We start from the raw sequence: 72089 nt of genomic DNA on the forward strand, positions 1-72089 counted from the left end.
ATGGAGAGGAAGGAACAAAATAAAGGAAAGTCCAAGAAATCCAAATCACTCTAACTCAAACCCTCAAACCTAGCAGTCAAACGCTCAACAAACTCCAACCTCAAAGCCCAAATACCTTTACAAACAAACTGTAAATTCATTACTCAAAATACCAATCATAATCAGCCATGTCTCTTTAAAGAAAATTTCAAATCCACCTTCATTCAAGCATCCAATCAAAACTCACTTCAGAAATTGTTGAGAGAAAACCAAAGAAAATTCAAGCTAATGCTGATGCTATCTGGAACTGCTTCAATCAAGCTGATTTTCTACCTATAACTGGGAGCATAACAGATGATGACTATCACCAACAACTAGCTGAGGAGATAGTCAAAGTTTGGGTTGTCTCTCTGGGAGAAGTTAGAATTTACTACTTGGATGGCTCTTTCATTTTGTTGAGCAAAGAAGTAATGGAAACATTTTCAACCACATAATTGAAGAGAGTGATAAGTTTGATGAAGGATAAGGATTCTAGCACAAGGATATGGAAGGTTGTGATGTCTGGAAGGTTGAGAGAAAGGGATATAAGGCATGCTAGGATAAAGGCTGAGAGAAGAAAGAGAAAGGCAATATGCCAAGGAGATTGAGATGTTTGAACAAAAGATGGACATTTTCTGAACATAAAAGTAGGCAGATTTACAAGATTCAGGGTTAATTATCAATTACTCATTGGAAGAATGGCTCAAACTAGTGGAAGCCTAAAGAGGGACATAAATTATTGAAGAACTTGAAGTGCTAGTAAATCTTAATGATCTCATTAGAAAAGAACCTGGTTATGAGAAATTCACCTGGTGTCTGTAATTTTGAACTGATGTAATTCTAAATATATAAAAGTGTATTTGTATTTCTGTCAATTTTGTTGTATTTAATTTTAGCTTGGGGTTAGTTTTGTTTTCATGCATGAATTTATGGTAAACAATCTTCTCAAAAATTGGGGGAGATTGTTGTGCAAGACATGCCTATATAATAACAAGACTAAGTCAAATTGACAGCCCTAAGATTTAAGTTGTATAATAATCAATATTTGTATTATGTAATTGTATTCCTTGAGTCCGTAAAAATGTTTAGTAGATTAGACTGGGGGATTTTTCTGTGAACAGTTTCAAGCTAAGGAATAAACTCTGGAAGAAGATCAAGTCATGATTGTAATAACCCCAAAATTTTGAACTTTTTTTGTAACCCTTATGAATAGTGTTTTTGCTGATATTGCTGAATAATAAACTTTTCATGCCACACTATGTAGGGGTTCTTTTATTGTTATTCTGAGATCGTATTAGTACTCTATATGTTAAATAAGTGTATGTAAAGATCGTCAGAATCCAAATCCGAACACTTTGATTTTTCCCGAAAATCCACCAGATATCGAAAGAATTGAGTATAAGGTAACAGGATAAAAAAGATTTAAATTCAAGGATTTTAAGAGAGGATCATAAAAGGAATATAATGTATTGAGAAAGGTTAACGGAACCCAAGTAATAAGATTCCGTGTATGATCCCTCAAACGATAAATGAGAACGAAAGTTAAGCGAACCGTATAACAGATTAGCGGTCATTAGGCAAGCAATTAAGAGTTAATCAAGGAGGTTAGGGATGATGATGTCATCAAACCAATAAGAAGAGGACAAGTGTGGGAGAGTGACATCACATGATGACCTAAGCATGACATAAGGGAAGGAGGTGTGGTTGATTAATAACCACACAATTTTTCATGGTTAAAAAGGTAATTAATCAAAACAAAACAAATCCACCAAGTCAACCAACAATTCATTTTCACCAAAAACACAAAGCTATTTCACCTTCTTCATTAAAAGCTCTCGGCTTCTTTTCTTTTTCAAAGAAAGAAAATTCAAAATCCTAGTTCCAAGCTTTGTTAATTAGCAAGGTAATTATCTAAGACTCCTTATGCATAGATATAGCTATCCTATAAGTTTGAGCTTCTAATTCATTCACAATCTCTTCCTAAAAATCATGGAAGAAGATGGTGAATAGTGTTTTTCAAGAACTAAAATTTTAGTTCTTGAGTTTTTGTTTAGATTAAGCTTGGATAAGGACTTTTAAGGGTGATTCCAAGCTAATTACTTGATTTCCACTCTCCAAGGAAGGTATAACCCCTCCAAACCCTAACTTTACTTGAGTATTAGGTTTAGCTTTGTTGTTATAGTTCATGAGAGGCTTGATTGTTGTGTATGTAGAGGTTAGTTGGCTTTGTGATGTTTTGGAGTTGTAATTCTTGGAGTATTAATTAATGAACTTAAGTATAGTTTAAATTCATGTTTGAGAATAGTGTAAATTGATAATTTTAAGTTTTTGGGGCTGTTATGGTGAAGTATGTATGGAATTTGGTTGGGATGTTGATTGTGAGTTGATTGTGGGTTGGTTTGGAGTAGAATAAAATTGGTAATCGCGTAAACATAGCCGTCGTAATGTCCGATTTACTTTAGACTGTTTTTGCTCTTAACATTAGGACCCGAGAACTCCCTGTTAGATTTTGACCATTGCCATGATTAGATAGTTCATGTTACGAACTTCGTTTTGATATGTGGTTCGTTTGAATCCGATGTACGGTTTAGGAGAAACGACCGTTTTAAGTAACGGCGTTTCGCGAACGAACCATTACCCCTCGCCTTACTTTGAAACATAGGTTAAAGACCTTAAAGGACTAATTGGAGTATGAAACATTTATGTGACATGTATTATGCAGTTGGTAAGGCACTCTAGAAAGAATCGCCTTAAAACCCTTAATGGTTAATTTATTAAAAATGGTGGAGTCGAGGGTACTCGAGCGACTTAAGGGAATTGTTGAGCGCAAAGCGAGTGTTAGAGTCTAATTGGTTAAAGTATAGATTCATAAGCAATTTTGGTTTAATTCCAACTTATATGTTGTTTATAGGTTACCAGACTCGTCTCAAGCCATTTGTCACCCCCAGTTGCTCAGGCAAGTTTTCTACCCGTTATACTGTTGTTGTGATGTATACATATGTATCTGCATTATCTTGTGATAGATGCATGGTGGTTAATTAGCAATTCTTGCGATATATTGGAGCATGTGATATGGTATATATGCATGTATGTTTCGTAATCTTGATATATATTGTTGATTCCAATGCTTATAGTTGCATAATACCTATGCTAGAGATAAGCAGTAGTTGCGTATACCCTTAGTATAGGGGACCCAAAGGTGAACATTTTCTAAAACCGGGAGTCATGTTCCCGAGTATATTATATATATATATATATATATATATATTTAAATATATATATATATTGATATAGTTTTCAAAACTATTAATCGAATAAGGTTTATTCGATAACTTTATTTTATTTAATGAATATTACTTGAATATTCATTCGAGGACTTATGACTCAGTTTATATTATTTAATGAATATTACTTGAATATTCATTCGAGGACTTATGACTCAGTTTATATTATTTAATGAATATTATTTGAATATTCATTTGAGGACCTATGACTCCGATTATTTACTAAATAATATTCTTTATTTTATTAAAGAATAATATTTCGATAATCAAACATATTTTCGATTATTCAAATAAAGATAGTACTTTCGCATAAGTATATCTTTGGTTATTTATTATTCATTTCAAGTATGAGTTTTAAAACTTTTACTTCAATTATTTTTATAAGGATTATCCTTATGGGAATATTACTTAAATGATAATATTCAGATATTTTCTAATATATCGGGACTGATTTACTTTATTAAATCAGCATTACTCCAAACACTCTTTAAAGTGTTTTCGAGTCTTCAAAATAATTTTTAAAAGTTAGAGCGGATCCCAAAACTCATTTTTATATTTAAGATATTCCTTTTAAAGGGGATTTAAATACTCGCTCAAAACCAGAGGGATCCGGCTTTGTGGTGTATTTTATATTCGCAACAAGGTTGCTGTTTTGGTAAATGAATTGATTACTTACCCAACGTTCAGGAAGTAAGTCCATCTATCGAGTCGGCATAAGCAAGATGGGCTTAGTGGGCATCCATGAAAGTGTAAGTGGCTCAGTGGGAGTCCATCAAATGCGTAAGTGGCTGAGTGGCAGTCCCGCATAAGGTCCTATTACGATCAGGGTGATGACCAGTGAGGAATTCGTCCATCTACTAGTAGAAAAGGTTACTTATTGGTATCTTTGCCTGATCAGCAAGATATCGGGTTTATGCCACAATTCTTTTCCTTTCCAAAAATTCATTGGATGTTACGAACTCTGTTCATACTTTACATGACAGAGGTTTTCAGGAAATGTATAAAGAGATATATATATGGATATATATATATCGGGACTTAATGAAGTATCTTATAACTTCATTTCATTCAATAATATTTCAAAGATTTAATCTATTCAAATCTTGTCTGGTAGTCTCATCTATGTGATGAACTGTTGAAAGCTCATTATACTTTGAACAGTGGTAGTTCAAGTAGCTTTATAAATGATATAAGTATAGTGAAGTATTTGGTAACTTCATCCCTTGTTTTTGCTTATATCCAGTAAGTAATTATCTTATACTTGATAAAGGATTTTAGTAAGTTATCCATTTAAATACTTGCATTATCGTTTACAATGCTCACTCTTGATTTATTTCTTCATCACACAACAACAGTTAGGAAAGATGGCCAGACTCAAGCAGACCCAGCGCAAGAGCGTGGGAAGCGCCCCGCGCCTTCCCGTTGAGATCATAGCTGCTATAGTTGCAGAGGTAGATCTATCTGTAGATCAGACCTTCTACTTTTGGGAATCAATTATGTATAATTATAACTTGTGGCAGATAATGGCAATTAATTATAAACTTATCAAGTAATCATTTTGGATTGTAATAACTTTTAAATTGTGGATTCAAAAACTTGTACTTATTTCAATCTCATCTCTGAGACTATGACGGGTTGTGGTGTGTGTTAGTGTAGGGTCACATCATGAGGTTATTTATTATTAATTCAGTTAAGTGATATTATGGAAAGAAAGACCGTGATGACCCGGATCCCCGACCCCGGATCTGGGGGTGTTACAGAAATGGTATCAGAGCTAAGCGTTATAAACCTCAGAGATGATGCGACGATATAATAATAAACTCACAAAGATAATAAGAACTCTTGCCAAGTTCATAGTCGGACTACTTAAAGTAGCGCTGACAGTTAAAACCCTTACGGGAACCCTTATAAGTATCATGATAGTAACTTAGCTCGTTTAATATGTAGGCACATGAGATAGAGGACCCTGAGATGTTCGAGCGTGAGCATGATGAGGCACTGCTAGATGCCGAGGATCAGGAGGAGCCTGAGATGGAGGAGGGTGAGGAGGACCCCTCAGAGGAGTCAGAGACAGAGGTTGTTGCTATTTCAGATGAGGAGGACCCGGATGAGGTCCCAGTAGCTGAGGAGCATGTCGGAGCTATAGTGGAGTATACTGGTACCCCATTACCCTCACTCCCGGTGGTCAGAGTTCCTACCCCTCCACCACTATCTTGGATCCCCTATGATGACAGCTCAGAGACCCATACTCCCGAGCCTAGGCAGACCGAGGAGGCACCCCTAGCGGCTCTGGATTCACCACCTCTCGACCCTGCCCATAGGCAGTCTTTGTTAGCCCACGGCTATGTTCAGGATGTACTGAGGACCCGAGTGGCTGTTGCTGAGGCCCGGCTGGATGAGGTCAGGAGGGAGTTGGATGCGGAGAGGGCGGGTAGGCATGCCCGAGCTAATGAGACTAGGGCTACTATACCCCGATCCTTGAGGAGGGAGCTGACGGGGATAGAGCTCACGTCCCGAGCGAGACTCAGATCGCTCCAGGGGGACAGGCATGGTAGGATCTCCAGGCGGCAGGCCGACTATATCTTCCGTCGTGCGATGGAAAGGGTATGGGAGCTGACCCGCTCCGGTGTGTGATTCAGGACTGACGATGGGATAGTCTAGTTGTCTAGTTAGTCGAGGCCTTAGTAAGAGCCAATTTTCCGGGATAGTTGACTTGTATATAGCATCCCTTTTTCTGACTAGACAGATAGACTCTTGTGTATCACTTTTGGGGCAGATGGCTGTAGCACTGTTGTACTTTGACTAGATCAAACTATGTATTTCTCACATTATGTATATATTTGTTTCCTTTCAGTTCAGTTCCTTAGTGACGAGATCACTGTTTTTATCATTATTATTACTACACTTCTTATTAGAACTGTCATAATATAATAGAATTGTGAGATACATTCTCCCCATTATAGAACTGTGCAAGGCACAATGTTGTGTATGATTGTGACCTAACATTGAATTTCCCAAATATTTATCAGTATCATGCCGCCAAGAAAGATTGGAACTAGGGCGAACCCTGGATCTGAGGACCAGGGAAGCCATAACCAGGACGATAGGAACCAGGAACACATTGAAGAGGAAGATGAGGATTATGTTGAACAGGATGACTCCCTGTATGAAGAGGAGGAGGAAATATATGATGTTGAGGGATTTGAGATAGAGGCTGAAGAAGGAGAAACTGAGGTTGAGCAACCAGTACCAAACCCAGGCATGGATCCCATGGGCCAGTTCATGCAACTACTAAGGCGGAACTTGGAACGTCAACCCAACCCACCCCCTCAAGTAAATAACAATGTTGTGGCAAACTCTTTCAGGGCTTTCAAGTCCCATAAGCCCCCTGAGTTCCATGGATCAGCCGACCCAGTTGAGGCAAGGGCATGGTTAAAGGAAATGGAGAAATCCTTTGAGATTCTGAGTACCGATGAGGCACAGAAGACAATATTTGCTACCTACCTTCTGAAAGGAGAGGCCAACTACTGGTGGGAGGCCAAGAAAAACATGGAGACAGATGCTATCATAACCTGGGAGAGGTTCAGTCAGTTATTTTTGGGAAAGTATTTCCCGAGGTTTATGGAGAACCAGATGGAGCTCAAGTTCTTGGAGCTAAAGCAGAATAACTTATCCGTAGCAGAGTACGAAGCAAAATTTACTGAGTTATCAAGGTTCGTGTCGGAGTTTGTGAGCACCGAGGAAAAGAAAGCTAGGAGGTTTCAGCAGGGACTGAAACCGTGGATTCAGAATAGGGTGGCAATCCTTGAGCTTACTGATTATGCCACTCTGGTGCAAAAGGCAACAATTGTAGAAGCCAGAAGTGAACAGATACAGAAGGAAAGAGAGAAGAAGGGAATAAAGAGGAAAAGTATGAGCATGGGTGGAGGTTCCGCAGGAAGGACCTTCCCAACTAGATTTAATCAAGGAGCAGTGTCCCTACCGGGAAGGAACACTGGGTTTAAGCGGCCAATGAGCATGAATGTGAGCCAGAGCGGCCAGAAGTCAAGAATGTCCTATTCCAACCAGTCTTGACCCCCATTGCCAGCCTGTAACACTTGTGGAAGGAGGCATACTGGGGAGTGTAAAGGAAAGCCAGTAACCTGCTTTAAGTGCGGTCGAGAGGGTCACTATTCAACTAAGTGCCCTTCATCAACCCCTGCTGTCATTCCAACCACCACTTGTCATCAGTGTGGATGTCCGGGTCATTGGAAGAGGGAATGCCCAATGAACAAACCAGCAGCTTCAGGAGCCAGCAGGGCTGCCTCCAATAAGCCACCTACTGCGAGGACTTTCAACATGACAGTCCAGGATGCTATGAAAGACTCAGATGTGATAGTAGGTACCCTTTCTCTAAATTCAGTCGGTGCAACATTTTATTTGATTCAGGAGCAACTAAATCTTTTATATCAAAGGACTTTGCGCGTAAATTAAGATTTAAGGCTGAACCCTTAATAGAACCCTTACAAGTAGAAATAACCAATCATGAAGTTATTCCTGTTAACCAGATTCACCCCGCCTGTGAGTTAGGCATAGGGGAACAATCTTTTAGTGTTGATCTGATTACTTTTAAATTAGGGGAGTTTGATGTAATTTTGGAATGGACTGGCTATCTAGCAATGATGCTCAGATAGACTGTAAGGGGAAGAAAGTTAAGTTGAATATCCCAGGAAAGAAAGAAGTCATATTTAGAGGAAAGAGACAGACGCAGAAATTTTTGACTATGGCCCAGACCAAAAAGATGCTATGAAAAGGAAATGAGGCTTACCTAGCCTATGTGGTGGACACGCAGAAGGAGGTGCCCAACTTACAAGATATTCCGGTAGTCAACGAATTTGAAGATGTATTCCCACAAGACCTTCCGGGATTACCATCCGATAGAGTGATTGAATTTGCTATTGAGTTGGCCCCAGGGACGGCGCCAGTTTCAAAAGCACCTTACCGGTTAGCCCCATTAGAAATGAAGGAATTAGCTACCCAATTGCAGGAACTCTTGGATAAGGGTATGATAAGACCCAGTGTGTCTCTGTGGGGAGCACCAGTGTTATTTGCTAAGAAGAAAGATGGGAGCATGAGGCTGTGCATCGACTATCGAGAGTTGAACAAGCTAACCATAAAGAACAGGTACCCATTACCTAGAATAGATGATCTGTTCGACCAGCTAAAGGATGCTGTTTATTTTTCCAAGATTGACCTGAGAACTGGATATCACCAACTAAAGATTAAACCCGAAGATATTCCCAAGACAGCGTTCCGTACCAAGTATGGGCACTATGAGTTCTTGGTAATGTCCTTTGGATTAACCAACGCCCCAGCGGCTTTTATGGATTTAATGAACAGAGTATTTAAGAAGTACTTGGACAAGTGTGTGATAGTTTTTATCGATGATATTTTAATCTACTCAAGGACTGAGGCAGAACATGAAGAGCATTTGAGGATAGCTCTAGGAATACTCAGAGAGGAACAGTTATATGCCAAATTCTCGAAGTGTGAATTCTGGCGGAATGAAGTACAGTTTTTAGGACATGTGATCAATAAAGAAGGAGTATTGGTCGACCCCTCCAAGATAGAGGCGGTCTCAAATTGGGAAAGGCCAACCACACCCACAGAGGTAAGGAGTTTCATAGGATTGGCCGACTACTATCGTAGATTTGTACAGGACTTTGCGAAGATCGCAGCCCCTTTGACACGACTTACTCGTAAGATAGAGAAGTTTGAATGGACGGAGAAATGCGAGAACAGTTTTCAGGAATTAAAAAAAAGGTTGGTAACGGCCCCGGTGTTGGCATTGCCAGACGGAAAAGGAGATTTTGTGATATATAGTGATGCGTCGCACAAAGGATTAGGGTGTGTGCTTATGCAGCACGGTAAAGTGATTGCGTATGCGTCGAGATAACTGAAGGAATACGAGATTAGATATCCTACTCATGACCTTGAGCTCGCGGCAATAGTTTTTGCTTTAAAAATTTGGAGGCACTACTTGTATGGAGAGAAGTGCGAGATTTTCACAGACCATAAGAGCCTCAAGTACATATTTACGCAGAAAGAGCTTAACATGCGCCAGAGGAGATGGTTAGAGCTAATCAAGGACTATGATTGTGAGATTCTCTATCATCCGGGGAAAGCCAATGTGGTGGTTGATGCCCTTAGTAGAAAGGAAAGACTCAAAATGACAACGACTTCAGAAGAATTGATAAAGGATTTCGAGAAAATGGAAATAGAAGTAAAGGTAACCGGAACCGGAACTGAAAAGCTGTTTGAGATCTCGATGCATACAGAGTTATTGGAAAAGATTAGATTGTGCCAAGAGAAAGTAATGAATGAAGGCAAAGAATCAATGACTGGAGAAGAGATCTATACTGAGAGAGATAATAAAGGGATAATGAGGTACTCCTACCGGATTTGGGTTCCGAACGTTCAAGAGCTTAAAGACGAGATTTTGGATGAAAGCCATAGTTCAAGATATTCCATTCACCCGGGAAGCACCAAGATGTATAGGGATTTGAAGGAGTATTACTGGTGGCCCAACATGAAGAGGGACGTAGCAGAATGGGTAAGCAAATGTTTGACTTGCCAAAGAGTAAAGGCAGAGCACCAGAGACCCAGTGGACTTTTACGACCCCTGGAGATTCCCGAATGGAAATGGGAACATATAGCCATGGATTTTATTGTCGGTTTACCAAGGACGAAAGCCAACCATGATGCCATATGGGTGATTATAGACCGACTGACAAAGTCAGCTCATTTCATTCCTATCAATGAGAGATACACAGTCGATAGACTGGTGGACATTTACCTTAAGGAAATAGTGACGCGACATGGAGTCCCAGCGTCCATTGTCTCAGACCGAGACCCCAGGTTCAACTCCAGATTTTGGAGGAGCTTTCAAGAATGTGCAGGGACCAAGTTAAATATGAGTACCGTTTACCATCCCCAGACGGATGGGCAGAGTGAAAGGACCATCCAGACACTAGAGGATATGTTGAGAGTCTGTGCAATAGACTTTAAAGGAAGTTGGGATGATCACTTGCCGTTGATCGAGTTTTCTTATAACAATAGCTTTCATGCTAGCATCGGAATGCCGCCTTATGAGGCCCTGTACGGAAGAAGGTGTCGATCTCCCTTATACTGGGATGAAGTAGGAGAGCGGAAGATGCTCGGACCCGAAGTGGTCCAAAGGACCAAAGACATAGTGGATCTCATCAGAGGACGGCTGGTAGCAGCCCAAGACAGACAGAAGAAATATGCAGACCTAGCCCGAAAGGACAAGGAGTATGGAGTAGGGGACTTAGTACTACAAAAAGTATCCCCTTGGAAAGGGTTAATGAGGTTCGGAAAGAAAGGAAAACTAAGCCCAAGATACATTGGACCTTTTGAGATACTAAGACGGATTGGGAAGTTGGCTTACGAGCTAGCCTTACCCCCGAACCTACAACAAGTTCATAATGTGTTCCATATGTCAATGCTAAGGAAGTATCATCGGGATGCCTGACACATAGTGGAGTAAGAGCATGTGGATATGCAACCAGATCTGACTTACGTGGAGAAACCAGTAAAGATTATGGATAAAAAGGAGCAGGTGCTTCGGAACAAAGTGATCAAGCTAGTCAGAGTGCTATGGCAGAATCATAATGTGGAAGAATCAACTTGGGAGCTAGAGAGCGCAATGCTAGAAAAGTACCCCCATTTGTTTTCTATTTGATTCCGGGACGGAATCCTTTTAAGGAGGGGAGACTGTAATAACCCCAAAATTTTGAACTTTTTTTGTAACCCTTATAAATAGTGTTTTTGCTGATATTGCTGAATAAGAAAACTTTTCATGCCACACTATGTAGGGGTTCTTTTATTGTTATTCTGAGATCGTATTAGTACTCTATATGTTAAATAAGTGTATGTAAAGATCGTCAGAATCCAAATCCGAACACTTTGATTTTTCCCGAAAATCCACCAGATACCGAAAGAATTGAGTATAAGGTAACAGGATAAAAAGGATTTAAATTCAAGGATTTTAAGAGAGGATCATAAAAGGAATATAATGTATTGAGAAAGGTTAAGGGAATCCAAGTAATAAGATCCCGGGTATGATCCCTCAAACGATAAACGAGAACGAAAGTTAAGCGAACCGTATAACAGATCAGCGGTCATTAGGCAAGCAATTAAGAGTTAATCAAGGAGTTTAGGGATGATGATGTCATCAAACCAACAAGAAGATGACAAGTGTGGGAGAGTGACATCACATGATGACCTAAGCATGACATAAGGGAAGGAGGTGTGGTTGATTAATAACCACACAATTTTTCATGGTTAAAAAGGTAATTAATCAAAACAAAACAAATCCACCAAGTCAACCAACAATTCATTTTCACCAAAAACACAAAGCTATTTCACCTTCTTCATCAAAAGCTCTCGGCTTCTTTTCTTTTTCAAAGAAAGAAAATTCAAAATCCTAGTTCCAAGTTTTGTTAATTAGCAAGGCAATTATCTAAGACTCCTTATGCATAGATATAGCTATCCTATAAGTTTGAGCTTCTAATTCATTCACAATCTCTTCCTAAAAATCATGGAAGAAGATGGTGAATAGTGTTTTTCAAGAACTAAAATTTTAGTTCTTGAGTTTTTGTTTAGATTAACCTTGGATAAGGACTTTTAAGGGTGATTCCAAGCTAATTACTTGATTCTCCACTCTCCAAGGAAGGTATAACCCCTCCAAACCCTAACTTTACTTGAGTATTAGGTTTAGTTTTGTTGTTATAGTTCATGAGAGGCTTGATTGTTGTGTATGTAGAGGTTAGTTGGCTTTGTGATGTTTTGGAGTTGTATATCTTGGAGTATTGATTGATGAACTTAAGTATAGTTTAAATTCATGTTTGAGAATAGTATAAATTGATAATTTTGAGTTGTTGGGGCTGTTATGGTGAAGTATGGATGGAGTTTGGTTGGGATGTTGATTGTGAGTTGATTGTGGGTTGGTTTGGAGTAGAATAAAATTGGTAATCGCGTAAACATAGCCGTCGTAATGTCCGATTTACTTTAGACTGTTTTTGCTCAGGACCTGAGAACTCCCTGTTAGATTTTAACCATTGCCATGATTAGATAGTTCATGTTACGAGCTTCGTTTTGATATGTGGTTCGTTTGAATCCGATGTACGGTTTAGGAGAAACGACCATTTTAAGTAACGGCATTTCGCGAACGAACCATTACCCCTCGCCTTACTTTGAAACATAGGTTAAAGACCTTAAAGGACTAATTGGAGTATGAAACATTTATGTGAAGTGTATTATGCAGTTGGTAAGGCACTCACGAAAGAATCGCCTTAAAACCCTTAATGGTTAATTTATTAAAAATGGTGGAGCCGAGGGTACTCGAGCGACTTAAGGGAATCGTTGAGCGCAAAGTGAGTGTTAGAGTCTAATTGGTTAAAGTATAGATTCATAAGCGACTTTGGTTTAATTCCAACTTATATGTTGTTTATAGGTTACCAGACTCGTCCCAAGCCATTTGTCACCCCCAGTTGCTCAGGCAAGTTTTCTACCCGTTATACTGTTGTTGTGATGTATACATATGTATATGCATTATCTTGTGATAGATGCATGGTGGTTAATTAGCAATTCTTGCGATATATTGGAGCATGTGATATGGTATATATGCATGTATGTTTCGTAATCTTGATATATATTGTTGATTCCAATGCTTATAGTTGCATAATACCTATGCTAGAGATAAGCAGTAGTTGTGTATACCCTTAGTATAGGGGACCCAAAGGTGAACATTTTCTAAAACCGGGAGTCGATGTTCCCGAGTATATTATATATATATATATATTTAAATATATATATATATATATTGATATAGTTTTCAAAACTATTAATCGAATAAGGTTTATTCGATAACTTTATTTTATTTAATGAATATTACTTGAATATTCATTCGAGGACTTATGACTCAGTTTATATTATTTAATGAATATTACTTGAATATTCATTCGAGGACTTATGACTCAGTTTATATTATTTAATGAATATTATTTGAATATTCATTTGAGGACCTATGACTCTGATTATTTACTAAATAATATTCTTTATTTTATTAAAGAATAATGTTTCGATAATCAAACATATTTTCGATTATTCAAATAAAGATCGTACTTTCGCATAAATATATCTTTGGTTATTTATTATTCATTTCAAGTATGAGTTTTAAAATTTTTACTTCAATTATTTTTATAAGAATTATCCTTATGGGAATATTACTTAAATGATAATATTCAGATATTTTGTAATATATCGGGACTGATTTACTTTATTAAATCAGCATTACTCCAAACACTCTTTAAAGTGTTTTCGAGTCTTCAAAATGATTTTTAAAAGTTAGAGCGGACCCCAAAACTCATTTTTATATTTAAGATCTTCCTTTTAAAGGGGATTTAAATACTCGCTCAAAACCGGAGGGATCCGGCTCTGTGGTGTATTTTATATTCGCAACAAGGTTGCTGTTTTGGTAAATGAATTGATTACTTATCCAACGTTCGGGAAGTAAGTCCATCTATCGAGTTGGCATAAGCAACATGGGCTCAGTGGGCGTCCATGAAAGTGTAAGTGGCTCAGTGGGAGTCCATCAAATGCGTAAGTGGTTGAGTGGCAGTCCGACATAAGGTTCTATTGCGACCAGGGTGATGACCAGTGGGGAATTCGTCCATCTACTAGTAGAAAAGGTTACTTATTGGTATCTTTGCCTGATCAGCAAGATATCGGGTTTATGCCACAATTCTTTTCCTTTCCAAAAATTCATTGGATGTTACGAACTCTGTTCATACTTTACATGACAGAGGTTTTCAGGAAATGTATAAAGAGATATATATGTGGATATATATATATCGGGACTTAATGAAGTATCTCATAACTTCATTTCATTCAATAATATTTCAAAGATTTAATCTATTCAAATCTTGTCTAGTGGTCTCATCTATGTGATGAACTGTTGAAAACTCATTATACTTTGAACAGTGGTAGTTCAAGTAGCTTTATAAATGATATAAGTATAGTGAAGTATTTGGTAACTTCATCCCTTATTTTTGCTTATATCCAGTAAGTAATTATCTTACACTTGATAAAGGATTTTAGTAAGTTATCCATTTAGATACTTGCATTATCGTTTACACTATATATTATCTTGCGAGCTGTAATGCATTGCTTTATTTCTTCATCACACAACAATAGTTAGGAAAGATGGCCAGACTCAAGGAGACCCAGCGCAAGAGCGTGGGAAGCGCCCCGCGCCTTCCCGTTGAGATCATAGCTGCTATAGCTATAGCTGCAGAGGTAGATCTATCTGTAGATCAGACCTTCTACTTTTGGGAATCAATTATGTATAATTATAACTTGTGGAAGATAATGACAATTAATTGTAAACTTATCAAGCAATCATTTTGGATTGTAATAACTTTTAAATTGTGGATTCAAAGACTTGTACTTATTTCAATTTCATCTCTGAGACTATGACGGATTGTGGTGTGTGTTAGTGTGGGGTCACAGCATGAGGTTATTTATTATTAATTCAGTTAAGTGATATTGTGGAAAGAAAGACCGTGACGACCCAGATCCCCGACCCTGGATCTGGGGGTGTTACAATGATCATGCCTCAGAGAAAAGATGTAGAAGCTTGGAGTTGAATAATATTGTTCTTTGAAAAATATTCTAAGTAAAGATATCGACAAGTCACGGATCAAGGTATATCGAGAAGTCATTTGAGAAGTCCAAAATGATCTATAGAGAAGTCTCAAGAGATACCGACAAGTCATTTCTACATGTAGAGATCTCAGACATCGACAAGTCAAATGAAGATGTAGAGAACTGGAGATATCGACAAGTCAATTTCTCGTATAGAGATCTCAGAGATATCGATAAGTCAAATTGTGTATATAGAGATCTCAAAGATATCGATAAGTCATTTCTATATATAGAGAACTTAGAGATATCGACAAGTCAAATCCTTCATGTAGAGAACTCGAGATATCGACAAGTCAAAAGCCTATGTCGAGAACTAGAGATGTCGACAAGTCATTCTACATATTGAGAAGTAGAGACCTCGATAAGTCATTTATACAGGTAGAGAAGTAGAGACCTCGATAAGTCATTAACATATGTCGAGAACTCAGACATATCGATAAGTCATTTTAGTTATCGAGATGTCTCTTCTTTACAGAACCAAAAAGGAGATCTCGACATACTTTCTCAAATTCAGAATACAGACAAGTTCAAGATTCAAGATTATCGGTCAACAAACAATTCATTCACTGAATTGGAAAGTCTACAAAAGCAGTTTGAAGAATACAAGATCAGGGGCCAAGATTCACTGGACAAAGGATGGTCACAGACCTGCAAGATTCTGCACAGATTTGCTAACACCAGAAAAGGAAATATACAAGGTTGCTTTAGAAATTGGTTTAGTAAATTTTAGTGCAAGTTTTGTAAACCCGTGTTGCTGGTCTATAAAGCATGCACAGGTCCTTAGTTTAGAAGTAACAAATAGATCTAGATTTTTCTTGTATTCTCTCAAGATAAAAGCTGAGCTCTTATTTTCTTAAGAACACAAATTTGTAGCAAGACAAACTTAATTAATACAATTAAGTGAGTTTTTGATATTGTGTGTTCTATGTGATTTTGTGAAATATAATATCTCTATAAATATTTTCTGCTATGTTCACCATAATCCAACTAGCTTAAAAATAAAGAAAAATCCAAGAAACACATTCACACCTTATGTGTTATATTTCATAGCATTCAATATCTAACAAACGGAGAAGACAAGGTTGTTTATGTGGCACCTCTCAAATTGTCCAATTCTATTTTTCAATTTTCTCAATTTTTTCAGTTAATAAATATCAAAAACTACAATTACCTTGTTTTTCCTAAATTGTTATCATTTTTCGTAATATTCTCCCAAAGTTTCTACAACATCTTGCATTAAGATTTTTTAAATCAACTTACCATCATAATTGAAACAGCCCGCACTTTCGGACTATTAATTATAAATCAAAACTAATACAAAACAAATTTACTAATACAAAATTCTATTACAAAGGTGACTATTATTACAAAAACGCAACTAACGGGAGTCCAAAAGTCACTCTACTCCAATCCTAAGAACTCCAATGCTATCCAACTTGAACTTTTACATGAAACCCGAAATAGTAATGAGCTATACATCCCGGCAAAAAACCAATCGATCCAACTAGGAGGCCAAGTAACACATACACATATAACAAAATACGATAAACTATACGATACACGAAACAAACACTTTCTATACATATGCTTATTCTGATTTGATACATACGATACAGAAAACACATAAACAACAATAATTCAAAATTCACAATCCATGTCATGACCACTACAACCCGGTGATAACGGTCCTAAATTTTCAAAAAACTGTCACTAAAATCTGATGATTGAGGTTCTAAGTTCTTACTCGATATTTTCACAAATCATGACATAAATCAAATATTGAAAATTATCGTCTCGACACAACACATGTACAATATACTATAACACACAACCCTGTCAAATATATCATCACTCAGCCCAAATTTTGATAATCAAATAGAAACACGTAACACATAATTTTGAAAATACTAGAAAGATCGATTGAAAACTTACCTCAAATTTCGACCAGATCTGAATTTAGCATTTTTTGCCCATCTAAACGATATTTTCTTGAAAAACACAAAACACGAAAGTTGTAGAGAACGATAAGATCTTTCCTAAAAGTCCCGAACCAACAAATTCTGACTTACAACGAATTTTCTATGAATTTTACAAGATTTCTGATTTTTGTGTATAAAACTCTACGAATTTTGGTATAAATAATAATGAAGACGAATAATGATGTATTTATAACACTATAAAACCCTATTTCTTAACCTACAAGTTATTTATATTCAAGTATGATCCAAATTCTAGGCCCATAAATCTAATTCAATTTTAAATTTTAATCTTAATCAAATTTTAATCCCTTTTTTTCAATATCCTATTATTATTATAATTCTAAAAATTACGGGATATTACAATAATATTCTCCTAAAATATCTACATTTTCTTTAAATAAACATACCATCTTGAATTTCTTTTTTAATAACATTTCTTCTCTTTTTTCCAAAATCAACTTATTATATTATATTACATTTTCCTAATTTTTTTCTTTTAAATTTTAGCCTATGAAATATTACAAGTATCTATAAATATTATCATCATGCGTAATATTTTTTTAAGATTTCCACAACATTTCCCATTAAGATTTTTGAAATTAACTTACCATTATAATATTCTCCTAAATTTTCCCTTATCCTTTGAATCAATTAACATCTTGATATTCTCCTAAAGTTCTTTTTTTAATACCATAAAATCGAAGTACTATATTATATTTTCCCAAAAATTTTCTTTTAACGAAAAAAATAATTTTTAAACATGTTAATTTAATATATTTATGTATTATTTATAATTTTAGAGTGATCAGGATCAAATAAAAAATATAACACATAAAAAAGGAAAATGATTTTTATTTTAATAAATAAAACACGATTTTGTAAACTAATTTTGTTAATTTAAACATCAAAAATTAAAACTGGACAATTAATTAGGGAAATGGGGAGTCCTGTGAAGTCATTATTCTGTCTTAGGGTGTAAGGTGAAGTGGTATTAAATTTTGTCTTAGGCCGGTGTAAAAGTAAAAGAAATAAAAAGGCAAAACTCCAGCATAACACAGGGATAAAGCACCATTATTCTGCTCCGCCGTCTTTGCTTTGCTTTGTTGAATTTTATAAAGAAAAAATGGACGGTCAGTGGATCCCAATATGCGGTGTGTTTAGTCAGATTTCCAAAATGCATCGGTTAAGAACTTTAAAATATATTCTGAAACTTTTATAAACGACATTTTTTTTACAAAAATTAATACATAAAAAATTATTTACATTTTACAAAGATATCTTGACGTAACTACATCTCTCGCGGATCAAATATCGTCCAAACTATCCTGTTTAGTGAGTGTTTTTACTGCTAAATTTTTTGGAATCTCTATAATTATTGTTCATATTTCAATCACAACATGATTTGATATTAAATACTACAATTAAAACTATAATAGATACAATAACAATTTTTGTAACATAAAATTATGTTAAATTAAAATATAGTGTAAATATAAAGGGTATACCGCTTTACGTTGTGCATATACTGAGGAAAAAGTGGGAATGTTATAAATGTTAATTATCGAACAGTGAAGTCCACTTTTTTAAACTTTAAATTAATTTTGGTGTGAGATCCTGCTTCGTTCGCTTCATCGTCAATTATCTTCCGGTGTTTTCAACAACCAGTCCAATCCAGCTTCAATCCATGGGTACCAACTTCCTTTCAATCCTTTTTTTACACATGTGATCCACTTGATTATTGATTTTATTTCTTTAATTACTTACTGATTGATTGTAGATTCGATTTGTTAATTACCTAATTTCACTTGATTGATCAGCTCTAGTTTGATCGTGTTTTGTATTATAGTGTTTGTTTTAATGTGGTGAATCTAGTTGATTAGATCAGGGATCGGTTTAATTGGATTCATGAAATTGTAGGTCGGAAGAGTAATTGAACTTATTGGAGCTTGTTTTTAGTTGTTTTGTGATTTGGTTTTTGCGGTTCGATGTGTTGTTTTTAAATGGCGGATGGAAGATGAGAGCAATTAGATACTCGAGAATCGGAATCTTAGGTTTATTTACTCGTTGCGAATTATAGAGTATGGTGGACACGAGGTTTAAGATTCTACTAAACTGTAGCTTAGGTATGCAATGAAAGGTGATAATGTAAATATAGTGTTATATGCTATTCTTCACATGTTAGTTAAAAATTTGAGCCTGAAACAACAGCATTTCTAGTGAAGGTTTCCACCAAGTTTAAGTTCGAAAGAGAATATTAATTTTTATTTGTGCCACATGTAAAGATATTTTTCGATGTTGTATATAAGTTTTGCATGATGGGTACTGAGTGGCAATGTGTATGTTGATTGTTTGTAGGTAAAAACGGTGAATGTTGCTCAACTCATCTCATAGAAGGTGATGGCACTTTTAATGTTTCCGGTCTTGAAAATTTTATGAAAGAAGTGAAGCTGTCTGAGTGCGGACTTTCATATGCAGTGGTTTCTATCATGGGACCACAAAGTAGTGGTATGTATTGTGTTTTTAGATAAGTAACATTCTGTTTTATAATGATATGTACCTTTTTTTTTAAGGAACCAAGGATATAGGCTTCATGAAATTTTCTTTTTGATACCTGAAAGTACTAACTGTCTCTATTAAAGCATTTCTAAGTAAAAATAGTTCTCCATTGGTTTATGCTGTTCTAGTCATGCATGCAACGATTTATCTGTTGTTTTTCAGGAAAAAGTACACTACTCAATCATCTGTTCCATACGAATTTCAGGGAGATGGATGCCTATAGAGGAAGGTAGGAAGGTCTGCATAGTAATTTTTTATGTTGGATGATATTTAAAACCCAGCCAGTAACAACATTCATTTCATAACAGGTCCCAAACTACTAAAGGCATATGGATGGCAAGATGTTCCGGCATTGAGCCTTGTACCATTGTAATGGATCTGGAGGGTACAGATGGAAGAGAACGGGGAGAGGTGTTATGTCGTGTCCTATTTTCACTAATTTCTTGACACCAATTCCTCTGTGGTTACTTATTTTTCCATCTCTGAAAGCTTGTTACCAATTTATCTTATTTGTCACACTTTTTTCTTAACTGCTCGAATTTAACAAGTTCTGTATTCAATCAAGTTACACATTGATTGATTTCATATGGAATCACTTCTTCTATGGACCAAAATCCCTGTAGACCGTAGTATATCTGTTACTTTATTTTCTTAGTTTGGAGAGAATAGACATAATTTATATGCTGTTTCTCACTCAGCTGTGCGAATTTTTTTTTAACAGGATGATACTGCATTTGAAAAGCAGAGTGCTCTCTTTGCCCTTGCTGTTTCAGATATTGTGCTGATCAATATGTATGTTTGCTTCAGTTTCTAGCACACACTTTTGTTTTACCTCAGTCAGAAAATACTAATAGAAATTGATATTTCTTGTTAGATTTATGTTTCAGTTTTCTTATAACTTTTGATACGTAGGTGGTGTCATGACATTGGACGGGAGCAGGCTGCAAACAAGCCACTCTTGAAGACTGTTTTTCAGGTAAAGTAATATTAAAAGCTCTAGTTTTATGTTTCAAATGCATCTGAGGCCAGGGTAACTTATGACGATCATTTCAGGTCATGATGCGATTGTTCAGCCCTCGTAAAACAACTTTAATGTTTGTCATACGTGATAAAACAAGGGTGAGGTCCCTCTCTTGTCATATTTGTTAATTTTCATATCCAGTATTACTTGTTATATTCAAGTTTTTGTTCTATTCAAGTTTGTGTTCGTTCATCAAGCTGCACATTGGATGTAGTTATGTACAATGATTGTTTTGAAAATACAATTTAAGCTGACTGTTGATCACAGAGTTTTTTATGTTTTCAATGTTAGACGCCTCTGGAAAACTTGGAACCTGTTTTGAGGGAAGATATACAGAAGGTATCGTGTTTTCAAGTTTTTCATATATCAAATTACTTATGTTAAATTTTCTGATCATACCTTCATTGTAGATATGGGATTCTGTTCCCAAACCACATGCTCATAAGGAAACCCCCCTTAGTGAATTTTTTAACGTAAGTACCCTAACAATTTTTAGTATGCACTATATGTAAAAATAAGAGCTTATTACACTTATTAGTCATTAATGCTTGGTTGAGTTTGCAGGTTGAAGTTGTGGCTCTTTCTAGTTACGAAGAGAAGGAAGAGCAATTTAGGGAGCAGGTACCTTTAAAATTTAAACATGCATATATGTGTGTGTGTGTGTTTTTTCATCTAAGGGACACTTGGCAATATTGCATGACAGAAAATCATAACTTCTATTTTTTTAGTTATCGTGCATTCATGGATGGAACTATAACAAAGTTGCAGTTAGCTAAGTAACTTGTCCATGTTTAGCTACTTATTTTAGTGACAAGTTTCTTGATAACTACGCAGCATCTATATAAGAAAATAATGCTAGATATCATAATTACCGTCAATCACACACACACAGACACACACAGACACACACATACATATACATATACGGAGTCGAGCATCAAATTAAGTTTATCAAGATAACTGAATTCACAACCAATACCCGAACTAGTGTAATGAGTTTAGACTAGAACTTCAACGGTAAAGGAAAGAACGGGGGACTGAGAATACACAAAAGAGATCATGTAATTATGGAATCACAAAGAAAATTTCCCGGATATTATCCATAGCATATTATTTATATCTAAGACATCTCCAACTATGTACAAGATATATTTATAAAGATGTGTATTATGCTGAAGACCAATTTTCATTTAACGTGGAAGAAATTGTATTTACCTATCAGAATTCTATGAATTCTATCAGTGGCTATATATATATGCACAAATCATTTTTTAATTTAATTTTAATATATATATATATATATATATATACATATATATATATATATGCACGAATTATTTTTAATTTTATTTTAATATTTATCAACATAGATTTCTATGAATATGGTAGATTTTATATTGACTTTTTATAACTAATACTCTGGATGGTTGATGGGAATACAAGGTATGCAAATGGGGGTAATATGGAAATGTTAATGATTTGGTAATTGGAATCCCTAGGAGTAAGTAGAAACTCATTTATCCGTTTTCCTATTCCAGTTAATCAGTGTGCTTATCCAAAGACTAGCATATGGGATTTGGGTTCCAATTCCCGTTGATTGGGTTCATTAACCATGAATCATGTCCCTTATGATTTTGAATCCTGTTATGTATCCGTTTTTATTTGGACGAGTGAAGGTTGCTAGCTTGAGGCAGCGATTCAACCAGTCTATAGCACCTGGTGGGCTTGCCGGGGATAGGAGGGGTGTGGTTCCCGCTTCAGGGTTTTCTTTCAGTTCACAAGAAATCTGGAGGGTCATTAAAGAGAATAAGGATCTTGACCTGCCGGCACACAAGGTATTTTTCAAAATCTACTCTTCTGAGTCGACCAACAAGTTTTTTTTTGTGAATCTTAGCTTATTGTGTCTTCAATAATTCAATAGGTCATGGTTGCAACTGTACGTTGTGAAGAGATTTCCAGTGAAAAGTATTCATCTTTTATTGCAAACAAGGTATCTTATCTTTGTATTTATCAAAATTGTTTTTGCGCATGTATATATCATTTGTACAAGACTTAGGTTATTTAATTGCTGCAGGACTGGACTGAAGTGGAAGAGACTGTGCAGTCGCATCCTGTACCAGGTTTTGGAAAGAAGCTTAGCTCAATTCTTGAGACTTGTCTGTCTGAGTAAGTATATCCATTAATGTCTATGTCCATGTGATATTATCTTGAAGATTACATATACATTATGTGAACAGTCTGTTCGGAATAATAATTAATTTTATAGTCCGCATATATCACAATTTTCTAGTTAATTTCATTTAGTCATTTATTTTATTGAGTAATTATATAAGTGCAAGAGCCACTTACTATAATATTAACACTACATTTAAGAATGGACACCGGTGAAGTGAGGTAAAAAAGTTTCATGACAATACTGTGTTATAATTGTTAGTGGAAAGGGAAGGAGTACTGGATTTTGGCACTGTTGAAGGAGTACGAGAGTTTATAACTAAATATGCGTTGGTCTGTATGCATTACTATCGAACAAAAAATATAGCATTGTTTATGAAATAAGGTTTCTTTCCCCAGATATGATGCAGAAGCTACATACTTTGAAGACGGCGTTAGGTCTTCAAAGAGAAGGCAGTTAGAAGAAAAACTACTGCAGGTATTTTTTTGTGCCTCTTATCTAATGCTATTGATTTTGTATCTATTTGCAAAATAAACTATATTTAGGACTTGTGGTGGATGTGTTTTGACATCCTTGCCTAATGTTATTCTAATTACAGATTGTCCAACCAGCCTACCAATCCATGCTTGGGCATATTCGATCAAGAACATTAGACAAGTTTAAAGATGCATTTGATGATTCTTTAAAAGGTGGACAAGGATTTGCTGTGGCTGCTCGGCATTCCACCAAGGCTTTCTTGAAATTTTTTGATGAAGAGAGTGCAGGTATATTACTTATAAAAAGGCATGCATAATGAATGAGTTGTAGTTGATAGTTGTCCAAGTCGATTCGAATTTCTGCCATCCTCCTTACAAAATTTTCAGATCAGCTTGTATTAATGCATACAGCTTTGCCTGAGTGCATCTGGAAAATTATTTTTGAAAGGTAGCGGCAACCTCCCAATTTAGGTTTCTTTAAGTGATCCTTGGATCCAAAGGTGCTTCTTTGTGAAATGATAATCATGTTTAACCAACCCAAACAACATTGCTTCTTTGTGAAATGATAATTATGTTTGACCAACCCAAATAACATTTTGATTTTGGTATAATAATTATAGGAGCTCATACCATATAGTTGACTAATTAGAAGGCCTCAATTATTGATAGACATCAATCATGTACCTTTTATTCTCTCGAACCTTTTTTCAAGCATGTGCCAACCTTTTGTTATTTTCTTTTCCGATATCTGGCACAAATAGCATATATTTAATATAAAGTCTTGTCATTATTTTCATTTCTGCTGTTGCAATGGGAAATCAACTTTACAGTTTGATGACACAGAATATAAAGACTTAGAAGGGAAGTTAATTGATGACGTCTAGCCCTTTATATACAGTTCTAATTTCATAGGCAAAAAAGTCTTTTTGATGTCATCATATTCTAGATGCAAAATTGGCACATTGAAGTTAATCTTGATCTCTCTTTATCCTCTCCCATGTTTTGCAAATTTGGAAAGGGTGGGTGGAGCATATTTGTTTCATCCACTGTGCTCTTCTTTAATTTTATTTTTTCTACTGTAAAATTTCCCGACATGATGCAGTTGCAGCTCTTGATATGTGTCTTAGCATGTTTATTCTCAAAGTTTGGTCGAAATGGTTGATTGATTGGAATTCAATATATTAGGCTATTTTGTTGACATTTATGCATTATATGAATTCCTTCCACGCCACAACATTGAAGTAAGCTTCACTTTAGAAATGAATGCTCTCTCTTTTGAGTAACATTGATCGTTGGTCACTGTCCTTTGTGTTGTTTAAAGAAATCTGTATACTTTATCCAATGTGCTCAGGAATTCAATTTTATTCATATATCTATTTTATGTACTGTGGATAGTAGAATTCCTAGCTTGGTGACTTCGCACCAAAGTCATGTTAGCTTACTGATTATAGCCGATTGACTTAACAGATGCCATTATTAAGCAAGCAAATTGGGACACTGCAAAAGTAAGAGAAAAGGTTCAACGTGATATAGATGCACATGTAGCTGCAGTTCGTGCTACTAAGCTGTCTGAGCTTACTACAACCTATGAGGTACTGATACTTCTTATTGGACCTTGGATAAATAACATTATTTATGGACAACATCTGTTGATGAGCACATTTTTTATTTATTAAACTAATATTGATTGTTTGCTAGGTTCATTTAAAATCTGAATATGCTAACTAGTAGTTACACAACCACTAATAGTTTGAATGCAATATTCTGTATAACATGAACAGACACAGATGATAGTGAGAAATCTGATTGCATATATCGTTTTTGCAGTATTAGTTAAATTCACAAATCATCCCGGGTGTTGTTTGTTTATAGCTTTTGTGGACTGTCATGTAGTTTTAACCTAGACGTGGATATTATTTGGAAAATGTGGAGCTGATTGTTCTTTTCTGGGACCTTTGCATACAAAGCTGACTTCTGATCTGATCTTCTGGTGCAGAAAAAATTAAGCGAGGCATTATCAGCCCCCGTGGAAGCTCTTCTAGATGGTGCTAGTGATGACACCTGGCCTTCAATAAGGAAACTTCTTCAGCGCGAATCTGAAGTTGCAGTGTCTAATTTTTCTACTGCACTGTCCGGGTTTGAAATGGATGAACAAGACAAGGACAGAATGCTTTCCAGCTTAGAGGATCATGCGAGAGGGATTGTTGAAGGGAAGGCAAAAGAAGAAGCTGGGAGAGTTATGATGCGTATGAAAGACAGGTACTGGCTTCTGGCAATATCTAGATTTTAACATTTACTTTTTGTTGATTTTTTTTTATACCTAATACTTAATGGAACTACTGTAAAATTATCACAGATTCACGACACTATTTAGCCAAGATTCTGATTCGATGCCGCGTATCTGGACCGGAAACGAAGACATCAGGGCAATTACCAAAACAGCTCGCTCTGCAGTATGAAACCTTTGTGTATAGATGTGTGCCATACACATATTTATTACTTAGTCTTATACTTGATTCTTGGCTATTTGGATTAATCGTCTTCACATATTTCAGTCGTTGAAGATGCTGTCTGTAATGTCCGCAATACGTTTGGAAGATGAAACTGATAATATCGAAAACACCCTGTCACTTGCTTTGGTTGAATCCAACAGTGGTTCTGCATCAAATAAATCTGCCAGCTCGCTTGATGCACTGGCTTCAAGCACTTGGGAAAAGGTAATATATGTAGCTTCAAGCACCTGGGAAACGGTAATATATAACATGCAAAAATCTTGTGTGAAACTCTGAAATAGTGCAGGTTGGTCATCTCCAACAGTTTTGATCCAAAAATCCAAATTTGGATCACCAATTCATCCAAACTCTGATCCAAATTTATGACGAACTCCAACAACCTGATCCAAATTTTGATCCAAATTACCTTCTACATATTTAATACACAAATATCTTATTAAATTTTTTATTTTTAAATTTAATGTTTAACCATTATCAACTGTGTATATTATATTTGATAAATTATTTAAATTAAAGACAAAAATTTTAATATACGTAAATATAAGTAAAAATTATATGCTTAATTAACGAAAAACACTTTTATTTCATTAATTAAGATATAAAACATCATTAAAATTCATTAAGTAATCACAAATCAATTTTAAATCTAATAAACTAAAATATACCAATAAGAAAACTATTATTTTATATTAAACTAAATTTGGATCGGTGAATAGTGAGTGGTGATCCAAATTGGTGATCCAAATTTGGATCCCTGTTGGAGAAAAATTTGGGATAATTTGCCCCAAATTTGGATCTTTGGATCACTGTTGGAGATGTCCTGCATCGGCACTTGATATAATATATATACATATATATATATATATGTTTCTTTAACATATAGTGCAAAGATTGGTCGATTGCTTCAAATTACTTCTAGACATTATGATTTTTTTTCACCAACAAAACAACTTATTGCTAAAGGTAGCCTTCTGAAGCAAGTCATCTTCAACTTCCAAGTTTCTCACAAGTCGTGCATTAATTTGTATGACAAGAATAACTTGTTATATACTCCCTCCGTCCCTTTCAATTGTTTACATTTTTTAGAGAGTGTCCGACACGCATTTTAAGGTGCATATAAAGTATAGTTCTGTAACTTTTTTTACAATTTTGTTTTTCTGAAAATTAAAACATTCAACTTTTATTCAGAAAAAGAAAATTGTAAAAATAAGTTGCATAACTATACTTTTTATGCACCTTAAAATGCGTGCTGGACATTTGCTCAAAAATGTAAACAATTGGAAGGGACTGAGGGAGTATCCAGTTTGGATATAAAGAACTGTAGCAGGTTAATAATAACTTTTTTTGCTAAATAGGTTAATAATTTCTTATGGAAAGCTTAGTTCTGCTTTTCCATCATTTTTCCTTCCTGATAACGTTAGGCATGTGGATTGTAACCTGCAGACACGAATACCAAATTATTATTTTTAAAGCCAAAAATGGGCATTGCACGATGACCTCTCTTCACCCAGCTGCGCTAATCTTTTTTTTTATTCTGCTGACCCAGGTTCCTGCATCCAAAACACTAATTACTCCTGTACAGTGCAAATCATTATGGAGACAATTTAAGACAGAGACAGAGTACACAGTTACACAAGCCATTGCTGCCCAGGTATGGTCTTTTCTATAAATTTTGAAGATCACCTTAGCCTTTCATATTTATTACTGATTGTATCTCCTTCATCGGATTTTCAGGAAGCTAGCAAGCGTAGTAACAATTGGTTGCCACCTCCATGGGCAATTGTGGCCATTATATTGCTAGGTTTCAACGAATTTATGACACTTTTGAGGTTTGTGTATTATACAATTCAATTTTGTTCTATCAGACCTTTCTTTCCCTCCTTCAAGTATTAAGTAACTATTTGTCTAATATTCTGCTCACTTAATGGAGGCAGAAATCCTTTGTGGCTCCTTGTCATCTTTGTTGGTTATCTACTTACCAAAGCCCTCTGGGTGCAACTAGACATCTCGGGTGAATTCCGCCATGGGGCTGTAAGTGCTTAAAGTTCTTTAACTTTTGGAGTTCCATTATTTAGAGAAAGTTCAATTGTGTTATAGCGCGTTCTCTTTCGATACTTTCTCTGTAGTTGTCTATCATGGGCCCAAAGAATATCTTCTAAAAATCATGATGATATATAACTCGTCTCTTGGGATATGCCCGTGTTTATTAATCGAGTAAATTGAAGAAGCAGCAACAGTGTCACTATTGTTACATTCTAGTTACTTGTGTAGTACCACTACTTTTATGGGCCGGTGTATAATTTTTGTCCCTCCAATTGAGTGAAGAGAAGAGGCTATTAAAGATTATAACTGTAAATTGCTTTTACATGTGCTATAAAGTTTATGCATTCATAGACTTGTCTCTGTCAGAATGATATTTTTTTTACTCTTGTTCCTCTTGCAGCTTCCTGGGCTTCTCTCTTTATCCACCAAGTTCCTTCCTACTGTAATGAACCTTTTGAAGAAACTTGCTGAGGAGGGACAAGCGCCTACAACTGGTAATAATCAAAGAAACCCCTCACTAGCAGCAAAGAGTTCTCCCAGTGGAAGTGGTCACATATCATCGAGTGCGTCATCTGAGGTAATTAGTTCCGAAAATGGAACTGAATACTCAAGCCCAGCAGTACGTGACAAAACTCAGTAAGCAGTCTGTTCCTAGCATTTTGGTGTAAATGATGACGATGACTTTCTGCATGTTGAGCCAAAATTTATGAATAGATAGTTATGGGGTCTGAAGGCAAATTCTGAGCATGTTTCATGACATATTCTGAGGCATTAGTTTTTTATGTACGTGCCACACATATCAGGGCTATTTTTTGTTGTGAAAAAAGCCCACTATATAGAGAATTCTTCACATTACCTTTTTTCTTTGTTTTCTGGTTTCAATTGATAGGTTCAAAACTCTGATCACTGTTGTGGTATTAGATATTAGTATATTACGAAGGTTGTTCCATGTTATAGGGTTGCCGATTATGTGGATTTATCTTCAGTTTTGTTTTTTTTGGGGAAAGTTAAGGCCCTTCCAGATTGTATTTTATAAACAAATAACCTTGATAATTTATGGACTTGTATTGGTATTGAAATATAGTTCTCAGTATGGCAGGAAATCTCCTTAGTTTCACTTGGTTGCATTCTGATATTTTGGAAATCCTGTCTAATTGTTGGAGGGCAAATTTAAATCTTGTTTGTTCTTGAATCCAAAAAATGTTTGGCGCCTATAATTAGCTATAGGTGCTGACTGTCAAGCACAAGTGTGTCATTGATGTTAAATAGTCTTGGATATAAATGAACAAGAGCTACTCTAGTAGTATAGGAAGCTCATAAATATGCTAGCAACTTTATTAAAGATGGAGGGAGAGCTGATTTGGTAAGTTCACCAAACAGAGCTATGACATTTACTCTAGAGTTGTTTTCATTTAGTTCAAATCCTTACTGTGTTTAATTTGTTAGGTGCGCAGACTCGTCATACAACTATATACCATAGCACAAAGCTGTAATGCACTTGTTTTGTAGATTTATCGGTAGCCTTTAAAAGTCTGGAACGCTGCAAGCATATATAGTGATGTTTTTATTCACTCTGTTTCTAGTTTCTTTTAGAATTTTTTTTTTCTTTTTACAGTACTTTGAAAACTAAGCAGGGGTATAGTTTCTCTTCGGAATTAGTACCATTGTCGTTATTATTGTACTATTATATATTAAGAACCGTAAGACTTGTGTTTATGAACATAATGAGTATGGTTGTTTATATTGTAAAAGAAACTGATAATGGTGAGGATTGTAATGGCCTAATCAGTCACTCTCTCTGTTTCTTTTTAATGTTATTGAGTATCGTCCTTCATTTATCTATTGTTTTCGTACTAATATTAATTTCTGGGCAGAAGACCCACAGGTGAGTAAATTATATACTTCACGAGGTCCATCTATAAAAACTTTCCTTAGGAAAGTATTGTGGCCAACTTTATTTCTTGTGACATTTCTGGGACAAGACATGTATATGTACCATTATCACAGGGCAGCCTAATAAATTATTTCACCATACATGTACATGGTGTTTTAATTGCTCTGCTGGTGGTCAGTTAGTCACCCATAAAAAAATCACGAATTATCTGTACTTGGTCCTTCACTCCTTGTGTAGTTCCGAAATTTTGCCAAATAGCTACAGAATTTTCATGTCTTCTCTGTTGTTGGAAATGCTTTTGTACGACTCTTCTCGTCGTTAATGAAATTAATTATTCATTTAGAATGAAAGATAAGTTCAAAAGATTTTGTATCATTTTATTTAGTATTCTATGTACGTTATATGTACATATGCATTATGTATCTACACCTTTTGTTTATCTTCAACTCTTCAACTTGTATAGAACCTTCATCATCCTTAAGAGACATGTTGATTCTATTTCTATTTGCAGTTCAGCTTAACGCTCTCGCTGTATTGACTTTCTGGACCTCAAGAAATAAGAAATAATTTCGGTTGAGGTGATTGGCTTGTGAATTCAGATTATAATTATAACCACCATTACGTTCTAGTTTTTCATGAATAGATTTTTCACTAATTTTTTTTATGAATCTAGGATGGCTATGTTGTTTATCGGCGCTTAATCGAGAGCTCTTCTAAGATTTTTTTTATACGCAAAAAATTATAACAGACATGATTAGCAACAATGGATTAACATGATCATTGTGTACCATAAAATGTTGATTTGGTTAACTCTTTATATTGAGGAGGCAGAGGTAGGTGGCAGTGTGAAATAAGAATGAATGGGTGTTGTGTGGTGTAATGTGTCGATGTCATTTTCTTGTATTATCTCCACAACTCCATCCTAAATCATAAATGTTAGAGATCGCGTTGATAACATTACTATTCAATTTCAATTTGTATTCATCTGTCACATTCCATATGAATGATAAAATTTAAGATATATGATACATATGTAGGTACGTACACATAGTATGTGTGTGTATGGGGATAGGATATATACTTAGATGGTCAATATTGTATGTTCGGGTTAATCTTGTTGGAGACGAAGTAGTTGCGATGACGGCGATATGGATTGAAGTTGAACTGTGTGAATTCATAAGTAAATATGTACAAATATAAACACAAATGGGAATATATGCATGTAACGCAGGAATATGTTTGTTTTTGGGTCATTTCAGAGGTCAAAATTTGTCAACAACCGGTCATTTCTGTGGGTATAATTTGAGGGGAGTCGCACTGAGTTAAATAATATTAACTTTTAGAAAAAAACAATAAATAATATTAATTATTATTATATCCTATATATAATTAGCATAAGGGAGTTAATATGGCATGGTTTGATCGTCAAGAATATAATAGTAATTTTAGAAATAATAGTATCAGTAAATAGCCACAGGTTCGACTACTCACGACTACAACAATTAGCTTATTATATTCTATAATATTCTATATCTATACTATACTATATATCTATACTATACTATAATAGCCGGAATAAAAATAATTTGGTTCAATGGTTTGGTCCAACGATAATTCCCTAATTTTGATTATTACAAAAATAGATAAATAGTGTTATATATCTAATAAACTACTACTAAATATAGTATATTTATCCTACTAAACTACGAATACAACTTATCCTATTATTTAAAGATATATAAATAATAATATTATATATCTGCTAAACTACTAAATTGTTAAACTACTAGAAATAGTCTATTTATTCTAACTAAATTACGACCACATGTTATTATATTTTTTTTATTATAAAATTATAATCATTATATATTTATATAAATATTTTAAAAATATAATATAACTGGATAAATAAAAATTTAAAATATTAATGGGAACCCGTGCATCGCACGGGATTTATGCTATCTATACTATCTATACTATACTATACTATAATAGCAGGAATATAGATAATTTTGTTCAACGGTTTGTTTCAACGATAATTCCCTAATTTTGATTATTACAAAAATAGATAAATAGTGTTATATATCTAATAAACTACTAAATTATTAAACTACTACTAAATATAGTATACTTATGCTACCAAACTACGAATACAACGTATCATATTATTAAAAGATATAAATAATAGTATTATATATCTGCTAAACTACTAAATTGTTAAACTACTAGAAATAGTCTATTTATTCTACTAAATTACGACCACATGTTATTATATTATTTTTATTATAAATTTATAATCATTATATATTTATATAAATATTTTAAAAATATAATATAACTGGATAAATAAAAATTTAAAATATTAATGGAAACCTGTGCATCGCACAGGATTTATGCTAGTAATCTATACTATATTATAATAGACGGAATAGAGATAATTTGGTTCAACGGTTTGGTTCAACGATAATTTCCTAATTTTGATTATTACAAAAATAGATAAATAGTGTTATATATCTAATAAACTACTAAATTATTAAACTACCACTAAATATAGTATACTTATCCTACTAAACTACGAATACAACTTATCATATTATTAAAAGATATAAATAATAGTGTTACATATCTGCTAAACTACTAAATTATTAAACTACTAGAAATAGTCTATTTATTCTACTAAATTACGACCACATGTTATTTTATTATTTTTATTGTAAATTTATAATAATTATATATTTATATAAATATTTTAAAAATATAATATAACTTGATAAATAAAAATTTAAAATATTAATGGGAACCCGTGTATCGCACGGGATTTATGCTAGTATGATTAATATAAAGGAAATTAAATTAATTTGGTGATCGGGACTAAAGTAGTAGTTTAACTATTTGGTTAAAACAATAATTCTAAATGTATAAAACATAATATGAATTAAATTATTTTGGCGGTCGGGACTAAAACAGTAGTTGACTAAAACAATAATTATAAATGTATAAAACATAATGTGTATACAATAAATAAGCAGACATAAACAAAACAAAATACATAACATATAATTCGATAAAATGAAGGAAAATCAAAATTTATACAGAACTAAAATAGTAGTTTAATTGTTTGGCTAAAACAATAATTTCAAATGTATAAAACATAACAGGTATACAATAAACACAAATATACAATAGCCACAAGTATTAAAGTAAACACAAATAAAATATGTAACATATAATTCGATGGAGTGAAGAAAATTCAAAATTTATATCTAAAAATTGAATATTGAAAAAAAAATTATAATTATCCCGTGTATCGCACAGGTATGAAGCTAGTTGTACTTAAAGCGTGCTTACCCGGTTTAAATAAATGGTATCAATATTTAAAATTTAGGTCGTAATGATAACAATATCGACGATAATGGCATCATAGTTTTTTGTAATTGTAGTGAACCCGAAGTTGTTACCCTTAAAGTGTTCATTGAGTAAAACATACAGGCTCACGTAATAGACTGCAAATCATATGAATTAAAATAAACCGTATTTAAATTATAAGTTTTTATTTAAAAGGAAGAATCATAAATTCTGCTCGTGTAACCAAAAAGATAATTATATAATTTAATCAAGTGATACAACCATTTGTGAGTATGGCATCATAGTTTTAACTTTAGGCTGTAATTATTCAGAACAATCTTGAAGAGTTCTTGGAATGAGATTTTCGGGAGGTGAAAAAGGAGACTTTGGAGAGTTGTTCCATATATTTACGACAGAGTTAATAGTAAATTCCATTATTATTATATGATTTTTATGATCAGGGTTAAACTTAGAACTGAAAACATAGTATTATATTAAAATTATAACTATATGTGGCCTCCTATTTCTGTAATAAAAATTGATTGATTTTTAAAAAATTATCGATAAATTGGTCAAACATATATGATTGATTAGTTAAATTGCCGATAAATTACTAATAAATTATTTAATTTGTCAAAAAATATTTCATAAATTATAAATCGATAACTCAACCGAATAATTCCGATTTCTGAATTTTATAATCACTCTCAGGATATATTTTTTTAAAGAAAAAAAAGAAAATTAGTTGATGATACATTGACTCCAGCCTACCTAAACATTAAAGTGATGATCTAATAATAATTGACGGGCGTATGTATTATGATGACATTTATTGTATATACAACTGTGTCCAATATAAAATTTACCATGCATTAAATTCCATTATCTATAAGACTCTATATCTACCTTACCACCTTCCAGTTGGAGCTTCTCGCGTCTCATTTATTTCCTTTTGGTCTTCAGATTTACAAATTTCTCATTTTTGTTTGTGGACTACAAGTATGCACTCTAAACCTATTCCACTTTTTAATTAATAGCTTCATTTCATCAGTGGCCTATTTTATTTTATATGTACTCTTCTTGTGAATGCTGGCTAATATCTGCATAATTTTATATTAATTTTGTCTTGGTATATGTATTTATTAATACTGGTAGCATGCAAAATGTATCTACTCAATCATTCCATTCTACTAGTATCTTAAGAATATTTATATGTTTGTATATAAATATGCAGTATATATATAAAGTTGCAGAACAAGGCCAACCAAAGTTAGCCACATCAAGCTTGGTATCAGAGATTGAAGTGGAACTAACTCTAATTTGCTGGGAATTTGATTTGCTGCCTGCTCTCTAAATTATTCTCTCTCTCTCTCTCTCTCTGGTTGTTTTTTTCCAATGGCTAAAGTTTGGGCGCCCTCAATGATGATCAGCATCTTTCTCTGTCTTCTGTTCCTCACTTCCTGTCAAGGTTTATGCTCTTTCCCAATCCTCTTACTTTACCATCTCTATTTTCATAATTATTTATGTTCTTTGATACTCCTATAAATTATGTTGATAAAATAATTATAACATCAATTTAGTGTAATTTATGTGTCTGCACACACTTTTATTTGAATCTTTTAATGTCTTTAATTAATACTTAGTCCCCTGCACAAAAATATGCATATATGATTGGTCAAACATGTAATTAGCGGTGTGTAGTATGTATATATTTGGTTATGTTTTCTTGGTTTTGTTGTGCTAAATTTGCTTTATAACTTATTTGCCTTTAGTTTGTTACTATCACTTTATTGTGAGTGTTTTCTTGATCCTCTTTTTTAACTGAACAAGCCACCAACAAACAAGGCATGGCCAGCTAAAAGTGGGTACTTCTCAGCTACAAAAGGTGGCAGATTTATATATACAGGTGTTTGGTTTATTTTGGTTATATGTAACAACCTCTAAAAAATTCACTTCAAGAAAAGATGGTTAGCTTATATGGTGATTTTTTTTGCTGGAGCTTATATGTTGATTGGTATACACAAGTGTCTGCAAAACCTTAAAAGTTTTCATTTTTTAGGTTGGTAGTTAGCTTAAATTTATTGCATTTGGTGATCACAAACTTGTGACAATATGGTGACTTGCAATTTTCTTAATAAAGTAAAGTAAAGATTACATTTTTACCAGGAAATTATAAGTTTCTTAAAAATGAGATATTAAATTTTGGGAAATTGCAGGGAAGACGAATTATTGGGATGATGAATATCCATTTATCAGATATGCAAGTTCTTTTTCGCCACCGCCGTCATCTTCTTCACCATCAGCGTCTGCAGGATCACCAAATGTTCGAGGAAAGGGGTATGACTACATAATAGTCGGTGGTGGTACAGTAGGATGTCCATTGGCTGCTACATTGTCGCAGAACTTCAGTGTTTTGTTATTAGAAAGAGGCGGGGTTCCATTTGCAAATCCAAATGTTACGTTTTTGAAGAACTTTCACATAAATCTAGCAGATATTTCTCCAACTTCTGCTTCCCAATTCTTTTATTCTTCGGATGGAGTTTATAATGCCAGGGCCAGAGTCTTGGGCGGAGGTACTTGTATCAATGCCGGATTCTATACCAGACCAAGCGCAAGGTATTGCAAAACATTACCTTTATTTTTGTATTTACTACTAGTTTAGTGTGTTTTCGTAGATGGTTGGAAATGATTATAGTGACCAGAGACTAACCATGCTGCTAGTTTCAAGTAATATATACAAGTCAAGCTGTTAAGGGTTGTTGAGTATCTGCCTCAGCAGTTTATTGCAATTTAAGGCTGTTGTCCCTAAAAATTAAATAGAAGAAATTCTAGTTTTACTTAGTGAGGTAGTAACATATAATGTAACTTCTTAGTGTCCTGTGTCTATAGTTTTAGTGCCACTGCATTTTATTGGATCATTATCGCAAGGGTTGCAGAAAAAGAGAATGCTTTAGGATTATGGTTATGTTAATCTAGTTAGTCATAATCAAGAACATCCCAGCATGATTTAGCAAAAAAAAGAAGAACATGCCAGCATCAGTGATCAGTTTCTCCGTTTTTTGTTGTTAAAAGGCTTAGATATGATGCTTTAATAATACATAGGCTTGTTGCAAATCGTTATCAGAGTTCAAGAATGCACAAGTCAATTAGATATAAATAATATGATGTATGGTTTTGTTAATGATTAGACGACATATTCTATGATTACATATTTATACATGCAATAGGTAGTTTCTAGATAATTGAACGATTCATTTTAACATTGTTCTTATATTGTTCTGTGTTCCTTGCGACACTATTGTGGTCCTCCCTCAAGTGTCCCCCTTTCAAATCTACCTTCAAGGGGGGGGGGGAGATCAGGTAGATTTGAAGAGGAAGATACAATTATGGTAGTCGTGTTATACGTGAGACAATTTAACAGATACTGTATCTTGACCTCAGATACTGGCATACCCCACACAACCACCCATACTTGGTACCGTACTCCATACCTGACTGACGATGCGTTAACATAATTTGTTATAACATGCAAATTCATAAGGCAGAACCAACTGTTTGGTTCCAGAATCCACAGATGTCCGATATATAAATTGGGGGTCTAACAATCTATCTTTTTCTCGAAGTTAAAGTAAATATAGCTAAAATTCAGCAGTAGCAGTGTTGGGAAAAGCATATCATATGGTGCATACTGCATGGTAGTAAAAGCATGTCATAGGATCTATGTTTCGGTAATAATAATATGCTAACGCATAATATAGTAATAGCTTACTCTTTGACATAAATGGGTAGCTACTAGCCACTTCTCTTTTTAAATATGTAGATTTATGTTGTTGGCTTGCAGAGACATCAGATTGTTGAATTTGGACCCAAAACTGGTGAATGAATCGTACCCGTGGATTGAGAATCAGATTGTTCGTATGCCTAAGCTGTCTTCATGGCAGGGAGCGGTTAGGGATGGTCTTTTGGATATTGGAATTTCACCTGATAACGGATTCACCTACGATCATCTATACGGAACCAAGGTTGGTGGGACGATCTTTGACAATTATGGTCGTCGTCGCACAGCTGTAGAACTACTTCGATCAGCCAACCGAGAAAATCTTGACGTTCTGATTCATGCAACAGTGCAAAAGATTGTGTTTGACAAAACAGGTAAGTAGAGCACCTCAGAGTTAGCATGAATTTTAATGTTGTTTGACTTGATTGTTACAAAAATTATCATCATTTTCATAGTATTAGCAAGGTACTAGGTATATTTTAACTAGATGCTCAATGCTCATCAATTGTTCTTTCTGCTATACAGGGAAGAAGCCCAGGGCTGTTGGAGTTGTATTTAAAGACGAAACTGGGAAGCAGCATCAAGCAATTCTTTCGAGGAGGCGGGGAAGTGAAATTATAGTGTCATCTGGAGCAATTGGAAGTCCTCACCTTCTACTTCTTAGCGGCATTGGACCAAAAAGTGACCTTAAAAGAATGAACATCCCAGTGGTGCATGATAACGACTTTGTCGGGAAAGGAATGGCAGACAATCCTATGAACGCTGTATTTGTTCCTTTCAATAGGCCTGTGGAACAGACCTTGATTCAAACTGTTGGAATCACCAAGATGGGAGTCTACCTTGAGGCTAGTAGTGGATTTGGGGAGTCCACTGAAAACATTTCTTGCAATCATGGGATATTATCTGCCGAGGTTAGTAGAATGCACTTATAAGAAATGTCTTGACTTGTTATTTGGTTTCAATTATTAAAGCAGTACTATGTATTGAGTTATAGTTGTAGATTTGACCCCCTCGTATTACTATAGTGGAAGTGTGCAACTGTTTCTAGGAAAGTCCAATTACCTCACATCCTTATTGATCACTAATTAGTCCATAAAAGCTTCTAATGGTACTTTACAGATTGGGCAGCTCTCCACCATTCCTCCAAAGCAAAGGACAAAAGATGCTATAGAAGCTTACAAAAGAAACAAAAGAAATTTTCCGCGTGAAGTTTTTAATGGAGGTTTCATCCTGGAAAAGATAGCTAGCCCAAAGTCGACAGGGCAACTGAGCCTGAGTAACACTAATGTCGATGACAATCCCAATGTCTCCTTCAACTACTTTAGCCATCCAGAAGATGTACAGAAATGTGTCGAAGGTATTCGTCTCGTAGAGAAGCTTCTCGCTTCAAAACACCTTACTAATTATATGCCACCTGACGATGAAACCTTTGAGAAGCTACTCAACTTAAGTGTCCGTGCAAATTTTAATTTTATCCCCAAACATACCAACGATACCAAGTCAGTGGAGCAATTCTGTAAGGACACTGTTATCACAATCTGGCACTACCACGGCGGATGCCATGTAGGCAAGGTGGTTAAACCAGACTACGAGGTTCTTGGTGTCCACAGGCTTCGTGTTATTGACGGTTCAACATTCTCACACTCACCAGGCACTAATCCTCAGGCAACTCTGCTGATGATGGGAAGGTAAGATCAGGATGCTTATGTTATGTGAAACTATCAACATTCACTTATGTGTCTGCAATTTGTTATCATACATATTTTTTGCTGATGCAGGTACATGGGAGTGAAAATACTGAGACAGCGGCTAGGAAGAGCTGCTGTTTTATGAAGGACTGCTGCTGCAAATATTATTGCCAATTTTTCAGCAAGAAGGTAACTGTAGAGATAGGCTTGCAGACAAAAGAATGGAAATTTAACAACTCCACTCTAGTATTCAAACGATTAAAATTATGTATCACTCTATTTGGTACTTGTAACATATGAATGTCACCTGCTTGTCATCACCATCTATCCATCTCCCTTGCTGCCAAGGTTTTGTGTTGTGTCTTCATTACTTCTTCTTATTATTTTTCCAGATACCATAAATTCCCGACACTTCTGCCAACTTGTTTTTAGATTGAAGCTTTAAGGGTGTGCATTGAAGCTTTAAAAGTGTATTAGGTCTGCAAAACAGTCGCTTTGGCGAATTTTACTTTTGCCAGAAAATATACGACATTTGCTTCAGAACATTTTTTAAACCAAATCTTTGGAGAAGGATCAGCAGAAGAGTAGTAGAAGTGTATAACTACAGCCACAGAAGATTTACACACTTTTAAGTGCAATGGTACATACATTAACATTTGAAAATGGATTATATAAATTACATAACCACAAAACAGAACTAATTATAATGTGTATTAGTTAACTGAATTAGTGTATCAGGGCCATTACCAGAGCACCTTATTGAACTGGATAATTTTTCCAGCCTTCTAACTGATGAGTGTTGACACTAAATCAGTAAAAGAATCTTTCTCGCAAAAATGAATTCAACATTCATTATAGATTAGTTGCGAGGGCATTGATAATGCTGAAGGGGATGCTGGAGTGGACACTAATTCCCTGTCAACCCATGTTCACTCATGCTTCCTCTAGACAGGCCCCATAATCGTTGCCAGAGTTGCTTTTTCTTTACCCTTTTTAGAGGTGCAGAATTAGAAATCCTTCTAAAGGATATAGACTCTCGTTCCTCGAATCCAGCTGATGCATATCTTAAATCTGTAGCTGACATTGGGATCTTGGTATCCAGTATGGGATCATAGCCCGACATCAGGTCATGGATCCCTTCAGCCTCCATTAGTTCAGTTGTATGTTCGTTGTGCATATCGATGAATAAGTCTTCATGGCTATTGCTTCTTGTAATAGAGTCTTTTATTTCATCAAACTCATTGCACACAAGCTTTAAAGCTTGAACAACTTCACCCATAAAAGGACGGTGAGATACTTCTGGTTGGACACACATTGATGCAATAGCTGCTACTTTAGATACACTGTCTAGTGGAATGTTTTGCTTGAAAGTATGATCTATTAGTGTTTCCAAAGATTCTTTACTTGTGAGAAGAGGACGCGCCCAAGCGACAAGATTTTCCTGGCCTGGCGGCTGTGACAAATCCACTGGCTTTCTTCCTGTTAGAAGTTCAAGGAGAACTACACCATAGCTGTAAACATCACTTTTAACAAGAAGATGCCCGGTCATAGCATACTCCGGCGCCAAGTAACTGGAGAAAATTTGTTTAGATGGAGTAAAAAGGAATAATTGGTCAAAAAATTACTATTGCAGGGATTGGCCATATAATCTGATCAAGAATTTTTTAAAATGTCACAACTCACAATACAAGGATATATCATTGCCTACTGGGTCAATAATGGACTTCAACCTATTGTATACTTACATAGTAGACACCTTTCAAAATAAACTATTTTGTTCGAATTGTAGACACTCACCTGGTGATATGTATACAGCAAGTAAAACTAATATAACATATTTCGAGCATAATTAAAATTTTTAATATGAACATAAGAAGAACAAATAACTGTTGGTTGATGACATAACTAATGTCTATTAAATGAGAAAGTACATACCCAAAAGTTCCCATGACATGCGTTGAGATGTGCCTGTTTTCCCCGTCAAGTGCTGTTTTAGCCAACCCAAAGTCTGAAACTTTAGGTGTATAATCGTGTTCTAAAAGAATGTTGCTTGCCTTGAAGTCTCTGTGTATGACACGAGGGCTTGAGTCTTCATGGAGATAAGCTAAACCACGAGCAGATCCCAGAGCGATCTTCATTCTGGCATTCCAATCAAGCGGAGCATTTTCTTTATCACTTCCTAAGGGACAAGAAAGACACATTGTAAGTTCAATATAGCGTAATTAAATATATAAAAATCTGCAGAACACTAATCTATGTAGCTTGAATAGAGGGACTATCAAGACTTGTACATACCATGTAAGTGGGATTCCACACTTCCATTAGGGACAAGTTCATAGACCAGGCAACGATATTGATCATCCGTGCATATACCAATCAATTTGACTAAGTTTCTGTGGTGCAGACGACTAAGCATCTCTACTTCTGCTAAGAACTCACGGCCACCTTGCTGATCATCTCTTTTCAGAACCTTCACAGCTACCTCCCTTCTATCATCAAGAATTCCACTATAGACTAGTCCAAAACCACCCTCCCCAATAATTCTTAAGGCATCAAAGCTATCAGTGGCTCTTTGCATGTCAGTCAAACTAAATATTTTAGCAGTCCCTGTGTACGCTAATATGCTAGAACTATATGACATCGATGCTGAACTAGGTCTGCTTCCATATATCAAAGACTTGGTAGTCCCTGCAGAGTTTATTTTATCACTAGTTGCTTAATTGGAAACTCTGCATAATTATAGAACCTAATATAATATTGTTTGTAAGAACACAAGTATGAAATATTTTTGTCCAAGCTAAATGAAGAGGTGCCTATATAATTTTCTTTTACTTTTTAATCACATTCTTAAGTTTTAAATCATTAAATTGGTGGATACCTGATGGTTTACTGTGGGAGGATACAACATCGGTTTGATTCGGTTGACAAATGGAACATCCACATTTCACCAACAAAAACCAAACAACTCCCATACAAACAATAAATGCTGTGGCCGACGATAAAACAATTACAGCTATCAAGCTTCCATCAGTCCCACGCTTCCTTGCCCTTGGCACATCAACCCCTAATGGTTTTTCAGGCATGCCATCATTTTCATTGTGAGGGTATTGATGATCATCTATATTAGCAGCACTTGAATGCACTGACGGTGGAGAGGGGGGAAGACCTGTTAATTTGGAAGGTAATAGAACTTCAGAATAATATGATCAGGCATCTATGATGAAAACATATTTAAAAAAGGAATATAGACATGATTTATAGTGACAAGATTGTAAGTTTCTCTAGAGGTATGCAGTGGAACACTCTGATCAGGCATCTAATTGATTTCTAGTATTGCTATTAACATTTTTAGTTAAAAGATAAATATACAAATGTAAAATCAGGATGGTATGTAATTTTAACACTAGTTCTTTTCCCACTCAACAAAATTGACATATTTGCTTTCCCAAAGTCAGGTACAGCTAAACATTATCTTCTTCTAATTAGAACTAACACATTGTCTCTACTGTTGTTTTCATGAGGTAATGAAGCACGGAACTAGGATCAAGTATCAGAATCACCTGGATAACTAACATGTACCACTTTGTAGCCACCAAAGAGGGAAGCTTTTAAACGGACCTGCCTCATCCAGAACATTCTGTAGATCATAAATGCACTATCGTTATCAAAATTCTCCCTTAACGGTACCAAATTAATGAGGACCATGGTTTTTTCTGGCTGCTGGACTGCTGCATTGGCACCCATTATCCGTACTTGACTTTGATTTAAAGATAGGCCAGTTGCGATCTCTTTAGCTAGCTCAGAAACCAAAGGAAAAAATACATAAAGGGAAACACTGAGGCCTAGTCTGACTTCAATAGGCCAAACACAACTACACGGAGCTCCACCAGGAGTATAAGTCAATGGCACCGTGCATGTCACAGATGCACAACCTACAATTATTATGGGCAGAATTACTAAAATTTGCAACCAAAGTTTGCTGTGACTACAAAATCAAAAAATAAGGGTGTCTATGTACCTTCACTAGGAGGTGGAGGTGGTAGTGCCAATACTGTGGGGGGCGGTAAAATCTTCTTTTTCTTCATCGAAGAGCTCAATGGAGAAAATGTAGGCGAAGTAGTAGATACTTGAAGATGTAAAAGAAGATGAATTATAAGGTATGTTAATAACGATTGAAAACATACTGATGGATATCTTTAAAAACAGAAGTCAGAACAAAGTTTTCCATACTTTTAGGCTGATACGATGATATTGTTGGTGATTGAGCAGGGCTCATCGCACTCCAACTTTTTGTCGGAGTGGAAGCAGAATTAAGTGGAGATACGGAAGGGCCTGGATTCATAATAAAGAAATATGTTTAAGATTTTAATATAATACAACACAAAATGATAATATCATCTAATAAGTATGTTTAAGTTTTGTTATGCAGTAACCTTGTTGGCTGTTAGTAGGAGGCTGGAGCTGATTAGAACTAGCAGGAGCCAAGTCTTTGAAGTTCTTTCTTATGTGATGGTGTTTAAAGAATGTCTGTGATGGTAATGGTGAAGAATCAAGTCCTGGTTTGTTAGCATGATGCTGAAAAGATTGCGTAGAAGGCGCAACGGATGATGGACTTCTGAAAGGTCCCATGTTTTTATTTTCCCTGAGGTCTATGAGTAAAATTACATGCAATAGTTAGTAGATTTATACAGCAATTATCTGATTTTAGAATTTACATTTGAAACATGGGACTTATTTATTAGCAAATAACTATTATTACTTTATTGCTACTAGATATGTTGTTATTCTTTTATTGGACATATGATGAATAAACACTTATGTTTCCGAACATATACACATTGTTGAATGATCAAGAAGAAGCTTCTTCCCAGATGATCCCACAACAGAGCAAGCTTAACAACCTATCAACATTTTGCAGAGTGCCTAACTAATATATTGAATTTTCTGAAGACAAACAGATAACAACCCAATGTATTCATGAAGAAGTACCAGTTTGCAGAAATGTGTGACTTAGCCTGATAGTTCCATGTAATTTGATGTGAGGACTTCCTTTACTGAGGTGATTTAACACAAATGAAGGTATTTTAAAGCCTGCAACAGAGAGCAAACTCGATATGTTAGCCATGTTATTATGTCAGATCACAAGTTCTTCCAATACCTTAAGATGTTAGTCTATTAAAATTTCCTAATTACTTTCTTTTGATTTCGTAAACTACTATATTTTTTTCCTAAAGAGTAAAATAACTTTATTGCTCCACACTAATCGCAAAACAAAGTATAATCCAAACTAAGTAGCCGTGATCAACTTGTTCTTGAACTGACTAGACAATCTAATTGATTGGAGCACAATATATGACAAAATATGATATTTAACCCTAGAATTGTTATAGATGGAACAATACACACTGAGAATATAGATTACAAAAATCACTGTGCATGACAATTCATGCTGAGATAACAATCATTAAACAAACTAGAAAACAAGAAAAAAGTAAAGACCATTACCTGCAAATCCAATAACTGGCCAGGCATTAAAAATCATGAAGTAGATGATCACCATTGAAAAGAACTGCATTTTCACTTTCCTCAAAAGAGCATGAGATCAAACTGAAAGATCTGTGATTATTACTTACTCAACCATGTTTGGTATGATGAAAAAATGACCAAAAGTATGAAAAAGAAACATATAGAAGTTGCACATGTCTTAGAAAGAACAAAGACTCACAAGCTTACAGATAAAGTAGAACAAGAAACAGTGTTTGTGAAGCAATTTCATGAAAGTACACAGTACTGCAAACTCAAGAAAAAATAGATTAGTTGAAGCCTAAGCTCAGAATTACCAGAACTTTTAATGGTTGTAATGGATTAGTGTTATCTTGACTTGGGTAATCAAAAAATTAATGATAAAACAGTATAGTTACACAAAGCTAAAGAATTAGAGACTTTGCAAAAGTGTTTTAATGGGAACACAAAGAAAAAAGTGTAGAAACTGTTTTATTTTCTTCAGAAGAATCAACAAGAGTTCAATGAATGAGTTGAAAATTCAGAAAGATTGTGATTTCTTTGTTTAGAATTGCATATATACTACTAGTAAACCACCAACTATAATTCAATGATTACACAGGGGACAATTAGAAAGTTTGGTGCTAGGCACTGTTAGTTATATGCTTGATCACAAGTTTTGGCACTATGTTTTTGTCCGTCCGTCAGATTATCACCGGTGCTCTTCAATAATAATATAAACCAAACCAAATCAACCAAATATACTTATTCTGCTTTGAGAATTAAGATATACGCGGATCATGTCATTGTCCTAAAAGTAAAAAAACTGTTTTAGCGAAGAGTCTGTTCGATTAATTACATAATTAATTAAATAATGTGTGATGAAGTATATAATAAAAATATAATCAAATATAATCAAAATGTGTTAACATATTTTTTAGACACTCCAATCAATATCATTCCCGACCGTGCCGGGTCCAGCTGACCAATAACATAATCAATGGAGCTATATAATCGGAATAATACAGTGGCTTGTGGCTTGCGCAGTAGTGTAGTGTATTGTGATTTGTGACAAATTGTGACAAAGGCTCCACCTAATCTCATTTCTTTTCCTATTTTTGACAAAATTTAGTAATTTGACTTTTACTTGCATACAAATGTGTTTCTTTCACCAACTCACCACACTTGGCAATCGGCACAACAATGATTCAAACTTTTGGAAAATTTTCATTTTTTGCTTTCCGTAAAAATAAAAAAAAAGTGTATGAGTATACAATACTGCTATTTTTGTGATAATTCAAGCAGTCGTAAAATTCGATTAGGTAAAACGTCAAGTAACTAATATGATAATATCAAGGGGAAAAAGTGAAGATGGTGGTTGTGAATAGCAGCAGAAAACATAGTTAGATTAAAGTGTTAGTGGGACAAATGTTTGACTCTTATTTCAACAGACAATTAGAAATGTGAATTAGCCAACTTAATTCGGTTCGGTAGCAATTAAAAAAAAAACTTGTAGTAGTGATTGTTTTCTTATTGGTTTTCCATCTTTATGTAGACTTGTCGATTAATAAATATCTAAACGTTCAGAATTTGTCTTTTGTTGAACTGGATTGGGCAGGCAGCTACATTTGAATTTTTAGGCCCATTTTGATTTATACCCCCATTGTTCAAGCCTTGAAGTTTCCTTCGTAGCCCTTGGTTATACTATTAGAAATAGGGGTGTGCATTCGGTTCGATTAACCGATAACCGAACCGAATAACCGAAATAATTTTGGTTCGCTTAACCAAAATATATAATTCGGTTCGGTTTTCGGTAGAAAAAATTTTGAAATTCAGTTTTTCGGTATTTCGGTTTTTAACCGCGGTTAACCGAAAAACCGAATAGTTTAAAAAATATAAAATATTAATATAATAATAAAACAATATACGCACAGATACACCCGGTATGCTTTCAAACAACTTACTAACTCAATTCTCAAATCAACTATCGTCTCTCTCATTCTAAAAGTAACGGAGATTCTACCTAACCATCCATACAGAGGTTTATGTTCCATAAACAAGAATGATACCATTCTTATATGATTTAAGAACATTAGTAGTTACAGGCCTTTTTTACTTGCAATAAAAAACTTTTATCTCCAGCCACTAAACAAATCACTCATCGGACGTTATGAATGTTTCTCTGCAATGTTGAAGATCAGGTAATACTTGCCGACGTCATCTTCTACTACACTTAAATAAATTTTTAGAATATTTTTCTGCATTTCTTGTATTTTTATTTAAATTTTGGTTTTTTAATTTCGGTTTTCGGTAATAACCGAAATATTAATTTCGGTTCGGTTACAAACCGAATGTATTTCGGTTCGGTTTTCGGTAGCATTTTTTCCCACAATTCGGTTTCGGTTAACCGAATATAAATTCGGTTCGGTTTTAACCGAATGCACAGCCCTAATAAGAAACTTCATCTTCGTGTTCCATAAAATGATTGAATTTATACAATCTTTCATGCATGTACATACACACTCTTTTTTGTACCCATATATATGATAAGATTTAATGAAGAAGCTGAATCGGTTTTTTTGATAAAAATGAGTTAGAGGGCGGTAGGTTGAAATTATGAAGGGAAAAAAGAAATAGAAACGGTGACTTCTCGTACCCAGGACCTCATCGATGATCAAACCACAATATCACGATAAATTAACAACAATAACAATAAAACATCCCACAACTGCATAACCACAAAGATGAGAAATGAGAAGACAACCTGTAGGCTATACAATTAGCTAAATATTATTCATCACGATGACAATTGAAAACGTAAACAATGATATACAAAATTAAGAAACAAATTCTAATTAGCAGGAGTACTTTCGAGCCTAAAATTGTTAACACTGTCAAATGATTTTTCTTCCACTTCAAATTCTAGCCCCTCTCTTCGTCCATCGCCACTTTTCTTAGCCTCCACAATCGCAGAACTCTCTGTCGCATCCAACAAATTGATCTCCTCAAAATGTACTTGATCTTCACAATCATCACCATGCAAAATGTACTGCTCTTCATATTCATCTTCATCATCTGGCCGTTGAATTTGATCATCACCATGCAAAATGTACTTCTGATCTTGATCTCGATCATCTATCCGTTGAATTTGATCATCACCTTCATGATAAAATTGTTGTATATTATCATTTTGATCAGTAGTTATAATTTCATCAACCAAACCGCTATTATTCGAATGAATTATATTTACATTATTATTATTGAATTGATTTTGAGCGCGACAATAAGCTAGCTGATGAAGAACAAGCTTGATGAAGAACAAGCTGGAGCTCAGCTCGATTAAATTCAATCTGACGTTGCAAATCACGAATAATTCGATAACAACCGCCAACAGGATCATTAGCACGAACATCAGACTGGTAAATAATGGTACGCATGGCTTGGTCCTTATCGTGTTGATCAGGGAGAGAACGAATAATTTTGGTAATGTTACTAACTCCGAACAATTTATGGGCGTTAAGAAATTGAGGTTGGCAATGATGAGGGAAATACGGTGCGAGAATGCAGTCAGGGACGCACTTTCTGCGTTGGTATTTACAAGCAGCGCAAGCCTGGATTCCGTTAGACCTTGTAATGTAGTTATTATTTGCAGCTGGAGGAGGAGTAGGAGTAATACTAGTTATTTTAACATTAATTATGTTGTTCATGTTGTAGTAATTTTAGGAACCCAAATATATTTGTAAATTTTATGGGGAGAAGAGCAAGATTTGGGAGCGTTTCCGGGGGGAATGGAGAAGATGCATATATTGCTTTTTGTCCTCTTTTAAATCGGTTATTTTCATGTTGAATTGTGGATGAAAGATTCTGACTAATTGTGATTTGATAAATTTGGGTGTAATTCGTAATTATGTGGTCAGTTACAGCTTTTGCTTTGACTAGAATCTTTATTAGGAAAATTTTCGTATCAATTAGCAAAAGCACAACGAATGGAGTCGAGCAAACTGTTAACCGTGATCTTCAGTTTTCAGAAATATTTATTGGAAATACTTCCAATGACCATCGACATTACGTTAACATATGAAAGTAAGTGTTGATGGTGATTAAAAGAATCACTAGATTATATGTATATGATTAAAATATAATGTCCTAGATTAGATGTATATATTTAATATATGAGTAATGTTAACCCCTCTTTTCTAAATAACATTCAAAATCAAGCATGGCTTATTATGATTTTTGTCACATATAATGTATGACGAGCTCTCATTTTATAAAAAATTTAACTAATCAAATCTTAACACTTATCATTTGGTACCTATTTTGTGAACAGGGATTCTCATCGTTTCGCTTAATATATATGTGGACGTAGAGGTGTAAAATGATCATAATGATACCTGATATCTTTTTGCAAGCAAGTCTGTGATCATTTTATTTTCATAATATTCAGATTATTAATTCGATATTATTTTATCCGAATATAGAAAGTCTAAATAAGAGTCATTATCGTATTTTCCCTTTTCAATGGGTAATTTGTAATTCATCATATTCAAGTCAAATACGATCCACTATTATTAAAAAATATTTTTAATTTATATCATATAATGATCAATTATTTTAAATTATATATAATATTATAAATGCAATAATCACAAATTAAAAACCTAAATATATGATTTATTAAGTGCATACGGTTATAAAATTTCCATTTTAAGGGTGTGTAAATCATATTTTGTAAAAAATTAAAGTTAAATAAGGTATTGAGAAATTATAAAATTACTTTTTACTTAAAAATGTAATAAGTTAAAACTATAATTCATATTCAGGTTTTAACTAAATATGAACCACATATCGTGTTAGATATATTTGATAATGTCATGGCTAATATGTTTTATATTTAGATTTCAGATCTTATTTGAACAGGACAAATCAGTACTTAACTGATCAGTACTTATACTGGAAGTCAGAACTTAAGGGATATCAGTACTTATGTTATCAGGAGATAAGCATCAGGAGATAGATATCGGAACTTAAGTGTTGAAGGATGATCAGATAAGGACAGTAGCTGATTAAAGTTAAGAAGATCAAGATAAACATAAGAAGAGATATGCATGAAGAAGGAATTCCGTGAAGAATGGAATACTTGGAATAGAAGATATCTGATTGATATATTTTAGGAAGCAGAATTATATTCCATATCAATTAGCGATTATCTTGTAACTGTGTAATATATAAACACAGACATAGGGTTTACACTATAAGTGTTATCATTATCGAGAATATTATTTACTGTAACCCTAGCAGCTCTCGTGATATTTTGTTCATCACTGAGAGATAACAGTTCCAGATTGTAACAGAGTTTATTGTTTTAATAAAGTTTGTTTTCTGTTACATAAGTTCTTGAAGTTTGATTTGATTGTAATAAACACTGTATTCACCCCCCTCTACAGTGAAAGTGTGACCTAACAAGTGGTATCAGAGCCTTCTGTTAACACACATACAGTTAAAGATCCAAACACAATCATGTCTGACACAGAAACTCCAACTAAGCCTACCAAAACTGAGGAATCATCAAAAACATCAACTCAGAGTCGATATGAGACTATCAGAGTTCCCATATTGAGACCATCTGAATATCCCATATGGAAGGTAAGGATGACCATGTTTCTGGAAGCAACAGATCCAGAATACCTTGATAGAATCAAGGAAGGGCCTCACAAACCTACCAAGCTCGCTGTTGTAGTTGCAGGTGAAGCAGCAAAGACCGTACCAAAGGAAAAGAGTGATTACACTGCTGAAGATATAGCATCTATTGCTAAGGATGCCAAGGTACGACACTTATTGCATAGTGTCATTGATAATGTAATGTCAAACAGGGTAATCAACTGCAAGACTGCTAAGGAGATATGGGATGCACTGGAGACAAGGTGTCAAGGAACTGAAACAGTTAAGAAGAACAGGAAGACAATACTCACTCAAGAGTATGAACACTTTGACTCTAGGACTAATGAGTCATTGACTGATGTATATGATAGATTTGTCAAACTCTTGAATGACTTGTCATTGGTTAATAAGGAGTATGATCTTGAAGATACAAACCTTAAATTCCTGTTAGCTCTTCCTGAATGTTGGGATTTGAAGGCAACAACAATAAGAGACAACTACAATCTTGATGAAACAACTCTTGATGAAATCTATGGAATGCTCAAGACTCATGAACTTGAGATGGAACAAAGAAGCAAGAGGAAAGGAGGAAAGTCAAGGACAGTTGCTCTCAAGGCTGAAGAGGAATCCCCCAAACCACCTTCCTCAAAGAAAGACAAGGGTAAAGCTCTTATCATAAAGTCTGATACTGAGTCATCAAGTTCTAAGAGTGATGATGACTCAGATTCTGAAAGCTTGCCTGAAACTGATGCTGATGAGGAGATGATGAAGCTGTGTGCTCTTATGGTGAAAGGAATCACAAAGATTGCATACAGGAAGTTCAGGAAGGGAAAGAAGTTTTCCAGAAAAGGCATAAGTTCTGATAAGAAGAATTTCAGAAGATCTGAAGGAAGAGGAGGAAAGTCTGACAGAGGAGATTACGCTAATGTTAAATGTTATAATTATGGTGAGAAAGGCCACATATCTCCTGATTGCAAGAAGACCAAGAGTGACAAAGGCAAAGCTCTTGTCACAAAGCAGAAAAGCTGGACAGACACCTCAGACTCTGAAAGTGAGGAGAACTATGCACTGATGGCAAATGCTGATAAATCAAGTTCTGAGAGCAGTTCTGAAGCTGCTGAAACAAAGGTACCTCAGACTACTTATGCTTTTCATACTGATGATATTAATGAGTTGAGAAGATATCTTAAAACCATGTTTGTTAGTTATAGAGATTAAACTTTAACATGTGAAAGATTAACTTCTGAAAATCTTGCTTTTAGGAAAAGAAATGATTTCTTAGAAAAAGAGTTAGTCATGTTCCATCAAACTCAGCAAGATAGAGATGATGCTTTTTATGTTAGGGATGAAGTGCTAAAAATGAATGAATCTCTAAAAACTGAGTTAGAAAAGGAGAGAGAGATTATCAGAACTTGGACTAACTCTGGCAAAACAACTCAAAATTTGCTAAGCAGTGGAAACTGGAAAGAGGGCTTAGGTTATGGAGAAAATAAAAATGAAAAAGGAACTGTAGAAATTAAGCCTGTTGATAAGCAAAAGCCGAAGTTAAAACCTGTTAAGTTTGTAACTGAAAAATCTGAAAATGAGAAATCAGAAGTTAAAAAGGAATTAGCTTCTGACAAACTAAAACAGGAAAAGACAACTGAAGTTAACATAGGCTTAATGACAAAGAAGCAGCTTAAGCATAAACTGAAAGATGTTAAGAATGCAAACAAGGTAAAATCACCTAGGAAAAATAGGAATGGAAAGGAAGGTGTGAATAAAAGCAATAACTATAAATCTGTTCCTGATGCTCCTAGGAAAGCGTGTCATAACTGTGGAAGTACTAACCATCTGGCTTCTTTTTGCAGGAAAAATAAGAATATTAACTCCTTATCTTCAAAATCAGGAGTTAAGAGTCAGTCTGTTAGATACAAACCACAAAATCCTTGTTTTCATTGTGGTAGTTTATGGCATTCCATTTATACTTGTAAGGAATATCATAGTTTGTACTATGATTATTATCAAATAAAACCTTCTTTAAAGAAAGTTTCTGTTGTTCCTTCTAGTGTAAGTTCTGATTCAAAGTCTGGTAGTATAAGTTCTGATAAGAAAACTGTTAACATAAAATCTGATGCTAAATCCGCTGCAAATGTTAACAAACCTAAAAAGGCCAAAGGATCCAAGCAAGTCTGGGTCCTTAAAACTAATAATTAGTGGTCTTTTTGATTGCAGGGCAACAGGAAAAATATTTTAGTTCTGGACAGTGGATGTTCAGGACATATGACTGGAAATAAGGCCCTGCTATCAGACTTTGTGGAGAAAGCTGGTCCAAGTGTTTCTTATGGAGATGGCAACATTGGAAAAACTTTGGGATATGGCAATATCAATCTTGGGAATGTCATCATTAAAGATGTAGCTCTGGTCTCAGGACTTAAACACAACTTACTGAGTATAAGTCAAATCTGTGACAGAGGTTATCATGTTGATTTCTTTGCAGAACATTGTGAAATAGTTAGTAAATCTAAAGGAAAAATTGTTCTGAAGGGATTCAGGCGTGGTAACATTTATGAAGCTAAGCTTTCAACAAGTTCTGATGGTTCTGCAATCTGTTTAGTAAGTAGAGCCTCAACTGAAGAAAGCTGGAATTGGCACAAGAAACTCTCTCATTTAAACTTCAACAAGATAAATGAACTGATCAAGAAAGATCTTGTGAGAGGACTGCCAAAATCAGTGTTTGTTCCTGATGGTCTTTGTGACTCATGTCAGAAGGCTAAACAAAGAAAATCTTCGTTCAAGAGCAAGACTGAATCATCAATTCTTGAGCCTTATTATCTGCTTCATGTTGATCTATTTGGTCCAGTGAATGTCATGTCTATTGCAAAGAAGAAATATGCGTTGGTCATAGTAGATGAGTTCACCAGATACACATGGGTGTATTTCTTGCACACAAAAAGTGAAACTACATCTATCCTGATTGATCATGTCAAACATCTGGATAAATTGATCAAAGATTCTGTGAAAATTTTGAGGAGTGATAATGGCACTGAATTCAAGAATCTGATAATGGAAGAGTTCTGCAAAAATCATGGAATAAAGCAGGAATTTTCTGCTCCTGGAACTCCACAGCAAAATGGAGTTGTTGAAAGGAAGAATAGAACTCTCATTGAAGCTGCACGGACAATGCTTGAAGAAGCAAAGCTTCCAACCTATTTCTGGGCTGAAGCTGTGCAGACTGCTTGTTTTACTCAAAATGCAACACTCATTAACAAGCATGGAAAAACACCATATGAGATGGTGAAGAACAAGAAGCCAAATCTCAAATACTTTCATGTATTTGGATGTAAGTGTTTTGTTCTCAAGACTCATCCTGAACAGCTATCCAAGTTTGATCTAAAAGCTGATGAGGGAATCTTTGTTGGATATCCACTTTCTACAAAAGGCTTCAGAGTCTATAATTTGAGAACAAAAGTGGTCATGAAATCTATCAATGTCTCTTTTGATGACAAGAAGATCACTGGACTTGAAGATTGCATTGATCATGATCAGCTGAGATTTGAAAATGAAGATTCATATTCTGATACCTCAAGTCCTGACAGTCTAAGTCCTGATACTGTAAATTCTGATGGATTAAACTCTGATGTTATTGAAACTGTGGTGACTACGTCAAAGGAAGATGCACCAATGCAGGGGGAGCATACTCAAGATATTATCACATCTCAAGAAGCATCAGAACATACATCTAGCTCTTCAAATTCTGATTCGTCAAGTTCTGATAAGCCAAGTACTGACAGTACTGAAAATCTAAATGCTGAAGGATCCAACTCAGAGAGCATAGTTTCAGGGGGAGAATCAGAAAATGAAACCGAAGACAGCATGAATCATGGGGGAGCATCCAGTTCTAGAGAAAATCTTCCATCTGTAAGGAAGTGGACAAAATCACATACACCTGATTTGATAATTGGAAATCCTGAGGCAGGTGTCAGAACTAGAACAGGTACTTCGAATGAATGTCTTTACAATTCTTTTCTCTCTCAGTCTGAGCCAAAGAAAGTGGAAGAAGCTCTTCAAGATGCTGATTGGGTGCAAGCAATGCAGGAAGAGTTGAATGAATTTGAAAGAAACAAAGTCTGGACCTTAGTGCCAAGACCTAAGAATAGATCGGTTGTTGGTACAAAGTGGGTATTCAGAAACAAAACTGACAGTGATGGCATAATTGTAAGGAACAAGGCAAGGCTGGTTGCAAAAGGATATTCTCAACAGGAGGGAATTGACTATGATGAAATATTTGCGCCAGTTGCTAGGTTAGAAGCCATAAGGATATTCATGGCTTATGCTGCTCACAAAAAGTTTACTGTCTTTCAAATGGATGTGAAAAGTGCTTTTCTCAATGGAGAATTGGAAGAGGAAGTATATGTTGAACAACCTCCAGGCTTTGTAGATTCCAAACATCCAGATTATGTCTACAGGCTTGATAAAGCACTTTATGGACTTAAGCAAGCTCCTAGAGCATGGTATGAGACTTTAGCTCAGTTTCTTCTGGAAAGTGGATTCAACAGAGGAACTATTGACAAAACACTGTTCTATCTCAACCATGGCAAGGACTTACTTTTGATTCAGATTTATGTTGATGATATTATTTTTGGGTCTCCAAATGACAAACTTTGTAAAAAGTTTGCCAAACTAATGCAGTCAAGATATCAGATGAGTATGATGGGAGAACTTAGTTATTTTCTGGGCCTTCAAGTCAAGCAGAGTGAAGAAGGAACTTTTATTTGTCAATCTAAGTACACCAGAAACTTGCTGAAGAAATTTGGAATGCAAGACTGTTCAAGTGCATCCACTCCCATGGCCACTGCAACAAAACTGGATAAGGATACTGGTAATTCAGTAGATATTACTGATTACAGAGGTATGATTGGCTCACTTCTCTATCTAACTGCTAGTAGACCAGATATCATGTTTGCTACCTGTCTTTGTGCAAGATTTCAAGCAGATCCAAGAGAACCTCACTTAACAGCTGTAAAAAGAATCTTTAAGTATCTTAAAGGAACAGCTGATCTAGGATTATGGTATCCTAGAGAATCAGATTTTAAATTAATAGGTTACTCAGATGCAGATTTTGCAGGTTGCAAAATTGACAGGAAAAGCACAAGTGGTAGCTGCCAATTTCTTGGAGGCAGGTTGGTTTCTTGGTATAGCAAGAAACAAAAGTCAATTTCCACATCAACTGCAGAAGCAGAGTATATTGCTGCAGGAAGCTGCTGTGCACAGATTCTCTGGATGAAGAATCAGTTACTGGATTATGGGTTAACATATTTCAAAATCCCTATTTACTGTGATAATCAAAGTGCTATTGCTATGACAGGTAATCCAGTTCAACACTCTATGACAAAGCACATCAGCATCAGGTACCATTTCATCAGGGAACATGTGGATGAAGGTACAGTGGAATTGCATTTTGTTCCCACAGATCAACAAGTAGCAGATATCTTCACAAAACCACTGTATGAAGCTACCTTTACAAAATTGGTAAATGAACTTGGAATGATTTCAGGTTCTTTCTCTAAATCTGCTTAAACTTGTTCTATGTTATCAGACTTTATGATCAGTATTTACAGAATTAATCTCTTTGTATATTCTGTGCATTAATTGATAAATGTCTTTAAGTACTGACTGTTGTCTGATATATGTTTCTAAACTCTGATAAGTGATATGTCTATTTCAGTAACTATTCAATCCTATGAGGATAATTGTGCTAGATACTGACCTACTAGTCTTCAATAAACAAATGATCCCATGAAAGAAGTAATTATTTCTGTGGAAATCTTATGACACAAGCAAATTCTGATACTTGAGCTTAGTTTAGTTTACTTTATTCATCTTACTACTAAGTCCCAAATTAGAATAATGCTACTCATCTGTTTAAGTTCTGATTCTAGTAAAACTGCTGAATGTACTAAGTGCTGATAAACCTCACTTATAAAAAAAACAAAAAAAAAAACAAAAAAAAAACAAAAAAAAATCAAAGAATAATATCAGGTACTCCTTTGAGATCTAGAGTAAAAATGTGAATGGGACGACCCAAGTGCATAGCTGGTATTAAGTAAATATGCATTAGAAAAGTAAAATATTTTTTCTTGGTGACTGTTCACACTCTATGATTACTGGAGAAATACTCTGATAATAGCATAAATTCTGATAAGCAGTCGTGACTCACTTACACTGAGAAGCCACTGTAAAAGAGAATTTTAAAGATGCATAAAATTAGCACAAAAACAGTTGAGGTGGACTCATGCATGAACTCATTTATCAGTAGGTTTCAGGATAATGACAGCTCTTTAGCAAAATTTTAATTATGACTTATTTCTAAGATGTACTGAAGTAGATCAGACTTTACTCTTTGTCTGTTATTTAGCTTAATGCACACACTAATCACTCCATCTGAATGATGAAAATTTCTGTGGTGGTCTATGTTATTTTAGATAAACAGTCATTGTGTCATTTTTGCACAAATTCTGAGGACAAGTTCTAGTTACACGTTCTGATGATTAAGTTCTGACGTTCATAACTAAGAACTTGTATGAGTATTTACTAAGATGAGCATTCCTTTTTCGAGTTAAGACATTATGTTCTGATGACTGTTAAGTTCTGGTATAGGTCTAAGTTCTGATTTTTCAGTCTAACCCTTTACTTGACTTATCTGTGAGTAAAATTTGGTAACAGTCTCAGATTAATTTCGAAATGTCTGATAAATGCTGACACAAAGAAATCAATGGTGAGACAATTACAGATTCCTCAGTCTGTGAAACAGATTCTGGTAAATGTTGATCCTGCTACTTACAAATCTGTTTACTCAAATGTTCAACCAACTCACCATAACCAAAATCCATCAACCTCAGTACCTACCTCTCATTCTACTCAACCTACCCTCAGAACTTATCTCAAATCCTATCTCTCCACTTCACAGACTGCTCAACCTTCTTTTTCAGCACCTACTGTGAAGCCTACATCCTCTAAACCAAAGAGAACAAAGACTGTTTCTCACACATCTCAGAAGAGGAGGAGGATCACCTTGAGAGATGACTCAGATTCTGAGGAACCGATTCCTTCTTCAGAACCTGTGGTAAATGAAGCTGAGAAGGCAACTTCTCAGAAGGATTCTGCAATTGGGGGTTCTAGGCTTCTCAAGAGGCTTAGACGTATGACGGTTCCTGAAACTCCCAAGGAATCCAAATCAACAAGGAAGTACAAGAAACAGAGGGCACAAAGGCCAGTTTCAGATGATGAGGAGGAAGCAGCTAAGGAAGGGGATCAGGAATCTCTGATCTCACAAGACAAGGAATTTACTCCAGTCACTTCTTCTCCATCAACTCCATCTCAGGAACCTGTATCTGACAAGGCTAATTCACCTTCTATGTCTCTTGTTGATCCAGGCACAAGTGCTGAAATTGATATTCAGAACCTGGTTGTGCCTGAAATACTTTTCTTAGAAGCTCCAACAACAAATAATCCTTCCACAACACCTGTTACTGATGCTGTTCAAACTCCTGAGTTATCACTAACACCTTCTCTGCATCAAGATGCTGATGATCAGATTTTAGGTGAGCATCAGGATATGGCTGTTGATCAGAACTTAGTATCAGATCAGCAATTAGAGGATGTTGAAGCCTCCATTGCTACTCACACAGTTGTCTTATCAGAAGATACTGATTCTCTAAGTTCTGATGCTGCAAATGTTGGAGATACTGGTGAGGCTGCTACAACTGTAGATGCTGATGAAGCAGGTCCTTCAAGACATACTCCTCCACTGACTCTTCCTAAGTCTGAACTGGTAAAGGAGTTTGTTATCAGGGATGCACCAGTACCTTGGAGTGAAACTCCTGCAGGTCAGGAGTGGACTAAGGAATGGAACTCAGTTTCATGTGTTCCAAATGCTTTACATCTTGCTGAGCACTTGACTAAAGCTGATGAAATGTTACATTCTGATGATTTTAAAACCCAGCTTAGAGTCACTGCATTGAGTACTAAACATCTACAAGGTCTTCATTCCAACACTCATGCAGAGCTACACAAGATTCAGGAGAACTTTATCAAACAGGAACAAGTTTGGAAAATTGATAAGAAAAAGTTCTTCCAACCTACCATTGACAGGGTTGCTTATATTGAGAAAACTCAAGAGAAGCAACAAGCTCAGATTGATCAAATTCTGACAAATCAAGCTTCTCAGCAATCGCAACTTACTGAAATCCAGACCTCAGTGGAACTACTTATCTCTCTTTTATTACCTGTTGATGCCAAAAAGGGGGAGAAGGTAATTAAGTCCAAATGCAAAACCAACAAGTCACTGCAAGGAAAGGATGATGGAAAAGATGACCAAGGAAACTCTGGAATGGGTAGTGGTCATAGTCAAGGTAGAAGGTTTACATCAAGACAAGCTAGTCACAGAACAAGTTCTGATACTGGGAAAAGAGTAAGTTCTGCTGCTGGTAAAAGGATAAGTTCTGATGAACTTCTAGATCTTGATGAGGAAATGTCAAGACAGTTATTTCTTCAAGAAAATCCAGGGATGGACTTGGAAAGTTTAAAGGAAGAAGAAGCCAGACTTAAATCAGAGAAAGTCACATCTAAATCTGAAGCTTCTGGTAAAAAGTTACTTCCAAAACCTAAAGGCATTGTGATCAAAGAAAGGATACATACTGAAGAAACTTTGGCTAGATCACAACCACAGATAGATCCAAGATCCAAGGGTAAAGAAAAGGTTGGTGAACCTATCAAGCCTTATGTACCTCCTGAGGAAGAAGAAATTACTGATGGAAAAGATGATCTTGCTCTGACTTCAAGAAAAGTTCTTAAAACAACCTCTGACATGGCTCAAGTTGTTCAGAGTCAAGAAATTGTAAGTTCTGATATTCAGAAGAAGCAAGTAACCTCTGACAGTGCTCAAGTTAACTTGATATCAGAAGGAAGATCTAAAACACTCCTACCAGGATTCACTAAAGCAAAACAGACTCAATCTTTGAAGACTACTCCAAGTGGTTTTGAAGCAAGAGTAGTTACTGGAAAGGAAGCTAGAGATAAAACTGGATTGGGAAGTGCTGATGAAAGAAGAGTACACAACACTACCGATGATCCAACTTCCTTGAGTGAACCAGGTATTGGAGCAACTCCTGAAAGATTGAATCAATTGGAATCTGTACAGATGGTTTACCATACCTACTTGAAAGAATACATCATGTTGTATTTCATGACAGATGGTAGGGTTTATCATATAAGACAAAATGCCATTCCTTTGAAGTATTTTGAAGAATTGGAGCATGTACTTTTCTTACTTCAAGTGGATGACAGAATAACAGAGACTGCTGCAAACTACTTAAAAGAACAGATTCAGAGACAGAAAAGGCTTTATTCTGTTAAGTCTGACAGCAGATATGTTCCAAAGTACAGAAATCACAATGGTGATATTGTTGATATGAAGCCAAGTCAAAGATCTACAACTACTTAAATTCTGATGTGTATACAGACTAAAGTTGTTATCAGAAGTTGAATTGGTAAAAGCTTTAAGGACTGTAAGTTGTAGTTATCTTGTCTATTTCTCATGCATTTGTACTTAATGTTTTTGACATCATCAAATATCTGTTGAACTTGTATATTTTGCTAATTTACAAGTTGGGGGAGATTGTTAGATATATTTGATAATGTCATGGCTAATATGTTTTATGTTTAGATTTCAGATCTTATTTGAACAGGACAAATCAGTACTTAACTGATCAGTACTTATACTGGAAGTCAGAACTTAAGGGATATCAGTACTTATGTTATCAGGAGATAAGCATCAGGAGATAGATATCGGAACTTAAGTGTTGAAGGATGATCAGATAAGGACAGTAGCTGATTAAAGTTAAGAAGATCAAGATAAACATAAGAAGAGATATGCATGAAGAAGGAATTCCGTGAAGAATGGAATACTTGGAATAGAAGATATCTGATTGATATATTTTAGGAAGCAGAATTATATTCCATATCAATTAGCGATTATCTTGTAACTGTGTAATATATAAACACAGACATTGGGTTTACACTATAAGTGTTATCATTATCGAGAATATTATTTACTGTAACCCTAGCAGCTCTCGTGATATTTTGTTCATCACTGAGAGATAACAGTTCCAGATTGTAACAGAGTTTATTGTTTTAATAAAGTTTGTTTTCTGTTACATAAGTTCTTGAAGTTTGATTTGATTGTAATAAACACTGTATTCACCCCCTCTACAGTGAAAGTGTGACCTAACATATCGTATTCAGGTAGTATTATTTTATAAAAAATAATATGAGATATAATCTGATATTAGTGCTCATATCCGGATCATATTTTATTCGGGTATATTTTTATCTCCGGATTTGTCAGATAAAAAATGGATATGAACCATTACCATATTTTCGATCAAGATATAAGTGGAGTTACCCGATAGTCGAGATCAATTTACACCCCTAGACACACGTGAATAATTTAATTCACAATTTTTCTACAAGAAAAGTACCATTAATTACCGCAAAGGATTGAACATTACAAATTTACAAACTATAAAATATTTTATTAATATAAAAATTCCATAAAATTAAGATAAATATACAGAGAGATGCACAAATTAGGTTCACAGATACGCTTGTCAACGGATCGGATATTCGGTCAAATCCGGTCCAACCTGAACCTTTACAGTCGGATATGGATTGCATAAAAAGAAACCGATCTGATAATAACTCGATCCGATAAATATCCGATCAATTAAGAAGTGGATATGAATTTTATATTATCCGACCCGATAAAAATCTGATCCGAGCTATATAAATTTATACATTTATAATCTTTATATACAAATTATATTTAATTACACAAAATCAAATTAAATAACTTTTATCTGTATCGTTTTATTCTTTCAAGTTGTTACATTAATTTATGCGTTATTTTATTATATTATAACACACAATTATGTCAACATATTTCGGTAAACCATATCAATTCGTCATAAATTATTTTTTGTACGAAACGTTGTTTGCAATTAACAGAATTTCTCTAATTTGATTAATGTTACACACACATATAATGAATTTTCATATTAATTTTTGAAATTTTATTATCATTTTATTTATGTGAAGTTTTATTTATAAATAAAAGTGTGTGTGTGTATTTCAATATTTCAAACTCTAAGTCTATCACCCGATTTCATAATTCTTTATTTTGAGGACAATTTTGGCTATAATATTTTTTTTGCATGAATTTAGTGTTTAATTAAATTATGTATTAAATTAATATTATTTATTCAAAAAATTCAAATAGACCTGGATGTTTGATCCGATAATCCGAAATTCTAATGAATTGGATATGGATTATGTTATTAAAAAATCTAACAGAGATCTGATCCAAATTCAATCCGGAAAATTAAAATAAATATGAATTTAGTCAAATTTGATCCAAATCCGACCCATTGACAAAGCTCACATATGACATTAACCTAAATAGGATTAAGATCCAAATAATTTAACTCTAACGTGCCTTCAAATTGGTTTTTCTAGTCCTAAACAGGGCCGAACGATCTTTCTCTATATAAATAATTGTCATCCCCCTTAATTTTGATTAAACTACTCTTTTGAAATTTTGATTACCCTAATAAATTATAATTTTGATCTACTCGATAATTTACAGGGATGGGAACAGTAGTTATCAACTCCAACTGAAAAAAACTAAAAGTATGTGTTGCGCAAGACAAGCTTGTACAGTAACAAGACTAAGTCAAATTGACAAACCCAAGTAAGTTATATTGTAATTTAAGTTTGCATTTTATATTGTACCACTTAAGTCTGTAAAAATGTTCAAGAGCAGACTAGAGTCTTTTTTTGTAAACAGTATCAAGCCTAAGAATTCTATCTGGAAGAAGATCAAGAAGATCATGTCTCAGAAGAATTATGAAGAAGTTTAGAGTTGAATAAATCTGTTTTGAGGAAAATTCAAATTTAAGATCTCTACAAGTCACAGATTCAGTGTTATAGAGAAGTCATTCGAGAACTCCAGAATGACTTATCGAGAAGTTAGGAAAAGCTACTAGAGAATTCAGAGATATCGACAAGCTAAATTGAACACATGAAGATTGGAGATATCGACAAGTCATTTCTTCACTAGAAAACTCTGAGATATCGATAAGTCAATTTGTCATTAGAGAACTCAGAGTTATCGATAAGGAAATTTATCATTAGAGAACTCGGAGTTATCGATAAGCCAATTTGTCATTAGAGAACTTGGAGTTATCGATAAGTCAAAGTGAAGATATGAAGATGAGAGATCTGGACAAGCTTAATTCTCTTATAGAGAACTTAGAGACCTCGACAAGTCAAAACAACTACAGAGTGATTAGAGATCTCGATAAGCAAATATACTTATCGAGATGTCAAGTTCTCTATATATCAAACTGGAGATCTCGAGGTAAAACTCAAAGTACAAAGTGCAAACCAGTTCAATATCCAAGATTATCAATCAACAAACAATCCAATCAGTTGGATTAACAAGTCTACAAAAAGCAGTTTGAAGAGTACAAGATCAAAGGCCAGGATTAACTGGAAAAGTAAAGTCACAGGCGTGCAAGATAGCAAAGATACACTAAACCAGAAATAGAAAGATTTGGTTATCCAAAAGTAGGGTTTAGTACATGCCTTTGCATGCTGTGTAAAAACCAGTGTTTACTATTCTATAAAGTAAACACTGGATGCTTTGTTAGTTGTAACAATTGAGATAAGAAAATCTTGTATTCTCTCAAGGAAGAAGCTAAGCTCTTTATCAACAAAGAGCCTAGAAATTTTGTAGCAAAATATTCTTAATTTTAATATAAAACTAAGCATGTTTTGAAAGATTTGTGTTCACTATTTTATCTGTTTAAATTCAGTACTAACACATTTAACTACAAGATTTTAATTTATTTTGTTCATCACCATAAACACTTCAAGAAAAGTAGAAAAACAAAAAAACACAAAAACACATTCATCCCCTGTGTGAGATTCATTACCTAACAAGTGGTATCAGAGAAAAATCTGAAAGTAAACAGATTCAAGATCTTGGAAGAATGAATACACAGAAAATCAGTAGCAACAAAATCCCCACTTTTGATAAGACTAACTACACTCTTGGAAGAAGAAAATGTTGTTGTTTATCAGGATGACCAATCCATTATATATTCAGATTCTCAAGAATGGGCCTTTCACTCCTATGTAAGAGTTGAGGAATCTACAGATGGAGACATGGTCATTCCAGCTCATTATGCTCCTAAATATCCTTCAGAGTACACTGAGCCTGATAAAGAAAAAGTCTCCCTCAATAGTGGCTTGCAGCTGATCTTGATAGAGTCACTTGAAAATGTAATGTACAATAACATTGTCAACTGTGACACTGCTAAGCAGATCTGGGAGAAGATAGAGATATTTTGTGAAGGAACAGAGGAAGTTAGGTCAAATCAAAGAAGGATACTGATTTCACAATATGAGGGTTTCATGGCTAAGCCAAAGGAAAATATTACTGATGTGTTTGAAAGGTTTAACAAGCTGATTAATGACTTGTAGCTGCATGATAAATATTATGAAGCTGAAGAAGTGAACTTGAAGTTTTCGCTCACACTCCCTGATTATTTGGAACCGAAAATTTCAGCTATCAGAGAAGGGAGAAACCTGAGCAGAATAACTCTGTAAGTTCTTTATGGAATCTTAAAAACATATGAATTGGAAATGATTCAAATGAAATCATTAAGAGCTAGTCAAGGGCATGTTGTAGATGGTTCAAGTGCTCTAATTGTCAGTGAAAGCCAGATCTCTAATGATGAGCCAAGATCCCAGACTCCAGTTGCCTCAACAAGTGAGCAAAGAAATAATGATTCACAGGAACGAGTCATACTGGAATTGGAAGAAGATGAGTTCTACACCCTGGATGAACTTGATGAGCTAGATCAGTCAATGTCCTATCTGGAAAAAAATTTCTCTAACATTATATTAAAGAAGCCAAGATTCTTCAAGGGAAAAGGAAAATCATTCAACAAAGACATCAGTTGGAAAGGAAAAGGGAAGTACACAACTGATTGTAAAAATGGCTACAAAACTGGATATGTTGACAGATCAAAGATACAGTGCTATAACTGTGATGAGCTAGGCCATTTTGCTACAGAATGCAGGAAACCCAAGAAAGCAAAGAAAGAAAAAGCTTATCTTGAACTGGAAGCAAAGTATGAAGCTCTTCTGAAGAAACAGCAAAGCAAAGCCTATATTGCGGAGGGAAAGAGTTGGGATGATTCTGATAATGATGAAGATGAGGAAGTTGGAAATTATGCATTTATGGCCTTGGAGCAAGGAGAGTCATCCTCATCAAAAATACTAGTTCCAACTCTTACCACCATTGATTTAAATGTGAGTCAATATAAGGAAACTGTAGAAAAGATGAGCACGAAAATGTTTCACATTCATACAAGTATGGTTGCTGCTAATGAAGAGGTTAACAGACTGACAAAGATAAATGAGAAGCTTGAAAATGAGAAACAAGAAACTGAGTTGTTCCTGGTAGAGCTTAAAGCTGTGAAACAAGAAAATGCATATCTGAAGAACAAGCTCAAGTGTGCAAATGAGATTGAAGCAGTGTTAAGGGAGAAGCTAGAAAAGAATGAAGTCAAGTTGAAATCTTTCAGGAATGCATCCGAGTTGGTTGGACAATATCATGAGAAGAACAAGTCATGTGCAAATATTGCTATTGGTCTTGATTATGATGCCGTAAACAACAACAAGAAAGCTGTAGGTAAAAAAGGTAAAGCAAATGAAAATGAAGATGTTCCAGCTATGCCGAAAAAGGTTGGCTCACCTATGTTCAAAGCATGTGAAGTAGATTTCAGTGAAGAAGAGTTGATCATAAAGCAAGAAATTGATGATAAAGACAATGAGAAGAAAAATGCAGAACCAACTCAAATTTCCAAAGATGAAAAGAAGCTCATGGATAACTAAGACTCCGAGACACCTGTCAAGGAAATAAAAACTGAAGATGCAAGAAAGAAGAAGAAGAACAGAATTGGGATGATTGGGATAAACAAAAGTAACAATTTTGCTTATGTTGCAGATGCTCCAAGGAAGAAATATGAAAAGTGTGGCTCTGTGAATCACCTAACCCACCTTTATAAAAAGGTTATTAGCAAGCCAGTTGAAGGAGCCTGCAAGTATAATGAAGCCAAGGCCAATGATCCCTATTCATTTTGTGATAAGTTTGACTGCATTCCCTGTAACTTAAAAGTAATGAAAAGTTTCCAAAAGCGGAGAATTGATCTCAAAGAAGTCAGTATTGGATCTACAGCTGCAAGGGAAAATGCACAAATATCTATGAATGCTATTCTTTCTGAGACTTCTAACTCTACTTCTGCTAAATCAGTTAACAAAAAGAAAGTACCCAACACTACTTGGGTTGCTAAACACACTTAAAACTCATTGTGTGCAGGAAAAAATGAAGAAGGTCAGATGGATCATAGACAGTGGATGCTCCAGACATATGACAGGTGATAAGGCCCTGCTATCACAATTTGAGGAGAAAGTTGGCCCTTTGGTGACCTTTGGAGAAAACAATAAAGAATTCACAATGAGATATGACAAGATTATTTCATAAATGTTATCATTGATGATGTAGCATTGGTAGCTGGTCTTGAAGTAAATCTTCTCAGTGTCAGCCAGTTTGCAGACAAAGGTTTTAAAGTTCTATTTGATAAAGAAGAATGCATCTTCATCAGCAAGAAAACCAATGAAGTTGCTCTAAAAGGAGCAAGGAAAGGAAGCTTGTTTGTTACAGACTTGGACTCAAAAAATGATGATGAAATTTGTTGCTTCTACACCAAGGCATCCATATAGCAAATCAAGTTATTGCATAAGAAACTCTCACATTTAAACTACAAGACAATCAACATTCTAGTCAAGAAAGAGTTGGTGGGAGACATGCCAAAATTAAGGTTTCCTCAAATTGAAGTCTATGAAGCATGTCAGAAAGGAAAAATGAAAAGATCAAGTCACAAGTCAAAAACTATGAATTTCATAGGTGCACCATTGCAACTTATTCACATGGACTTGTTTGGGCCAGTAAATGTCTTATCAATTTCAAGGAACAAATATGCACTTGTGATGGTGGATGACTTCTCAAGATATACTTGGGTAGAATTTATGCATTCTAAAGATGAGACTCCACACATCATAATTGAGCACATAAAGAAGATAGAGAAATAGGCTGAAGATCAAAAGTGTGTGAAGAGATTGAGAAGTGATAATAGAACAAAATTCAGAAATGCAAGCTTTTAGTGAATTCTGCAAAAATAAAGGCATTGTTCAAGAGTTTTCTACTGCTAAAACACCTCAACAAAATGGGGTAGTTGAGAGAAAGAACATAACATTAGTAGAAGCTGCAAGAACAATGCTGCAATATGCCAATTTGTCAACTAGTTTTTGGGAAGAAGCTATAAATACTGCATGCTATACTCAAAATAGATATCTCATTAACAAGATTCATGACAAATCACCTTACTCAATCATGTCTAAGAAAAAGCCTACTGTAAAGCATCTTCATGTGTTTGGAAGCAAGTGTTACATTTTAAAAGACAACTCTGAATATGTGGGAAAATTTGACTCAAAGGTTTTTGAAATAATTTTTCTGGGATATTCATTGGAGATAACTGCCTACAAGGTCTATGTAATTGATCAAAAGAAAATCATGGAGAGCACATATGTGACTTTTGATGATGACAAGTATCCAGGCTTGGAATGCCTTGATGATAGTTAAGCTGAAGCCCTAGCATCATTGACAGTGATTCTGATGAAGAAGCTGAAGACAATGCACAACAGATGATGAATGAAGAGATTACTGAATAGGAAAATCATGGAAATAGATGCTCATCTCATACACCTAAATTTGATAGCACAAACTCAGGGGGAGAAAGAGAAGAAGGATCTACTAGTCATATCAATAATGAAGAAAATGATGAAGGCACCAGTCAACAAACTCACACTAGAAAATGGGATAGGATTCATAATCAAAATGCAATAATTGGTGATCACATTGCTGATGTAAGGACTAGAAGTGCAACTGATAATGAGTGCCCACATGCATGCATTCTATCTCAAGTAGAGCCTAAGAAAACTGAAGAAGCTCTTATGGATCCTGATTGGATATCTGCCATGCAAGAAGAGCTTAATCAGTTTGAAAGAAACAAAGTTTGGGAGTTAGTTTCTGTACCTAAGAACAAAAGTTTAATTGGAACAAAATGGGTGTTCAGGAACAAGACGGATGAAAATGGTATAGTTACCAGAAACAAGGAAAGGTTGGTTGCAAAAGGTTACTCACGGGAAAAATGAATGGATTATGATGAAACTTTTGGTCCAGTTGCAAGACTTGAAGTAATAAGGATTTTTCTAGCATTTGCTGTACATTCAAACATCAAAGTGTATCAAATGGATGTCAAAAGTGCCTTTCTAAATGGTGAGTTAGAAGAAGAAGTTTATGTACAACAACCACCTGGCTTTGAAGATCCAGAATTTCCAGATTTTGTGTACAAGCTACTCAAGGCTCTATATGGACTAAATCAGACACCTATAGCTTGGTATGACACACTGACATATTTTCTACTTAAATTTGGTTTTACTAGAGGAACAATAAACAAGACACTCTTCTACAAGCTGCATGGTGATGATATGATCCTAGTCCAGATTTATATGGATGATATCATCTTTGGTTCTACTAATGAGAATCTCTGTCAAAGATTCTCTAAGCTTATGCAGAGTGAATATGAAATGAGTATGATGGGGGAATTAAGTTACTTTCTTGGACTTCAAGTCAGTCAAAGAAGTGATGGAATCTTCATCATCCAAACTAAGTATGTTAAACTAAGTACTCAATCTCATATCTTTCGAATCGTCACATAGACGACATAAGCTTTTATCTACCCTTCGTTTTACCCAAATCCTATTTACGGATTGAAAGTTATGATTAAAACAGTCAAACAATAACCACATAGGCATATAACACATCAATCAGATAGCACGTAACACATAGCACGTAAGATATTCGATCAAAATATTTTTTCAAAGAAGATTCAGGGTCAAAATGATTTTTCAGGTATTTATTACGAATTTTTGAACATTTTTCGGAGTTAAAATAGGTCTCTGAATCATTTTATAATAAAATAATAGGGTTCGAACAACCGAATCTGACTTTAAAATAATTTTATAATAATTATCGAGTTTTGAAAATAATTTAAAATAATATTTTAAAGCTCGAAACTATTTTCCAAAATTTTTAAATCCAAAAAGAATATTTATCTGATTATTAAATCAATTAAAATCAATTAATAATTAATTAAATTGATTAATCAATTAATATTAAATTAATCAATTAATTAAAATAATTAAAAATTAATTAAAATTAATTAATAAAATAAATCAAATTTATTTTTAAATAAATAAATAATAAAAAAGAATTTTCTGAATTTTGAATAAGTAAATAATCATTTTTCTGATTTTTAAAATAACATAATATTATTTTTGAAATGTTTTTAAACAGGAGGGACTGAATTGTAATTTGTGTGAAAGGTGGGTGATGAAACTGAAGTTTCACCACCACCTTCCATCTCCGCCACCGGCAGCCATGGCCGCCGCCATCGAGCTCGCCGGCGGCAACCCCCAAACTGCCCAGATCTGCACCAAAAGGTGCAGATCGACCCGTCTATTTGTCCTGAGTCCAAAACTTGTGTTAAAAGATTCAAAAAGATGCTAGATTCACCGGAAAATCCGGCCGAACTTTAGGCCACCGTCGCCGACCAAACTCCGGTCTAGGCGTTACGAGGCTCCTCTGTTAAAATAGCCACCACCAACAGAATCCTCATAACACGATCTATTTACTGATGTAAGTTTTATGCACCCAGGTTTAACGGATAAAAAATCCGGCCAAAAATATGAACTTTCCGGTGAAGTTATTCAAGAACACCAAGAACATTCAAACTCGAAGATCAAACCAACTTTTCTGCATGTTATTGAACTCCAAATTTGACATATAATATACCAAAATGACCAGGAAGAAAAGATCTACATGATTCTAGCATCAAATCACACAAACAACATCAAGAACAAACATTCATATTTTAATTACTAAACAATTCGAATTAAAATAATTAAATAAGAAAATCACCTTGATTTCTGCACTGAAATAGATGATTGATTATGAAAGAACTTTTTGAAAGCTTCGATTTGATATATGGCATACTTGAATTGGAGTTCGATAACGCCTTTGTTTGTGCATTTGATTATGAAGAACACGATAAATTTTAAGGTTTTTCTTTGGAAACTATATAGTTTTACTGTTTGTAAATGATTATCTGTACAAAATGCAATACTGTATTGACTATTTATATTTATGGAATATTAATACATTTTGGATCGTGTTGGATCGATAAATACGTTGCTTAACCGCTAAGTAACTATAAAAATGATCTGATCGGATAACGTTTTGGATAAAAATTATCCCGTTTTGGATAAACATTATCCTGTTTTGGATAAACATCAAAGATTTTAGATAATTATCAAAACCGGGCTTTTATAAAACGCTTTGTATGGAGATAATGTTATCGAAAAGGGTTATCGTATTGAAAATTTGGCGTCGGGCTGCCCAAGGGTCAAACCGTAATCCGGATCGAAAAAGTCAAAACATGAAAAATGACCAGAATTACTAGATTCGGTTAGGAAGGAGTTTTCGGAAGAGTTTTGGGTTGTAAAAATGTAAAAACGGTTGAAGTTGGACGATTCCCGGCTTTATAAAATTATTTTGGTAATTATTCAGAAAATAATTAATAAATTCATAAATCAATATCAAATCATATAACAGTCCAAAAATTACCAGAAAAATACCGTAATTATCTATATTTTATTATGGTCATAATAAAATTAACATACTTATACTTTACCACGTAGAAATATCCACATATCAACAACAATCATCAGATAATTCACCAAAAATCACATAATAATCACATAATAATCATTTATCAATAAAATAATTACACGCTATGTCGCGAAGATTACACCTTTGCATACTATGTAAAAACCAGTGTTTACTGTTCTATAAAGTAAACACCGGATGCTTTGTTAGTTGTAACAGTTGAGATAAGAAAATCTTGTATTCTCTCAAGGAAGAAGCTAAGCTCTTTATCAACAACAAGCCTAAAATTTTTGTAGCAAAACATTCTTAATTTTAATATAAAATTAAGTGAGTTTTGAAAGATTTTTATTCACTGTTTTATCTCTTTAAATTCAGTACTAACACATTTAACTACAAGATTTTAATTTACTTTGTTCATCACCATAAACACTTCAAGAAAAGCAGAAAAACACAAAAACACGTTCATCCCCCCTCTGTGTGTGATTCATTACTTAACACTATGTTATCCCAAACACGTGAAGGGTAATTATGTAAGCATCACAAGAAACTTTGGTAACAGTGGTATTGATAAGGTGATCACATATGGAAATGTTAATGTTCCAAGCAGCGTGATCAGAACCAAGTTGGGTTCTAATCAGGTGGTCACATATTTACAGTTCCAGAAAACCATGATCACTGCCAACTTTGGTGGTTCATCAGGCTTACACATGTGTGTGTAATAATGGTTCTGTCATCATGATAAGTAGTGGTAGTTCAGTTAATCAAGTCGTTCGTTATTCACCGACGTGTGGGAAGAATAATCTTTGAGCACCATACAAGGAGAAGGATAATGTTGGCCAGGTGGTAGGCTATCCGATTGATGATTAGCGGAGTGTTTCCGAAACAAGGTTTAAGAAGAAAGAAAAGTCAAAAGCCTCATTATTCCATATTTTCCTTTTGGCGCTCTTACTTTAGTTTGTAATAGTTTCATAGCTAACCCACAGAGTTTATTATTTTGTGCATATAATCATCGGGAATTATAATAGTAGTAGATTTTTTACTTATTGGCCAGTGATTTTATAGACGGTTTTTTATTGTGTGCCAATGCACATGATTAGGCAATTAGCGCAACAACTTATAATTTTAGGCCCATTTAATTGGCGGAGTTGGGTAAATACATGGTATTCTACCATTATTATAAAAAAGTAACCAATCAAGATGCACTAAAATTATAAGTTTTCGTGCTCCATTTTATATATCGTGGATGAAAGATTTTGACTGTACTTACTTAAATCTGGGTGTAATTCATAATTATGTCGTCAATTAAAGCTTTTGTTTTGACTAGACCAGAATCTTAATTAGGATAACAACATATCCATTAGCAAAAGCACAACAAATGGAGTCATCCAAGCTTTTAATGGTGATTAAAGAATCATTATATTCTATGTTTATGTTTAGCACATGTGTATGTGACAGAATAATGAGTTTATTTAGTAATATTATTGTTTGAGTTTACAAGTAGTCATTTGCATCCAATTTATAAAACTATATTATTACTTGTAAAATTGAGTGTTTACATTCTTTATCAGTAACTATAGGCATAACATGACCCTATCTAAAAAGATGTCATCTCTAAACATAATATATTTTTGCAGTTTCACAAGTCTAATAACAAGCACAACATGCAACAATATTGCAGGTAAGAGTGCAATTTCAAAAAAAAAAATATGAGCTTCATCTGCTTCTGTTTAAAAAATATTTAATAGAATTAGAAATCAATAATATTTTGCATTACTGCTGGTTCTCCCTTAAAGATATTACTGCTATTCAGTGCAAATAGAGTCAAAAAATTTACTGAGTGACATAACTTTTTTGTCACTAACAAACTCAAAAGTTAAAAGTAAATGATACCTTATTTAAATTAAGCTCTACGATCTACAGTGGGCTCGAAGTGATCAATTACTGCCTCTAAATTAACATCATCATCATATTCTTTTCAATGTGAAACATCATACAACTTGAAAGATATCCGTCTTCTATCTATTTCAAACACTTAGAATATGTTTAAATTGCAATGTTTAATTTTTTATTTATATCAAATAGTAATAGAAATAATGAATAAGTGAAAATTAACATAAAATAACCTTAATCCAATGAAGAATATATGAATTTGGTTGTGAATTTGAATGCGCAGTAGATGCCTACTAGCTCAGCATTCTTCAGTCGTTACTTTTCTGGTTCTCTCGGTCTAGTTTATAGGGATAACTCACTAAATAAACAAAAATTAAATTTATATTTTACACTTTTTTTTATTTTTTACCAAGCGGTAAATATTTTATTACCTGTCACTTATAATGTTAGGTCCGTAATACAATTGTAGAGGGGGTGAATATACTTTATGCAAACAATTCGATAAAGCTTAACATAATAAATAGTTTTTATATTAATCAGATAAA

The 72089-nt window shown here is 34.6% G+C and overlaps 3 protein-coding genes across 8 annotated transcripts; 2 read left to right on the forward strand and 1 right to left on the reverse strand.

The window, feature by feature from the left end:
• The first annotated feature begins 18578 nt into the window (after positions 1–18578).
• Positions 18579–28922, forward strand: LOC141723938 (protein ROOT HAIR DEFECTIVE 3-like). The gene is made up of 23 exons (XM_074525901.1): positions 18579–18735; positions 19403–19552; positions 19766–19832; positions 19912–20014; positions 20325–20395; positions 20516–20579; positions 20657–20722; positions 20916–20963; positions 21035–21097; positions 21189–21245; positions 22301–22459; positions 22546–22614; positions 22699–22790; positions 23196–23274; positions 23396–23561; positions 24741–24865; positions 25270–25532; positions 25630–25726; positions 25829–25990; positions 27333–27437; positions 27521–27615; positions 27721–27817; positions 28230–28922. Exons 1-23 carry the CDS (start codon positions 18732–18734, stop codon positions 28467–28469), a joined length of 2442 nt encoding a protein of 813 aa, XP_074382002.1. The 5' UTR covers positions 18579–18731; the 3' UTR covers positions 28470–28922.
• Positions 28923–33942: 5020 nt separating this feature from the next.
• Positions 33943–38899, forward strand: LOC141723940 (protein HOTHEAD-like). Of its 3 annotated transcripts, none has more exons than XM_074525907.1 (7): positions 33943–34067; positions 34303–34536; positions 35285–35684; positions 36910–37220; positions 37372–37757; positions 37966–38534; positions 38625–38899. In XM_074525907.1, exons 2-7 carry the CDS (start codon positions 34464–34466, stop codon positions 38677–38679), a joined length of 1794 nt encoding a protein of 597 aa, XP_074382008.1. In that variant the 5' UTR covers positions 33943–34067; positions 34303–34463; the 3' UTR covers positions 38680–38899. The 3 variants fall into 3 exon arrangements, with proteins under 3 accessions (XP_074382008.1, XP_074382010.1, XP_074382009.1); XM_074525909.1 differs by having other exon boundaries at positions 34050–34067; positions 34316–34536; XM_074525908.1 differs by lacking the exon at positions 33943–34067 and having other exon boundaries at positions 34155–34536.
• Positions 38900–39105: 206 nt separating this feature from the next.
• Positions 39106–44678, reverse strand: LOC141723939 (receptor-like serine/threonine-protein kinase ALE2). 4 transcript variants are annotated; one of them, XM_074525904.1, is made up of 11 exons: positions 44260–44678; positions 44040–44141; positions 43524–43625; positions 42968–43183; positions 42765–42866; positions 42553–42660; positions 42095–42466; positions 41413–41700; positions 40830–41222; positions 40470–40713; positions 39106–40105 (listed from the first exon to the last, which is right to left on the reverse strand). In XM_074525904.1, exons 2-11 carry the CDS (start codon positions 44107–44109, stop codon positions 39442–39444), a joined length of 2559 nt encoding a protein of 852 aa, XP_074382005.1. In that variant the 5' UTR covers positions 44110–44141; positions 44260–44678; the 3' UTR covers positions 39106–39441. The 4 variants fall into 4 exon arrangements, with proteins under 4 accessions (XP_074382005.1, XP_074382004.1, XP_074382003.1 ...); XM_074525903.1 differs by having other exon boundaries at positions 44040–44150; XM_074525902.1 differs by having other exon boundaries at positions 44040–44677.
• Between the last annotated feature and the right edge of the window lie 27411 nt (positions 44679–72089).

This window comes from Apium graveolens, chromosome 5 (genome assembly GCF_009905375.1).
Source record: "Apium graveolens cultivar Ventura chromosome 5, ASM990537v1, whole genome shotgun sequence".
Lineage (NCBI taxonomy): Eukaryota > Viridiplantae > Streptophyta > Magnoliopsida > Apiales > Apiaceae > Apium > Apium graveolens.

Excerpts from the sequence above, each read along its gene's own strand:
- LOC141723938 (XM_074525901.1), top strand. Across the intron at positions 22,460-22,545 it reads TTGACCTGCCGGCACACAAG|GTCATGGTTGCAACTGTACG; the intron begins GTATTTTTCAAA and ends ATAATTCAATAG. Across the intron at positions 27,438-27,520 it reads CACAAGCCATTGCTGCCCAG|GAAGCTAGCAAGCGTAGTAA; the intron begins GTATGGTCTTTT and ends TCGGATTTTCAG.
- LOC141723940 (XM_074525907.1), top strand. The coding sequence starts at position 34,464 with ATGGCTAAAGTTTGGGCGCCCTCAATGATGATCAGCATCTTTCTCTGT. Across the intron at positions 34,537-35,284 it reads GTTCCTCACTTCCTGTCAAG|GGAAGACGAATTATTGGGAT; the intron begins GTTTATGCTCTT and ends GGGAAATTGCAG. Across the intron at positions 38,535-38,624 it reads ACTCTGCTGATGATGGGAAG|GTACATGGGAGTGAAAATAC; the intron begins GTAAGATCAGGA and ends TTGCTGATGCAG.
- LOC141723939 (XM_074525904.1), bottom strand. The coding sequence starts at position 44,109 with ATGCAGTTCTTTTCAATGGTGATCATCTACTTCATGATTTTTAATGCC. Across the intron at positions 43,626-44,039 it reads GCCAGTTATTGGATTTGCAG|GCTTTAAAATACCTTCATTT; the intron begins GTAATGGTCTTT and ends TCTCTGTTGCAG. Across the intron at positions 41,223-41,412 it reads CTCCCACAGTAAACCATCAG|GGACTACCAAGTCTTTGATA; the intron begins GTATCCACCAAT and ends TAAACTCTGCAG.